Source organism: Halichoerus grypus, chromosome 11 (genome assembly GCF_964656455.1).
Source record: "Halichoerus grypus chromosome 11, mHalGry1.hap1.1, whole genome shotgun sequence".
NCBI classification, from domain to species: domain Eukaryota; kingdom Metazoa; phylum Chordata; class Mammalia; order Carnivora; family Phocidae; genus Halichoerus; species Halichoerus grypus.
In genome coordinates, this window is record NC_135722.1 from 45,160,717 (window position 1) to 45,232,647 (window position 71,931).

The window sequence follows — 71,931 nt, forward strand, 5'->3', positions numbered from 1 at the left end:
GGGATCAACTCCTTAATTTCTCTTTCTTCTGTCTTGTTGTTAGTGTATAGAAATGCCACTGATTTCTGTGCATTGATTTTATATCCTGCAACTTTACTGAATTCCTGTATGAGTTCTAGCAATTTTGGGGTGGAGTCTTTGGTTTTTTCCACATAAAGTATCATACCTGACCTTAGGGGAAAAGCTCTGTTTTTTCCCCATTGAGACTGATATTCGCTGTGGGTTTTTCATAGATGGCTTTTATGATATTGAGGTATGTACCCTCTATCCCTACACTCTGAAGAGTTTTAATCAAGAAAGATGCTGCACTTTGTCAAATGCTTTTTCTGAATCTATTCAGAGGATCATATGGTTCTTGTTCTTTCTTTTATTAATGTATTATACCACATTGATTGATTTGCAGATGTTGAACCAACCTTGCAGCCCAGGAATAAATCCCACTTGGTTGTGGTGAATAATCCTTTTAATGTACTATTGGATCCTATTGGCTAGTATTTTGGTGAGAATTTTTGTATCCACGTTCATCAGGGATATTGGTCTGTAATTCTCCTTTTTGATGGGGTCTTTGTCTGGTTTTTGGATCAAGATAATGCTGGCCTCATAAAATGAATGTGGAAATTTTCCTTCCATCTCTATTTTTTGGAATAGTTTCAGAAGAATAGGTATTAATTCTTCTTTAAATGTTTGGTAGAATTCCCCTGGGAAGCCATCTGGCCCTGGGCTCTTGTTTGTTGGGAGATTTTTGATTACTGCTTCCATTTCCTTACTGGTTATGGGTCTGTTCAGGAATGCATCCATTTCTTCCAGATTGTCTAATTTGCTGGCATACAGTTGCTCATAATATGTTCTTAGAATTGTTTGTATTTCTTTGGTGTTGGTTGTGATCTCTCCTCTTTCATTCATGATTTTATTTATTTGGGTCCTTTTTCTTTTCTTTTTGGTAAGTCTGGCCAGTGGTTTATCAATCTTATTAATTCTTTCAAAGAACCAGCTCCTAGTTTCATGGATCCGTTCTACTGTTCTTTTGGTTTCTATTTCATTGATTTCTGCTCTGATCTTTATTATTTCTCTTCTCCTGCTGGGTTAGGCTTTATTTGCTGTTCTTTCTCCAGCTCCTCTAGGTGAAGGGTTAGGTTGTGTATTTGAGACCTTTCTTGTTTCTTGAGAAAGGCTTGTATTGCTATATACTTTCCTCTTAGGACCACCTTTGCTGCATCCCAAAGATTTTGAACAGTTGTATTTTCATTTTCATTTGTTTCCATGAATTTTTTAAATTCTCCTCTAATTTCCTGGTTGACCCATTCATTCTTTAGTAGGGTGTTATTTAGCTTCCATGTATTTGAGTTCTTTCCAACTTTCCTCTTGTGATTGAGTTGTAGTTTCAAAGCATTGCGGTCCGAAAATATGCAGGGAATGATCCCAAACTTTTGGTACCAGTGGAGACCTGATTTGTGACCCAGGATGTGATCTATTCTGGAGAACGTTCCATTGTGCACTAGAGAAGAAGGTGTATTCTGTTGCTTTGGGATGGAATGTTCTGAATATATCTGTGAGGTCCATCTGCCCAGTGTGTCATTTAAAGCCTTTATTTTCTTGTTGATGTTTTGCTTAGATGATCTGTCCATTTCAGTGAGGGGGGTGTTAAAGTCCCCTACTATTATTGTATTGTTGTCGATGTGTTTCTTTGATTTTGTTATTAATTGGCTTATATAATTGACTGCTCCCATGTTAGGGGCATAGATATTTAAAATTGTTAGATCTTCTTGTTGGATAGACCCTTTAAGTATGATATAGTATCCTTCCTCATCTCTTATTATAGTCTTTGGTTTGAAATCTAATTTGTCTGATATAAGAATTGTCACCCCAGCTTTCTTTTGATGTCCATTAGCATGGTAAATGGTTTTCCACCCCCTCATGTTAAATCTGGAGATGTCTTTGGGTCTAAAATGAGTCTCTTGCAGACAGCATATCAATGGGTCTTGTTTTTTTTTAATCTAATCTAATACCCTGTGTCTTTTGACTGGGGCATTTAGCCCATTTACATTCAGGGTAACTATTGAAAGATATGAATTCAGTGCCATTGTATTGCCTGTAGGTGACTTTTATTGTGTATTGTCTCTGTTCCTTTCTGGTCAATGTTACTTTTAGGCTCTCTCTTTACTTAGAGGACCCCTTTCAATATTTCTTGTAGGGCTGGTTTGGTGTTCAGAAATTCTTTTAGTTTTTGTTTGACCTGGAAGCTTTTTGTCTCTCCTTCTATTTTCAATGACAGCCTAGCTGGATATAGTATTCTTGGCTGCATATTTTTCTCGTCTAGTACCCTGAATCTATCATGCCAGTCCTTTCTGGACTGCCAGGTCTCTGTGGATAGGCCTGCTGCCAATCTAATGTTTCTACCATTGTAGGTTACAGACCTCTTGTCCTGAGCTGCTTTCAGGATTTTCTCTTTGTCTCTGAGACTATTAGATGTTGCGGTGTTGACCTATTTTTATTGATTTTGAGGTGGGTTCTCTGTGCCTCCTGGATTTTGATGCCTGTTTCCTTCCTCAAATTAGGAAGTTCTCCGATAAATTTACTCCAATATACCTTCTGCCCCTCTCTCTCTATCTTCTTCTTCTGGGATCCCAATTATTCTAATATTGTTTTGTCTTATGGTATCACTTATCTCTAGAATTCTCCCCTGGTGATCCAGTAGTTGTTTATCTCTCTTTTTCTCAGCTTCTTTATTCTCCATCATTTGGTCTTCTATATCACTAATTCTGTCTTCTGCCTCATTTATCCTAGCAGTTAGAGCCTCCATTTTTAATCGCACCTCATTAATAGCCTTTTTGATTTCAACTTGATTAGATTTTAGTTCTTTTATTTCTCTAGAAAGGGATTCTCTAGTATCTTCTATGCTTTTTTCAAGCCCAGCTAGTATCTTTATAATCGTCATTCTGAACTCTGGTTCCAACATCTTACTAATGTTTGTATCAATTAGGTCCCTGGCAGTCAGTATTGCCTCTTGTTCTTTTCTTCGAGGTGAGTGTTTCCATTTTGTCATTTTGTCCAGAGGAGAATAGATGAATGAGAGAACAAAATGCTAAAAGGGTAACAATGACCCCAGAAAAATATACACTAAACAAATCAGAAGAGACCCAAAACCAGGGGGGAAAGAGGGGGAAAAAAATAAAAAGAATATGATCAGGCTGGTGAATAGAACAGAGCCACATACTAGATTTTGGGTGTATTTTGGTCTGTTAGAAGAAACTGCCTCCCAAAATTTTAAAGAAAGAACAACTTATATATATACAAAAATAAGGGTAAATATAATGAAGGGATGGAATATAATGGTAAAGATGAAAATCAAAAAAGATTTTTAAAAAGGAATTGATAAGAAGTTGGTTGAAAAAAGGAAAAAAAAGAATGTGATCAGGTGAGAGACTAGGACAACATCATACACTAGATTTAGGGTATATTTTGGTCTGTTAGAAGAAACTGTATCCCAAAATTTTAAAGAAAGAAAAACTTATATATATACAAAAAATAAGGTTAATACAATGAAGGGATAGAATATGACTAAAAATGAAAATTAAAAAAGGAATTGATAAGATAAGATGTTGGTTGAAAAAAAGAAGAAAAATCCAAAAAAATAGAAAAAAAAAAACAAAACTAAAAAAATTAGCTTTGAAAGACTAAAGAATCATGGGGGAAAAAGCCATGAATTCTATGTGCTGTATTCCCCTAGCGGGGGAGTTCTGCCCTTCTCATTGATCGGTAAACTTGGTCTTGGCTGGCTGTTCTTGCTGATCTTCTGGGGGAGGGGCCTGTTGCTGTGGTTCCCAAATGTCTTTGCCGGATGCAGAATTGCCCCACCCTTGCCAGGGTCGGGCTAAGTAATCTGCTCAGGTTTGCTCTCGGGAGCTTTTGTTCCCTGCAAGCTTTCCGTACAGCTTTGGAGGACGAGAGTGAAAATGGCGGCCTCCCAATCTCCACCCCGGAGAAGCCGAGAACTTGGGGCCCCACTCCTCACTGCACCCCCAGAGAAAAGCAGTCAGTCACTCCCATCTCCCCAGTCTCCGGCCGCACTCCGTGCTCACCCGGCCTGTGACCGAGCATTTCTATCTCTGGCACGCGACCCTGTGTGGAGTCTCCAAACCCAGCAGATCCCTGCAGTGCGCTCCCGCGCCGCTCTTCCCAGGGGAGGAAGGGGAGTCTCCCCGGATCTGCCGCTTGTTGGGTCCCTGCTTGAAGAGCAGTGGCCCCACCGTGTCGTGGATCACGGTTTATGGCAACCCCGAGCTGAGAGCCTACACCTCAGCTCCGTCTCTGCAGCCGTCTTTCCCGCTCCGATACCTGGGAGCTCTGCCATAGTCAGGCACCCCCGGTCTTTCTTTGACCCCGAGGGTCCTGAGACCACACTGTCCCAGTGAGGGTTTCCTTCTTAGCTATTTTAAACTATAAATAGAAATATATTTAATAGTTAGCCAGTGAAATCTTTATAAGCACCTATGTAACTCTTGTAAATCTAATACCAATAAATCAATCTCCTACACGTGGTCACAACATACTCTTAAGTGTTTTATAAATCTTAAAAGTTGACAAAATACACACCACCACAATAATGATAACTTACACAAAAATAATGAAAACTGTACTAATTTACCTTTATATTAAAGGTTACACACAGTGCCAGACATGAAGATGTGCCACTCAGATCCTTTTTCAAGAAGGACTTGCTGCCCTGGTCAGGGGCAGGTGCAAGATCAGCAGATGGCCCCCCAGCTGTCAGCTCACTCAGGGCCTGCCTCGGCTGCCATCTTCCCTGCCCAGGACAGCCCACATATACTGAAGGATGGAGGAGTATAATGGGCAGGGAGTGGGACACTCTGACCTACAATACTGGCTCTAGGGCTTCCTGTCTCATCACATGCTTCTGGTAAACCTAACTGCAAAGCAAATTAACTCATGCAACCAAAGCAAACAGAATTGCTATCTCAGACTTCTTAACAGCAACTGGGGCTGCAAATTTGGGATATCAGTTGAAATTCTTGTCACTGCTTCAAGTGATGATTTTACTTGAGCCCCACGTAACAAACAGAGTTCCTTTTTAACAATAAGGCTCTACTTACTTACCCAATATTTTTTTATAGTCTTATTCACAATAGTTTTCTAATATGAGTTTGCAAGTGCATGTGCACACACACATACACACACACCATCTAGACCCACAGGGCTGTAGTTCCCACAACCAGCATTGCACTTAACCTAAGCTCTGCTACCAATTAAATTTGGGAACTTGAGCAAGTTATCATCAATCTGCTCAATTTCCCTGTCTGTAAAATAGGAACAATCATCTGGTAGGGTTGTTGTGTGTGAAGAGTAAATGAGTTAATACCTTAAAAATTGTGTAGAACAGCTCCTGGCTTGTACTATGTGCTCAGTAAATGTTAGCTATTATCATTATTGGTCTGAGTTCTACATTGTCTATTTATATTCTAATCTGTCTCATCGACAACATTACATGATAATTTATTGATTAAGCAATTACAGAAAAAATTCTTATGTTTCAAGTCCTTAATTATCAGACTCTTCAGTTGTTTAAGACCTAGGTTAAGTCCTAGAGTTTACTTGAACTTGTTTAAACGCTGTTTTTCCCATCATCTGAATGTTTCAGATTTTCTCAGTTTGTGAAGATGCAAACCAGATGTGTGAAGATTAAATTGAGAACTATATGTAAAAGTTTATTCCGAAATATAAAACATATGAAAATACGGGATATTATTCCAATGTCATTATCAAGCTAGACAGCTCCTGCAATGACAAAAGGAAATTCTTTGCTCTTCAAGTAGACCTGCAGCCCCCTTCCCAAAAATTATTCCCACCTTTGTGGTTAAAGTTCAAATGAAACTTGAAATTTTGATTATTTGATTTCACAGGAATAATTTTTTAAAAATAATGAAGACATATGGATAGCCTACTATAGGGCAAAAATCTGAAGATAAGTTGAATTGGCTTAAAAATATTTAGGACCAAATGGTGGTGTCTTCTATTATCAGTCCAAGGAAATCATCTATACCGTCCTCCTGAAGATTGTGTTAAGGTGTAGGCTTCTTTTTACGCCTAAGAGATTTATTCACATATGCAAGAAACGTGTTTAAGAAAAACAGAAGCTGCCCTTGCTTTTGACCACAAGCTGAGGATTTTGTCATTGGATGCAGTGCCTGAAAACATGATCCAGTGTTCATGTAGCTATTTTCACGGGGCCTGGAAAGGCTAAAATATTACAAACAATGGGACCCACTGTTTAATGCTACTCGTACTTTAACAAATTACTCCTAGACGTGTATATATTTTAAGGGGCCAGTTTGGAAAACCCGGCTCCTGGTCTCCACGACGGGTTGCCAAGAGGGAAATACACAGGCCCGCAACCTCTGCTGTGCTTTTTCCTAAGAGGGGAGGGGCGTGGGAGAGCACCAGGCTTAAAGCAGCCGAATGCCGCAGCTAGCAAACGGTGTAGTCCAGCGGGCTGGCCTGCGGGTGCAGGCGGAGGGTGCCTCTTGTGAGAGGTGTCAAGACAGCAAGCGGACTCTCCCTGTGACACAGCGGAGACGCCGCTATCCCTACACACTCCTACACCGCGGCCCCGACCGCATCTGGGATCACCCGAGAGCTCTGGCAGGAGGCTCAGCTCTCCGCCGGGCCCCTGACACAGCATCGTCGGGAGGGGCGAGGAAAGGAGAGGGCGTCTCCTGCCCCACTCCGGAGGGAAAACAAGGGAAAGAGGAGGCGGTTGCGTAACCTGAGCCTGGGGTGCGGCTCGGGAAACAAAGAGGTCGTGAAAGCAGCCGCAGCCGAGGCTCTGCGCGCTCCTTGAGGTAACTGCGAATCCACACAAATCACCGCCGCCTGGGCAGAACGCCAGTGCTATGAGCGTGCAGATTCCTGGAGTCCAGTCCAGACCCACGGGACGACAAGCTCTGTCTGGCAGTACCCAGGAACCTGCATTCTAAACAAGCATCCGGGCTAACAGGAACCCAGGGAAGTTTGAAAATAATCGCTTCACGTCTAGCACCAGCTGAAAAGGCCCGCTCGCCGGAATCCAGCACCTCGGCGGCCGCTGGGCCGCGCAACAACCGAGCTTGGTCCTTTCCTTTGGTCCCGCCCCGCTGCTCAGCGTGGATTGGTGGCGGAGAGCAACTCTGGAGCTGATTGGGCGGCAGAGGAGCCGCTCGTGGAGACTGTAAGTTCGGCTGCTCCAGAGTGCTAAATTTATCTTCAGAGGAGCGACCGCGCCAGCCGCGAACCGGATCTCTCTGGAGGTGGCATAGGCGGTATCCCTGAGCTGAGAGCATCACCCTGTCCCCGAATCCCTCTTCCCTCTGTTTTGTTTTTCATTCCCCCCTCCCTCCTTCCCCTCTTCCAGTCCGCGACGACTGGCTCTTGACCCTGTTCAGGCCTCGGTGAAGGTGAGGACCAGAGCCGCCACGGCGGCTGAGCGGTGCGCTCTGAAATGGCCGCTGCCTTGAGCTGTTTAAAATGGCGGCCGCAGGCTCTGCTGGGGACCGCGGCGCTGCTCTGCAGCCCAGCCGCAGCAAGGACCGATCTCCATCACTGATGGAGGTGACGTAGAGAGATAGTGTTGGGTGCTGAGGAGACTGCCCGGGGACGCGAGAGAAGAGTTTTGGAGGCGAGGGTGGGCGAGCCCCCAGATGTGGCGGTCTGCTGGCAGCGCGCACCTGTGACAAGGAGGGATAGCTGGCCCAGGCAGCACATCGAAGTGACCGTTTAAAGAAGCATGTAGGTGCTGGAAGGGGCAACCGCACCCACCTTTGCCTAGACTTCCTGACTGGACTGCACTCTAACCCGGCCCTCCTGCCCCTGAGTGTATTCACAGCTGGAACCGCCCGAAGGTGGGGGTGAAGGGATGGTGTTACCTGTCAGTTTAACCCAGAGAAGAGACAAAGGAACAGGGTTACTCCACCCCCCCCACTCCCCCACCCCGCCAGCCTTTTCGGATTAATGGAATAGAAGCTTGACTCTCTAGGGAGTCCAGACTCCTTGTCCTCGAGAGATTCGGGAAAGCACCTCTAGAAGAGGTGGGGATGAGGCCTTACTTCGGGAAAACAAAGCTTCCTACTCCATTGTGTCCTCCTCGGGTAGCCAGGGAAAGGGATCCTAACCCTAACCAGCAGCTCCACGAAGTTCTCTGTTGCTAAATTAAAATCGGGATTGTGGAAACGAGAATCTACGGCTCTTTTGCTCCCAATAATGGAGTAGGGCTTTTTGCTGCTGCCCGTTTGAGACCCTCGACTTATTGGCAGTTGTAATCCCTTTCTCTCTGTGCCGCCCGTTAGTGCTTGAGAAATTTAGAGTATTCAGGAACACACAAGGAATGGCTAGATGCGTGGGCTCTGCAGCCCCAACTTTTTGGGTTCTGTTCTTAGTTCTTCACTTACAAGATGTGTTGTTAGCAGATGACTTCTCTGTTTATTAGTTCATCTCTTACGGTTATTAACAGTCCCTGACTCTCACGTTTGTTTTGAGGATTAAATGAGATAATCTGTATGAGGGATCTAGCAGTTACAAGCATAGTAAACAATGATTATTCAATAAACATTAGTAACCTAACTTAGGAAATTGGTTGAGGGGACAAAAATGGTTATAGCAAAAATGCATATTTCATATAACACTTCCCTGTATAGTTCTATTTTAGATTACTTTTAATGTTTCGTTTTAGAGACATTAAAATGTGGCCACTTTTAAAAGTTAGGTTTAGTTTTTGAAACTTTTACGTGTGTTTCTATGAAGTCAGTGGTTGGGAAAGTGTTTCAAAACAATGAAATAACAAGGGTATTAAGTGAGCGAAAACATTTAGCATTTTTACTATGCTAGGCATCTTCTGTTTCAGTTCACTGCATTGCAGTGAAGAATCACTTGCACTGCCTGGATCTAAAATAAACTGTAATGAAGGATCATCTTAGGGGTTTATGGTTAGTTCTGCTTTTGCAGTATCTAATTTTAATTTTTCTCATTCTAGGCTTTTGGTTACTCCCTTTCCACCCCATCCCTTAATTTTATTCTTTTGAAGAATCTGCATTTCAAGCTGCCAAGGTGGAGAGTGTGATTGCAGAAGGGAGTACTCTTCATTTCAGGTATCTTACCATCTAGCTATTAATAAGGAAAACCATTTTGCTTTAGGATGTAACATGAAAATCCAAAGCTTACTCTGTAGCCAAATCATAAAGTTTAAATCAAAAGCAGATACATTTGGACAGACCTAAATATGTATGCCTTAACTTGCAAAGTTAGTAGTAGTCTTTAAAGATCTTAAAATTTGCATTACCCTTTTAATTATGATTTTAAAAACTATATGAGGAATAAACCTATTAAAATGAGAGTTTATGTTTTTTTAGGTCCTGGTTAAGTCTTCACCTATAGTATAATGGAATGCAGAGTAATCAGTGAAATATACATTACTTTCAGTGGGTCTTAATTTGGATGATATAAATATTTATGTGATTTTAATTCCAGAGAAATAGTAGCTAACTTTTGGTCTACATTTTATTTTTCAGTGTTAGCACAGTATTTAGGATACAGAATTCTGTGTCTTGCAGAACTTTGAACTATGTTTGTGTGTCTTTAATATAGCTTATCAAAATAGTCACTAGTCCTGGTAGGAGGCTTCAGATGTATAATATTATCAACAGTGAATGTATCTAATGGCAGTAGGCATCAGAAAACTAAAAGAGATTCCAAGATACTATATACCATGAGAAGGGGTTGGTAAATTATGGCCCATGCTGTCTGTTTTTGTAAATAGAGATTTACTGGAACACAGCTATGTCCATTCTTTTTGCATTATCTGTGTCTGCTACCATGCTGCAACTATAGAGTTGAATAGTTGCAACAGAGACCATATGCCCCATAAAATCAGAAATATTTACTATATTGCTCTTTACAGAAAAAGTCTGCCAACCCCTGCCATGGAACATATTCCTCAAGGTCCCTTCCTTAAAAATATACTTATCAACTCTTCATTATTTCTTAGCCCAGTGGTTCCCAAATTGTGTTTTATAGAACATTAATATTCTCTATGTTAATAAGTGTTCTGAGGAAAAGATCAATGCTAACAATAGTTTTCTTTATAGTTTATTTTAAAATATTAAGTTTAAGACTACTAAACTCATTTCTATAGCTTTATTTTTATGTGATAATCTACGTTTAAGAAAAGGTGTGCCATACCTGAGAGCACCAGGAAGTCGAATGAGAAATCACCTGATACACGAACGTGTGATGTTCCATCTGCGCATTGATGCATAGGCAGCATTTACAAATTAACTGATGTGTTGCTCTATATCATCTCTTTGATGATTGCTCATCTTCTGTGTATCCTGTCATATAATTTCAACACATTTGTGATACTCAATGTTTATTCTAAATTAACCATGTTTTGTACTACAAACACATTGCCTATGGATCTGTTGCTGAAACAAGGAAGTCTTAAACAAGAAGTAGAATCTTTTTGTTATCAAATTGTGTCTGAATCAAATGATCAAAAGGTTGGAATATTACAAAGCGAGGATGAACAGCTGCAGCCTTCAGTTTCTAAAAGATCAGAAGGTGAGCTTTCCAGGGTCAAATTTATGTCCAGTTCCAACAAAATAACAACATTTAGTAAGAAACCAAAAAGAAGAAAATATGATGAAAGTTATTTGTCTTTTGGATTTACTTACTTTGGAAATAGAGATGCACCTCATGCTCAGTGTGTGTTATGTAAGAAAATTTTATCAAATAGTTCTTTGGCCCCTAGTAAGCTTCGAAGACATTTGGAAACTAAACACGCTGCCTATAAAGACAAAGACATAAGCTTTTTCAAGCAACATCTTGATTCACCTGAAAATAACAAACCTCCAACACCTAAAATTGTCAATACAGATAATGAAAGTGCTACAGAGGCATCATACAATGTAAGTTACCATATAGCCCTGAGTGGAGAGGCTCATACTATTGGAGAATTGCTTATCAAGCCTTGTGCAAAAGATGTTGTGATGCGAATGTTTGACGAACAATATAGTAAAAAAATAGATGCAGTACAACTATCAAATAGTACTGTTGCACGTCGAATTAAGGATCTTGCTGCTGACATTGAAGAAGAGCTTGTTTGTAGACTGAAAATTTGTGATGGGTTTTCACTGCAACTAGATGAATCAGCTGATGTTTCAGGACTTGCTGTGCTGCTTGTGTTTGTTCGTTATAGGTTTAATAAATCTATTGAGGAAGACCTACTCTTATGTGAATCTTTGCAAAGTAATGCTACTGGTGAAGAAATTTTCAACTGCATCAACAGTTTTATGCAGAAACATGAAATTGAATGGGAAAAATGTGTCGATGTTTGTAGTGATGCTTCTAGGGCAATGGACGGGAAAATTGCTGAGGCTGTCACCTTGATAAAATATGTGGCTCCCGAAAGCACCAGTAGTCACTGCCTATTATATAGACATGCACTAGCAGTTAAAATAATGCCTACAACTCTGAAAAATGTGCTAGATCAGGCAGTACAAATCATCAATTACATTAAAGCTCGACCACATCAATCCAGGCTACTAAAAATTTTATGTGAGGAAATGGGTGCTCAGCACACAGCACTTCTTCTGAATACAGAAGTGAGGTGGCTTTCCCGAGGTAAAGTTCTTGTAAGACTTTTTGAGCTTCGTCGTGAACTATTGGTTTTCATGGATTCTGCTTTTCGACTGTCTGACTGTTTAACAAATTCATCTTGGCTGCTAAGACTTGCATATCTTGCAGATATTTTTACTAAATTAAATGAGGTTAATCTATCAATGCAAGGGAAAAATGTAACAGTTTTTACAGTATTTGATAAAATGTCATCATTGTTAAGAAAATTGGAATTTTGGGCTTCATCTGTAGAAGAAGAAAACTTTGATTGTTTTCCTACACTCAGTGACTTTTTGACTGAAATTAATTCTACAGTTGATAAAGATATTTGTAGTGCCATTGTGCAGCATCTAAGGGGTTTGCGCTCTACTCTGTTAAAATATTTTCCTGTAACAAATGACAATAACACTTGGGTTAGAAATCCATTTACAGTAACTGTTAAACCAGCCTCATTAGTAGCACGGGACTATGAGAGCCTGATTGATTTAACATCTGATTCTCAAGTGAAACAAAATTTCAGTGAACTTTCACTAAATGATTTTTGGAGTAGCCTAATTCAAGAGTACCCAAGCATTGCAAGACGTGCGGTTCGTGTACTTCTTCCTTTTGCTACAATGCATCTGTGTGAAACAGGATTTTCATATTATGCTGCAACAAAAACGAAATATAGGAAAAGACTTGATGCTGCACCTCATATGCGGATTCGACTTAGCAACATTACACCTAATATTAAGCGGATATGTGATAAAAAGACACAAAAACACTGTTCTCATTAAAATTAGAGGGTTTTTGCATGTCTCTTGATAACCAAATATAAGATGAAAATAAAAGATGATTTCATCTCTGGTATTTTGGGGTTTTAAATAAAATGATTCATATTTTTTATACTTCTTAGATTTTAAGAAAGCTAAAGAATCAGAAGTTTTAAGCATTTATTAATTAGTAGTATTTCTTCTTCACATTGTAATTTCAAAGAGTTCCATGGTCATAACTGTGGGAAATGTTGATCCACAAGATAAAACCCCAGTTCCTTAGCATAATGTATCTCTTTAGGATCCAATCACTATGAATTTTTCTAGTCCTGCCTACCCTGCAGCTCTCCAATCACATGGAATGCCTTGCCATTCCCTAAATACAGCGTTGGTGGTATAGTGGTGAGCATAGCTGCCTTCCTAAATACATTACACTGTTTCATGCTTTCAGGTTTCAAAAAATATTCCTTCCCCTTGTTTCCTGACAAACTCCTATTTGCTTTTCAATAGTTTGACCTAATTTATCTTTGGTACTTTGATTCTCTATGTCTTTCTGTTTTGGCCCTATTTTTTGTGCCTGTCTCAACTATGATCTGCTTGGTGGCCTCATGATTCCCAGTGTTACTGGACTAAGCTCTTACAAGGTCTTATTCAGCTCTGTGTCTCCATTGCCTAGCAAAAGGCCTTACTAAAGTAAAATTCCCAGTAAAGGAAAAAATTTTGGTGAATCAAAAAATGGAATAGGATATGGTAGTTTATATTTGTATATCTGCATGTGTAGAGAATGTTAGTTACCCTTTGTGGTTTTGGCTCAATTATTTTACCTAGAATTCAGTGTGGTGATTAGGCAGAAATCACTAAATAATGTCACAGCTTTGATCCAAATTGAACTATTGGGGGAGAGGGAAGTATGAAGAATGTTACCAGGTATTTTCATTGTTTCTCAGTTCCTATGTAGAGTATTGTAAATTCCATATACTATAGACTAATGAGGTTTTACTGTACTTGAAGATGATTAGACTTGAAACCCCTGTCAGTTTATCCTTAGAGTTCTATGAAGGAGGTCTGACTTTCCTGTCCCTAGGATCTCTTCCTGCATCACATCACATATCACAGGCCACCAGCTCAATGTCACATATTTTATGTTACTCCTATATAGGTAGCCATTATTTATTTAATCTCACTTACTCAAACCTAGTTCCCATTTTGGGGAGTAGAAGGATTCTCACTAAGGCAGAATGTGGTAGCATGACTACACTGGGGGACTTGCTCCACTGCTTAATTAGCTATTTAATGTTGGGCAGTTTGAGCCTTCCTGCACCTCAGTTTTCTCATCTGTAAAATTATGCCTTCTTTGAGGGTTATTAATAAGATTAAATGACTACCTATCTAAAATTCCTAACAGTTGGTGATAGGAAAAGATATACAACATATATTAGTTCTCTTCCATATCCAGCCATGTCCCATTTAAACTTTACTTCCACATTAACTTCTAGTCTGGGTTTTTGTTCTCTGGAGACTAACAGCCCTCCAGTCCATAGGGCCTGACCTAATCTAAGGCAGCAAGATTAAGCATTTCTAGCCCAGGTTTTGTCACATTATTAATCACCTATTTTATCTTACTAGATGCTTGTATGTTACCAATAATTTTTACAGCAATCCTATGGGATTAAGTAATTTTTGAATTTGCCTAAGGTCACACATTAAGTAGCAGAATGTAATTTAAAATGTGGGGTCCCTGACTGGTACAGTCAATACAGCATGCAACTCTTGATCTCAAGGTCCATGAGTTCAAGCCCCACACTGGGTGCAGAGCTTACTTAAGAAAACAAAGAACAGGTCTTTCCCATAGATGGTACTTTTTGTGGGCATTGCCTTTCAAACCTTTATTAAGAGCATCAAACAGTGACTTAGGAGTATAAAACTCCCTACTAAAATCTGGACATTTGTTTAAAATCCTATATTTTCTTCTCTAGAGTCACCTAAAATTAGCTGTCTACTTCAAAATATGACTGCTTGCTTTAATATAAAACTATGTAAAAATAGGGATTAAATTGCCATCAAGGAAAATTAATTCTCAAAAAAGATTCATCATAATTGCTCATACATGCAGTAATTTTTGTCAACTAATCCTAGAATTAAATCTACCCTAATTTGAGAGGCATATACAATGCCATAATGTCCGTGTCTGGCTGATACTTCAAGTCTGATAATGAGACTCATGTGATTACTGAACCTGAGCCCTTAAGTTATTTGTCCAGGGTATCACCCTCTTGAGATGTAAGACCTCTCTTTTCCAATTCTTTACTTGTAACCTCCTCCTCTGAGAGTCTAGATCCTTGCATTAAACCCAAATCTGTTGACTGGGACCCTGCAATCTGATAATAGATCACTTTATTGCCAACACTACCCAACTTGGTTCTTGATGCCAACTTCTCATCTGTTCTGTAACCTCTCAGACTAAGCTATGGATACCATGTATGGCTAGTGAGAGTGGACTTCTAGCACCTGAAGGTGGACCTGGGACCTGCTGGATGATAGGCAAATCTAGTTCCAGACAGCAACTTCTATATTACCCAAACCTACTGTACGTACCATGACTGAATCCCAAAACAGAAGATTCTTTTCTTTTATGTTTAAACCCTACCTACCCTTCAGACTTTGCCTTTCTTAAATAAAAGCCAAGCAAAGTCTTGAGCACTGGCAGTACTCCCCAAGACTCCACATACTGAGGCTCTTTCTGGAGCTAGAGGGAAGCCTCTTACAAACCCTTTCACCCAAAAGAGGAAACAACTCTTGAAGAGATGGGTGGCATTCTTCATAATGGCAGGGATTTGGGGACTGAAAAAACTCTTACGGCATCCTCAAATGACAGCTACCCTTTCTGCCTGTGCATGAAACAGTTCACCTAATGTATCTAACCCAAAAGGACTTTTCCACTTGGAATTTAAAGTAACTGAAACTGTGGGGCGCCTAGCTGGCTCAGTCGGTAGAACATGTGACTCTCAATCTTGGGGTCATGAGTTTGAGCTCCACATTGGGCATAGAGTTTACTTAAAAATTAATAGAAATGAAAATTAAAGTAATTGAAATTGCCTTGATTTCTTAATGAGGATTGTTTCCTAGTACCACACATACATAAATACACTGATTGTAATTTCTTGTATCTAGGACTTCTTTAGGATCATTCATAGAACTTAGTAAGTTTCTAATCATACAAAAAGTACTCAGTGAATTGAATTCCGTACCTTAAAAGGTGAAGTATTAAGGTGAAATACAGTTTATACTGTAACATTATAAAAATTAGCTTTCAAGTTCTTAGCCTGCCTTAAACATATAAAGCAATAACTATTCTTTGCCTCTCAAAGACTTCAGAAGTGGCATTTTGTAAATAAGCTCCCATGTTTCCTTAAACATGCAGTTTTACTCCCAAAAATATAATTTACCTACAACTCTTGAAAGAATCCATCAGAAGTGTAAATCTAGGTGCCTCTGGAATTTACTCACGTTCAGTACTTGCTTTCATTTTTTAAAGTTGATATAACTGCACTGTTAATTAGTACAATGGAAAGAATTCTGAAGCAGGTGTCAAGAGACTTGTGTTCTGCGACTAATTAACTGGCTTAGATAAGTTCATCCTCCTCTGTAGTCCTTAGTTTCTTGACTTAGTTAAACTAAAATGAGCTCTAAAGTTCTTGTCATATAAGATCCAAATTTAAACCTAAATAAAGATTAGGGTGATGATAAAGATTTTCTCAGTTATTTGGAATTTTTTTTTTTTTCCTAGAAGCCAAGCTTTTCAATGAGTATTTTACCATAATACTTTCTACCAACCAAAAGACAAAATTTATAAATTGCCCCACCATGGATACTTAACTGGGGAAGGAATGAAGTGCTTTTTTTGGAAGGGAGGTATACTTTGAAATTGAGAAAACATTGGAAGAATTAAAATACGCTTGGTTATGACTGTATTGGAATCCAGTATAGATTAAATAATAAAGTGTCAGGCAGGCTGCAGTAGAAATTGTTGACTCTATCCCCAGCATCTATTTTCCTCTCCCAAACTATCAATTTTCTTTCAGGTATCCATTTTTTTCCTTATATAATCCATGTACTTAAGCAACAGCCGACTCCACTCCAATAGTGGAGTGAACCTACTTTGCCTAAGATGGAAGCTTTCAAACATTTTTTTTGACCCTAATTCACAATAAGAAGCAGATTTTACACTATAATCCAGATGTGTATATGTGAGCACCAAAGTTTCATAAAATAATACTCCTCATATGTGCAATGCAATCTCAAATCTATTTAATTTTTTAAATGATGTTTAGGACCCAAAGATTAATTTCATGATGCATTCTTGGATCATGATCCGCCATTTGAAACACACTGGTGAGTGTAATGCCATTGCACTTATAAAAATTGTTCAGAAATCTGGATCTAAGTGTATTAAGGCATAGTATTACTCTGACCACAGGAACTGGTCCAGAGTATTATGTGACCCAGTATAGGCTAGTGAAAAGCAAGGGCAGATTGTTTACTATAGGGGCTTTCAGAAAAGATGTTTCCTCACTTAAAGGTCCTGTGTACTTGGGAGACCTGGAATTGCTGCATCTCTCTAGCCTAAGGATAAAGCCAACACATAGAGGAGGGCAGAGCCAAAAACTTAGAAATTAAACCAGAGGCCTGACTGAACCATACTTGATCACTATCCTGCCTGTAATTTTTTGTTACGTAGGCCAATAAATGCCCTTTATTAAGATAGCTTACATTGGATTTTCTATTACCATTGGCGAAATCGTCATAACATAGTAGTCTAAAGGGAAAGCAATATAAAACTAGAATTTATTGGTCAGCTTAACCACAATGATGAGATGAGTGCCATCCCAAACAGATAGCCTGATCTCTGGTTACTTAGTCATCCACTATAGTTTTATCATTCAGAATTCTGCCACAGGTAATATTTTATAGACCAGAAACAAAATCGTTGCATATATTGACGTTATTAGGTATCATCGAGTGCCATTTATTTCTCTTAGTGGGACAACCTGATAAATGTATTTTGCTTACTAGCTAAGGTTCGGCTAGTTGTGAATCAGGTATATGATTCAAATTAGAAATTAACCTTGAGAACAAACTTATTTTTTCTTTAACTTGCTGGAGACCCTGGTAAATACAGTGTGATATTTTTTTTTAAGTTTAATAAGTCATATTCTTTATTGGGGCAATAATCAGGCAGAAATAGTATGAGTAGTCCTTCTTAAAGGTCACTTTCTGTCGAAGTTTGTAAACAAAGTTCCCTAAGGGATTGTTTTAACTTCTTGGAAGAATTAGTTGTTGACCAGGTAAAATTGGTCACATAGCAGTTAGCATGGCTTTCTTGACAAATCCCTTTGAGCAAAACAAACCTTTCCCCGAAACAAGCTGAGATTTCAGGTTTAAGGTGGTGACCTAAGCGCCTACCTTTGACTCTACCTTCCTAGAACTCCATAGACATGCCGAAAGAAATATCAAAACTTGGACTAGATCCATAGTAACACAAAAGGGCGTAAAGATGTCATTTACTCTCAAAGAATTTACATTCTAGCGGGAAAAACTTAAGTGCTGTGAAGAAAATAAAAACAGGTTAATGTCAGAGTAAAGAAGACACGTGTTAACTGAGTTAATCTGAGAAAGTCTTCAAGAAAGTGACCTTTGAGCTGAAGCCTGAGAGATAAGGAGACTTTCAAATGAAGGATTGGGAAAAGAATACTCCAGATGGAGAGAAAGCAAATGCAAACACCCTGATACAGAAAGAGCTTGGTATCTTTGAAGAACAGATTAGAATGTATGGAATAAAGGGCACCATGAGCATGATAGAAGTCAAAGATGTAGGAATGAATCAGATTTCTTCGGGTATTAGAGGGAGTATGGATTTTATTTCAAGTACAATAGGAAGCCATTGTGGTTCTCAAAAAGAAGAGGTTGGGGGTTAGGTTAATGTCTCCAAGGGGTATTTGTAAATATGTCAGAGGGCACTGAGGGAAGAGCTATTATAATCTTTAGTACAGACAGTATCCACTCTATAGGACCCTATCTTTTGAAGAGCTCAAAGTTAGGTCCTACTGGGCCCTTCATACACTTCTGAAGAGACCTAGAACATTAGAGACCCCTTTAGAAAATGTACATATTTGTTGAAAGATTCTCCATTTTCATTCATAAGACCAGGGAACATACGTTGGACTTCTTTTCATCCCATATAGCTCCATGCTAGGCTTTGTGGCACAAATTTGGCAACTATCTAAATTTGGGAGCATGTAAGATTTAATGGTGATTATTTTTTGTCATAAGTAAGTGTAGTGCATTAATCAAAGTCTTTGATGTATAAAAATGCCCAGATTTGGTCTTAAATATGTATATATTGAGTGAAGAGATGATGTTGGGTTTCCAAGCCTCATCTAGTAACACTTCATGCTACCACCATGTCCTTTTTGCTGTCACCTTTCCCCTGTCCCTCAAGGAAGAGACTTCCAGAATTTTTGGTAGAGGAACAAAAGGAACTCACCCTTAGGAATTTAACTGTTGGAATTATTTTTCAACTTAATTTTGAACTCCCTCACCAGATGATTTCAAGATTTCTTATAAAGAAGTAGCCCCTACTTCCCCGCCCAAAATATGTAAGGTAAACTCTAGTCTCAGTGATAAAGAACTGAATTGGTTTGGGATGACAGAATAAAATTTTGTTCCAAGGCTTTCCACCATGCTACAAAAACAATATATATATATTTTTAAGTTTTATTTAAATAATCCCTACACCCAATGCAGGGTTTGAGCTCACAACCCCAAGATCAAGAGTCACATGCTCTTCTGACTGAGCCAGCTAGGCACCCCCAAAAACAATATTTTAAAAATCACTCTTGGGGGACACCTGCATGGCTCAGTCAGTTAAGCATCTGACTCTTGATTTTGACTCAGCTCATGATCTCAGGGTGGTGAGATGGAGCCCCACATTGGGTTCTGCACTGGGTATGGAGCCTGCTTAAGATTCTCTCTTGCCCTCTCCCTCTGCTCTCCTCCCCCCCTACTCTTCTGTATACATGCTCGCTCTCCCTCCCTCTCTTAAAAAAAAAGTCACTCTTGGGGCACCAGGCTGGCTCGGTGATGGAACATGTAACTCTTGATCTTGGGATTGTGAGTTCGAGTTGTGGACTCGAACTCGAATATTTAAAAAGAAAATATTTTTTAAAAAATCACTCTTGAGGGGTGGCTGGGTGGCTCAGTCGTTAAGCATCTGCCTTTGGCTCAGGTCATGATCCTAGGGTCCTGAGATCAAGCCCCCCCCATCAGGCTCCCTGCTCCGTGGGAAGCTTGCTTCTCCCTCTCCCACTCCCCCTGCTTGTGTTCCCTCTCTCACTGTGTCTCTTTCTGTCAAATAAATAAATAAAATCTTTTAAAAAAATAAAAAATCACTCTTGGGGTGCCTGGGTGGCTCAGTCATTAAGAGTCTGCCTTCAGCTCAGGTCCAGGATTGAGCCCCACACTGGGCTCCCTGCTCAGTGGGAAGCCTGCTTCTCCCTCTCCCACTCCCCCTGCTTGTGTTCCCTCTCTCGCTCGCTCGCTCTCTGTCAAGTAAATAAATAAAAAATCTTTTAAAAAATAAAAAAATCACTCATGTCAATTTCCAGAGCACTTCATAGATGTTAGGCAATTCTGTGGTGGGTTATATAACCATGATACAACTATGGAAGAATTAATTGCTAACACAAAGTACTTTGGGTTTAGAGAAGGGCCTTTAAAATGCAAAATGCTTTTTATTGTTCTATATGTATAAATGAAAAGGTTAGACATCATCTTTTATAAAATTAGGGAGTCATGGTATATTGTCAAAGCCTCAAATACTTTTGGAAGCTCCCAGATTGACTCAGCAACATTCATTCACCATCTTTTTCCCCTTACCAAGCACCTATTTAAGGAGGCAGCAGTGAAGATCACTCTAGAACACATCTATCTTAACAGCAATTCGCTTTTCAAGTACCCATTCCAGCTTTTAAATATAAATATGGTCTATCAAAGCACCGTACATTGACCAGACAGCTGTTATCGGGAACTAAACCAACATCCCTTTTCCGAAAGGCTTTGGAAACAAATTTTTCTCTGACAAACTGTGTACTTGTTCTAGAAAACAAGGTACTCTCAAGGCATCAATGTCAAGTCAGATACAATATACATAGAGCTCTAGTCTGTTGTGAGCTTAAAGTTCTGAGTCTTACTAATTTTACAATAAATTGACTACAAGTTAGGAGGTTCTCAGTGTTCCTGCAAGCATCTAGTAAGTCCAGCACTCCTTAAATAGTGCAACACCAAAATTGTACCTATTTTGCTTAATTTTGTACTCAAGAAAAAAAGCAGACTTTTATCAACTAAAGTCTGTGCCAAAACGAGAGATGAATAGAGCTTATGAAAGAAAGGCCTGAAGTTCAAACTTTATTTTCATAAACCCTGTTACAAAAATCACTGAAGAATTATTTGATGTATGCATGGAGCACTTACCTAATATTTAGCCAGTCAAATACTGAAACAACCATGGCTCTGCTTTGTATTACATTACTGGTGAAATTTACCCAGATTAGGACAAAGTTGATGGTAAAGTACACATTGCATTTCTAAGTCATAATATGTTAAAAAATGAATCCAGAATAAACAGGAAAGATTTCATTAAAAATTATTTCCAGTTTTATAGTATAAAAAGGAATATAAGCTCCTTGAGGGCAGAGGCGTTGACTTTCTTATCTGCCTCTGTATTCTCAGGGCCTAGAATAATCCCCAACACTTCATTGTTATTGATTAAGTGTTGAATGTCAACATGGTAATGGAGAGAAAAGATTAGGTTTGAATCTCAGCTCTGACACTTTCTACTTGTGGAAACTTGGACAAGTCACTTAAGTTCTCTCACCCTGTTTCTTCATCTGTAAAAGAGAAATAATCACCTTTTTCCAGTATGTGGTTTTTTCAACAACACTAAGCAGTTCTCCAATTCTTAGCAGACACTGACCAGATGTCCTACAATTAATTATTTTTTAAAGATTATATATATGTGTGTGTGTGTATATATATGTGTATATATATATATATATTAAAGACTATTTATTAGAGGGAGCACAAGTGAGGGGGTCAGAGGGTGAGGGAGAAGCAGGCTCCCCACTGAGCAGGGAGCTTGACACAGGGCTAGATCCCAAGACCCAGGGATCGTGACCGGAGCCACCCAGGCGCCCCTAAAGGTTATATTTTTAAGTAATCTCTACACCAAATGAGGGGCTCAAACCTATGACCCCGAGATCAAGAGTCACATGTTCCACCAACTGAGCCAGCCAGGAACCCCAGATGTCCTACAATTTAATTCAATTCTGACACTACTCCTAGAGATAGTGTCAGATCCCACAGTTAAGAGCTCAGTCCTCCAAGACTGCCCTTCAGACACCAATAGCAAGTCCAGGTTGTCATCCTAGCAGCTGGCTAAAGATCAGATGTTCCCACCACCCTCTGCAGTTCAATTAATTTGCTAGAGCTGTTCACAGAACTCAGAGAAACATTTACTTACCTTTACCAGTTTATTATAGAAGGATGTTAGTAAGGAACAGCCAGATGGAAGAGATGCACAGGGCAAGGTATATACGATGGAGCAAGGAGCTTCTATGCTCTTTTGGGGTGCCCATTCTCCCCACATCTTCACATGTTTACCAACCCAGAAGCTCAACTTGTTCACGAGTTTTTACAGAGATTTAATCTGTAGACTTCCCCCACTTCTCCCTTCCCAGAGGTCAGTGGGTAGGTGTGAAAGTTCCAACTCTTTGACCACTAGGTCTTTCTGGTGACTAGCCCCATCCTGAGGCTATCTAGGAGCCCTACCTAAGTCACTTCTTTAACATAAACTCAGAAGGGACTCCTAATGAAGGACAAAAGAATTTCCTATCAGGAAATTCCAAGAGTTTTAGGAACTCTGGGGCAGAAACCCAGGATTGAGACCATATATATTTCTTATGCCATAGTTTTAATCATGTTCCTGCTCTGAAAAATAAGATGTATGTAAAATCACTGCAAAATGCTATAGCATTATTAAAAATCATTATTTTAATGTCAGCAGTGTTATAATAAGACATTGCCTGGTAGAGATACTTAGTGGACTTGAGTTAAGAGTTACCTTTTTAAAAATGTGTATATTATCACACCAGTCAGAATGGCTAAAATTAACAAATCAGATGTTGGCAAGGATGTGGAGAAAGGGGAACCCTCTTAAACTGTTGGTGGGAATGAAAGCTGGTGCAGCCACTCTGGAAAACAGTGTGGAGATTCCTCAAAAAGTTGAAAATAGAGCTTTTCTACAACCCAGCAATTGCACTACTAGGGATTTACCCCAAAGATACAAGTGTAGTGATCTAAAGGGGCGCCTGCACCCCAATGTTTATAGCAGCAATGTCTACGATAGCCAAACTGGAAAGAGCCCAGATGTCCATTGACAGATGAATGGATAAAGAAGACGTGCACACACACACACACACACACACACGCAATGGAATATTACTCAACCATCAAAAAAATGAAATCTTGCCGTTTGCAATGACTTGGATGGAACTAGAGAGTATTATACTAAGTGAAATAAGTCAACCAGGGAAAGACAATTATCATATCTCACTGATATGTGGAAGTTTTTTTTTTTTAAGATTTTATTTATTTATTTGACAGAGAGAGACACAGCGAGAGAGGGAACACAGCAGGGGGAGTGGGAGAAGGAGAAGCAGGCTTCCCGCCAAGCAGGGAGCCCAATGCGGGGCTTGATCCCAGGGCTCTGGGATCATGACCCGAGCCGAAGGCAGACGCTTAACGAGTGAGCCACCCAGGCACCCCTGATATGTGGAATTTAAGAAACAAAACAGAGGATCATAAGGGAAGAGAGGAAAAAATAAGACAAAACCAGAAAGGGAGACAAACCATAAGAGACTCTTAATCATGGGAAACAAACCAAGGTTGCTGGAGGGGAGAGAGGTGGGGGGATGGGGTAACTGGGTGATAGACATTAAGGAGGGCATGTGATGTAATGAGCACTGGGTATTATATAAGACTGATGAATCACTGACCTGTACCTCTGAAACCAATAATACATGTTAATTAATTGAATTTAAATTTTTGAAAAAGAATAAATGGCAGAAATGGGAAAAAAAGTTTAGGATGATAGTTTTTCAAATTTTTAAAAGGGAAACATAGTTTGAATTCTCGTGCTGGTAATAGTATCTAATCTGGAGAATAAGTACTAATACTTATTAAATGTTAATATAAGCTAGACACTCTTCTAAGTATTTCACACATTTTGTGAAATATTTATCATAAAGGTATGAATAATGTCCTGGTTACTATTACTGCACAATAAATAACCCAAAACTTAATGTTGGTAAAAAAAATTTTTTTAAGTATATATTATTTTTTTAAGGATATTAAATGTTGCTGTTTTTATAGCAGGATTTTGGCTCTTACATGCATTGTGTAACTTTAAGAGGGTGGGGTATATTGTAGGCACTATTTTCCAGAGATCTTCAACTATAGAACTCCTTTTTTTTAAATCTTTTTTTCTTTTTTATTATGTCCAATTAGCCAACATATAGTACATCATTAGTTTTTGATGTAGTGTTCAATGATTCATTAGTTGCATATAACACCCAGTGCTCATCACAACACGTGCCTCCTTAATACCCATCACCCAGTTACCCCATCCCGCCATCCCACCCCAAAAAGTATATATTAGATGCCAAATGTTTTATATACATTATTTCATTTAACTCTATGAGGTAGGCTATCAGCTCCATTTTTAGAGATGAGCTAGGGCTTTGCATTATCTACAGTATAACAAATTAACTTATTATCTCATAGTTTCTGTAAGTCAGGAACCTAGGTATAGCTTACCTTCATACTCTGCTTCAGAGTCTTCCACAGGCTGCAGTGAAGTTATTGACCAGGGCTACAGTCCTGTCAAGGCTCCACTGGGGAAGAATCCAGTTCCAAACTCACTCATGTTGGCAGGGTTCAGTTTCTCACTGGCTGTTGGACTGAGTGGGAGGCTGCCCTCAGCTCTTTAACACATGGACCTTTCTATAGGGCTGCTTACAACATGCCAGCTGCCTTCATCAAAGTGAGCAAGTGAGAAAGTGCCAGCCAGTGAGACAGAAGTCACAAACTTTTACAACCTAATTTTGGAAGTATTATCCCATCACTTTTCTTGTCTTCTCTCATTAAAAGCAAGTCACTAAGTGAACAGCATGCAGGCTCTCACCAGACACTGAATCTGCTGGTACCTTGATCTTGGATTTCCCAGCCTCCAGAAGAACAGTTAAAAAATGAATTTCTATTGATTTTTAAAAACCAAACAAAAACAAGTTACTAGATCCAGCCCACGTTCAAGAGGAGAGGGTATTACAACAGAAACGGACTCAAACACAGAGAACAAACTGGTGGTTGCCCAAGAAGAGGAGTTTTAGGGGTTGGGAAAAATAGGTGAAGGAGATTAAGAGGTACAAAATTCCAATTATAAAATACATGAGTCACAGGGATGAAAAGTAGAGCATAGGGAATATATCCCCCAACCAAAAACAGAGTATTACACAAAGGCATGAATATCAGGAGTCAGCACTGTGAGCCATTTTAGAAGACCGCCCTCCCACAGGTCAGAATGTTCGAGTTGCTTATCCAGTTTGATAAAGCTAATAAGTAGCAAACCTGAGATTCCAAATAACATCTGCCAGACAAAGCCCACAGTGTTCTCTTACTCTTTTCCCATTGAATACATGGTAATAACGTAGGGTTAGCATAAACTTGTCTAGAAATGAATCATTCTGAAGTGTTAAAATTATCTGTTCTGTAAGATAAAATAAGCCATTTCCATCCTAATTGTTTTTCCTAGGATTGTTCATCCTAATCATTTTCTTCATACATAGGACAAGTTAAACTTTTTTCAGTCTCGGTCCATGGTACCATAAATTTCAAATTTTAGTAATATCTGAATGTTCATCATCTAAAAAGCACATGAAGTGTAAGTCACCTCTCAACAAGACCATATAAGGAAGAGAATCTGGTGGGCATACTAGTGTCATTGATGGACCTTTGGAAAGCATATCTTTTATTTGTTGATTTATTCAGTTTAGTAGGAAAGGACACAGACATTTGTAAATAACAATAAAGGTGTATACAAGAAGCTATGTAAGTTCAGAGAAGAAATATGGTTAAAGAAGTATGAATCGAAGAAGTACTTTGAGTCTTAATGCATGAATCTCAATTTGCCAGGTGACAAAGGCACAGAATTGTAAAAACAAACAAAAAAACCCAATCAAGATTATTGAGGATTTTTGGAGCCCAGGATTGCCAGCAGATTTGGAATTTTGAGGACTCCCTGAAAGTCAGAGGGCATATGAAATCAGAGCAAGAGTCAGGCTTCAGAGGCAATGGATAACAGGGAGTTGGGTTGGGGTGGAGGGGAAGGGCACAGTGTCCTAGAGCAACCATAAGGAATGGAATTGGAAACCTCTGGTTGAGTTGGTTTCTCCATCCATTCATTCTTCAAAGTTAAGGGTACTCTGGAATGGTATTTGCCCCTAAGCTAGCTCATTGACTCTAGAAGCTTGTGGCAGATGAGCCAGGCTGTACCCCAGGAGACTATATCCAGGAAAGGAAGCCTCACTTCACACCCAGAATATTAGTTACTGTGCCCTCCCTCACAATCATCAGAGCAAACTATGGTAAACAAACAGCATCATGCACAGAGAACAAGGAATACCAAGACGAAGAACCACCCGAGGAAGGGATACCCAAGGAAGATCAATACAAAATCAAGAACCACCAAATACCCAAGGAAAACCAATGCTATGAAAAGTTGATACCAATCAACAAAAGAACTAACACCCAAGCAAATAGTTATTAGAGAAAGCAGAGGAGGATCTTGGAAATAATAATTATTTACTGCATAATGGGTGTGGTATCAGGCATTGTTCTAATAAGCACCTTACATGTACTTTAAAATTTTAATCCTTATGCAGAATATCCTCAGAGGAATATGAGAGACTGTGAGAGAATATTGTATCTAAATTTCATGAAAAAAGAATGAGTTAAAGATTGTTTAAATTAAAAAATAAAGCATGGTCTAAGCTGCAAGTGGACTTTGAGGAAAAGCAAATTAGCAAAACTGGAAGAATAAGCTGAAAAATTATTCCAAAAGAACAAAGATATTGAAGGAGAGGTGGCTTAAGATGAAGGAAAAATCCAGAGATTCCAATATTTCATATTTCCAAAGAAGAGATGAGAGAGAATTTTAAGGCAGCATTAACTGAAGAAATAATAGAAGAAAATCCTGGTATGACTAGTGTAATTTAGAAGAAATATTTAATGCCATCTGTATTTTTTAAAAAGATCAAACATTAAGTGCATCTTATTTTTTATTGCCAGGTTGCATCTAAAATTTCATCACTTTTTATTATATGTATGTCTAAATTATAATACATATTTTATGTTTTTATAATTGTACTTTTTACCTTTTTATTTTGAAATAAATTTAGACTTACAGAAAAGCTGCAAACATAGTACAGATGCTCTTCACCTAGCTTCTTGTAATGTTAACATCTTATATCACCATATTAAAATTACACAAATTAATAAATTAACACCAGTACAATACCATTAATTAAACTGCAAATATACCTTGTATCAAGTAGGATGAAAACAAGTCAATGGGTATGATTAACGTATATAGATATATATAAAACAGAACAAAGGAGATGGATAGCTACTATATCCTCATTTCTATAACTGGTCTTGAGGCTTTTTTTTTTAGTAACATCCATCATTATTTCATATTCATTTTGCCAGTATCTACAGCTGGTTGGGGTTTTCACATGATGTGGTAATTTTCATTCTTCAGGAATGAGTCCTTGGCGCTTCTGCTTAAATTCAGTTGCTATAGTTTCCTATTTTCCACTGTACATAGCAATACTAGGAGGTGACCCAAAGCATCTCCCGGGTTTCAAGACATTTCTCATCCTTGTTCCTATTATGTAGCAGCAATCACACTTTCCCTTGGTATCAAGGATAAATTGTCCCAGCCTACACTATAACCTCTTTTTCCCCCTATTGTTCGAATGTCAAGAAGATCCCAAAATAATCAACTAGTAGTATAAACTTCCAGTTAAGTGGAACCATTGTTGAGTTTGCTGGGGAGCATATTCCTCCCTTGGATATTGAGACCTTTAAATGGTCAAACCTCAAAATTATGGGAATAGAAAGCAAAACATTTTATGGGTAGATCAATAGGTATGAGTGGGAGCTGTCTGTCTCACTCCTGGGTTCCCCAGCTCCTGTGCCGTAGATAAGGGAGAAACAACATTCTATGTTAGTTGCTAGTTCACAACACATAATACTGTAGAACAGGAGTTGGCAAACTTTCTCCTGTAAAGGGCCAGATAGTAAATATTCTAGGGTTTAAGGATCACATATGGTATCTGTCACATATTCTTTGTTTTTGTTTACAGCCCTTAAAAAATGTAAAAGCCAAGGTACCTGGGGAGCTCAGTCAGGCATCTGCCTTTGGCTCAGGTCATGATCATAAGGTCCTGGGATGAAGCCCCATGTTGAGCTCCCTGCTCAGTAGGGAGTCTGCTTCTCCCTCTGCCCCTCCCTCCTGCTCATGCTCTCTCTGTCTCTGTCTCTGTCTCTCTCCCAAATAAATAAATAAAATGTAAAAAAGTGTAAAAGCCATTCTTAAAACTGTACAAAAACAGGATGTGGGCCAGGTTTAGCCTTCAGACTCTAATTTGCTAATCTCTGCTGTAGGACAACACCCTAACTTTGCAAATTGTTCCCTCCCTGCTGACACTGGAACTGAGTCTTCAGAAGACCACTCAAGAGTTCTAAAGGCAAGCTGCTACTGGATGATGGGGATATACAATAAGACCAGTGAGTCTTGTGTGCATAGTATTCTGGGTCACCAGGGATTAACACTATGGTCCATGTCTTCCCCCTTTCCCTCCTACCACTGCATACTTTTATCCTAGGAAATAACTGTATGTCCCTTTGGGGAAAGGCTGAGAGATTCATACATCATACTTTTGATGTTATCACAAGGTCCTTTCTCATAGGTACCTAGCATACTCCGTATTCAAGGGCCTCTGGGTTTGTGAACTTTCCAGAACTAGGAAATGGGTGAAAGCTATTGCATTACTCTTAGTGGTATCTCTAGCTTCTGTTTTCCCAACCTAGGGATTGTTCAATTACACAAATATGTATGACCTTAGTGAGCTACCCTTCTATTTTAATACTGGAAACTCCATTAAAAAGTTAACCACCACCAAAGATCTCTGTAGATCAAAACCTTTCAATTACTACTCTGGTACAACTTTTTATTGGTAATTGTGCCCACTGTGTCTATAGCAGTTATGTTCTGCTACCTGACCTCAGGATCCCTCAACATCACTGAAATTAGAAAACCCATTTGAATGGCAACACATGCAACCTTTATCCCCAGAGGACAGCTATTACAGTAACATTCAGGGATGCTTGTGCTGTACTCCTCAATCTATTTGTTCATGCTATAGGGTAAAGAGAGGGTATGCTCTAGGTCCTTTGGGGTCATAAGTAGGGGTGGATGATCCAATACAAATGACAACCCTCTTCAATGTTTGTTTCTTCAGAAACCTTTTCATAGATTTCATACTTCTGTCTTTTATGGCCTGGCCTTGGGAGCCACACACCATCATTTCTGTGATATCCTATAGGTTATAAAGGTCAGCCCTTTTCATTGTGGGAGGGGACTACACTGGGCATTTAATACTAAGAGGTACAAATCACTGAAATCTTGGAAATTGGTTACTATAAGGTCTCTAGGCTTTTCAAGGAAGATAAGACCAGGGCAAGAAGGGAGCTACTTCTGCAGGCAAGGGACACTCGGTGGAGTTTGGCAGCACAGGATACCATTTTTGTTTGGAATACAACTCTCTTACTGTCGGTACCAAAACTTCCACATCAGAGATCAAGTGAAGGTGTTAATTCTACCTTTTTCATAATTCAGCATTTTACAAAGAAGATTCCATTTCTAATTTTTGGTGTGTTAGACCTGTGGCTTTAAGAGATTAAGGATATATGGGGTTCCTGGGTGGCTCAGTTGGTTAAATGTCTGCCTTTGCTTGGGTCATGACCTCAGGGTCCTGGGATCAAGCCCCACATTGGGCTCTCTGGCTCAGCCGGGAGCCTGCTTCTCCCTCTCCCTCTGTCTGCTGCTCTGCCTGCTTGTGCTCTCTCTCTGTCAAATAAATAAATCAATAAAATCTTTTTTAAAAAAAATGATAAAGGATGTTTTTAGAGCAATCATAGAAAACCCCTGTTTTTTTTTTTAACATGTCCTAAGCTAAAAATGTGAAATCTTGAGCCTATAATTTTCTTTAGGTTTTTCTAGCACAATTAGAAGTAATCCCTACCCTTGTATTTCTTGTGCATTTCATAATACTCTGACTTAGCAGCCAGTTGGTCCATCAAAGTCTTACTTTTGATAGGCAGTTCATTCTGGATAACACCAGATGATAATTTTGGTTTTGTTTTGTTTTGTTTTGTTTTTTGGAAAGAGCAAGGGAAGGGCAGAGGGAGAGAGAGAGAGAATCTTAAGTAGGCTCCATGCCCAGTGCAAGCCCAACACAGGGCTCCACCTTACAACCAAGAGATCATGACCTGAGCTGAAATCAAGAGTCGGACACTTTACCGGCTGAGCCACTCAGGGTCCCCAGATGATAATTTTTTAAAGCAAAAATGGAATGTATTTTCTAATGTAACTGAAAAGTCTACAGATAGGCCTGGATCCAGGGACTCAAATGTCTATAAGAATCTATCCCTTGCCATCACTTGACTCTGCCTTTCTCTGTTGTCTTTATTCTCAGGGAGACTCTTTCCATGTGATGGCAGAAATGGTCTTTAGCTTATATTTTACTAGTTTATTTTAGTCCATAGGTGATCATTTAAATAACTGTTTCTCTTCTGTGTATCTTAGACTACCAGTCTCCACTAATAGTAACCAGATCCCCGCTGCCTTCAGATACATCCAAGTCAGATAAGGCATCCCACATTCCCATTTCCTGGAAAATCATTCATTAACAACTTTTCTTATTACTGCATCAGTGTTCAATTGCATAACACAGAATCATCTAGTTTAGGCAAAAAGAGATTTAAAATGAGGAACTGAGTGCTTACAAAATCATTGAAAGAAGTAGAGGAGCAACTTCTAGGTCCAACTCCTTGGAATAACCTTCAGCCCTTACAACCATGGTATTTCTACCATGATTAGAAATGTTCCCACTACTGTTGCTGTAGGAAGCTGCTGCCATTGTTGTTCACCACAGAACTGCATGACTTGCTGCAGCTGCTGCTACTGCTGTTACAGGAAACCGCTAGCTCCAGAATCACATATATCACCTCTGCCAAATCCACACAAGCAAATTAGATTCCATGTATCTTTCCTTTCTCCTCACATGGCTCAGTTCTGAATTCATTTCTCACAAGATCCATTGGACTCAATCACATCTAGAATCCTGCCCAGTTTTTTCAGATTAGAAAGCGGTTGAGCATCAACCCACAGCTCCCATAGCATTTTGTTCACATCAAGTATTATTATTATTCTGTAGAATTGTAAGTTGTATCTGCTATATTGGTTTGAGAATTCTTTAAGAACATGGAGGACATTAGGAGAAGGAAGGGAAAAATGCAGAGGGGGAAATCGGAGGGAGAGATGAACCATGAGAGACTATGGACTCTGAGAAACAAACTGAGGGTTTTGGAGGGGGGTGGGGGGATAGGTTAGCCTGGTGATGGGTATTAAGGAGGGCACGTACTGCATGGAGCACTGGGTGTTATACGAAAACAATGAATCGTGGATCACCACATCAAAAACTAATGATGTATGGTGACTAACATAACATAATAAAATAAAATTTTTAAAAAAAAGAACAGGGATAAAAATGTTATTTATATTTTAGATACCCAGCATTCATCAGTGCCTCCCTCAAACATAATCCCTTAATTAAACACAATACTATTTTACAAACTTTCATTAAATATTTGCTAAGAACCTTTGTATGTATGAGTAAAGACTCATCCTTACACAATTCCTCTTTGAGCCAGAGCCTACTCATTTCCCCTACCCCACCCCTTACTGAAACTGAAATTTCCTTCACATCATTTCCTTATCACACCTTAGAAGACATCATAGTGATTGGAAAGATCAAAGTTTTGGGGGTCAGACAAATTTGGGTTTGAATTTTGGCTTATCTACATACTAGCTGTATAACCTCGGGCAAGTTATTAACTCCTCTAAACCTTGGCTATACTATGAGGATAGTAATCCAAAGTTGCCCTAAGGACTAACTAAGTGAGATAATGTTTTTAAAGTACTTGGCACATAGTAGACACTAAGAAATATATATTGAATAATATACATTATATTAAATATATATTAAAATGTCTTCCCTTATCTCATAGCTATAACTTTGGAATTGAGTTATCTATCTAGCCCAGCACCCTAATACCAATGAATAAGCCCAAACCTAAAAGAAGGGGTTTCACATCTATGTCTACCTGCCCCAGCTCTTCATGGCTTGACCTGTTCATCCCCTATATGTTGACACAGGTGTACTGTAGATCCCTGATAGATACTTGTTTGAGTAGATTTTTATCTTCCCTTTGAGTGAGACTTAGTATGGAATTATCTTCCCTATTCATTTGTCCCAGAAATAGCTGTCTGGTCCTAATCATTGGATATTTAGTCTCAAGGACAGCTGAACCCATAATGTCTCATACTGAAAGGGAAGTTTTTGCCTGGCATTCTGTAGGTCAAGACGCTCCTCCTAGATACCAGAATGTGTAATCTTGATGTCAATTATTTATCTCATCATGACTGTAGGTCAACCCATCTTTGGCTACTGCATCTCCCCTGTATTGCTGAACCTGCATATGCCATGAGCAAGGCTCAACATGGTATCAGGGTCTAATGTGGTTCTCAACTGGACGGTGATTTGCCTCCCCGGGGACATTTTGATAATGCTAAGAGACATTTGGTTGTCCTACCTAGGGGGAATGTTGCTGCTGGATGTGATTCGGTAGAGGCCAGGATTGCTTTTAATATCCTACAATACACAGGACAGCCTCCTATAACAAAGAATTATCTGACCCAAAATGTCAATACCGTTAAAGTTGATAAATCCTGGTCTAATTTTAAGCCCCAGGCTTGTACACTAAGCCCTGTCTTGGAGTGTCATAACTCACCAGTAAGTTCTAAAATAGGACATCTCCATCATGACATCGTCCCTTATCATTCCTGCCCATAGCAGTTTCTTCCTCTGCCTTCTATAAGGCTTTATTCATTTATAGTCTCCTGACAAACTGCTTGTATTTCTTTAATTTTTATACATTGTCTCTCTAGGCTATGAGCTCTTCTGAACAATAGCCCTGTCTCCCACATTCTGTAGCCCTGTTGTGTATAACAGTTTTAATTAATCCATAAAAATAATGAAAGAGCTTAGATTCAGACAAGATCTTTCAGAGTGCTCCCACTCTCTCTGGGCAAAGGCCCAAAAAGAAAAAAAGAAAAAATAGGGTCCTCACCTAATCGAAATATTCAACCCACTTGATGTCAAAAGAATAAAATCTTAACTTCATGGATCTCCGTCTATTCCCACTTATTCTTGAGAGTTCCTGGTTTTTATTTTGGCTTTTGATTTCTTTCCACTGAAAATTTCTTTTCTGCTTATGTCTAATTGCTCTCTCCACTAATACCCCTAGCAACTTGTACTTCCTCTTTCATAACACATCACATTTGAATTTCTTTTTCAGTGTCTTTCTTCCCCAAAAGACTTTGAGCTACATGAAGGTAGAGATGATTTCTGCCTTCATTATCATATCCCTAGCACTCTTAGCACAATGCCTGGCATATAGTAGGTAATTTCCTTGTTAGTGCTTTTGAGGGTTTTTTTTTTTTCCAAAATGAGTTTTATTAAAACATAATGGATTCCAAAAGGTAGTTCAGCAAAGAAACTACAAAAAGGAAAATTCCAATTTAGAAAGTATAACCTTGTGTTCTAACACAGGTTAATTGATGACCAGACTCATGGTATTTGTTCCATAGCCTACTTGAGGGTGCCACTCACCTCCTTTGTTACCTTCCTTCCTTGAGGTCTCAGACTTGTAAGCCCTGGGGAAAATTGCGTATGAATGGGTTTTCAGGCCATTTTTGGATAAACTGTTGCCCTTACTCTTCACCTGTTCAAACTGCCCTATCTGTGGTTTATCTGTGCATCTACTTGTAGATTCTGTGGATTTACATGTAGCAATTCGACCAAGGGTGATTGCAGGCCCCTTTAGTCAGTGAAGGAAAAAAAAAAAAATCATGTACTACTCTTGTCTACCCAGGACCATTTCTAACTGTCTCCTCAGATTGTTATGCCACATAAAATGAAAAATTCCAAGTCAAGCTAAATTTCATATATTCCTTCTCCTTCTAGTCTTTCTGTCATAAGATTGATTTGAGAGAGATTGATTTTTTAAAAACCATGTTCATTATTACTTGTTAGTATAAATACTAAAATACTAATACTATAAAATACTATAAATAATGTCCCTCTGATCAAAAGGAACAAGGCTTTTTAGCAGAATTTGAGGGGTGGGGGTAAGAGGAAGCTTTTGAAACTCCCTCAGTTTGAGCATACTACCACTATAATGGATTTATCAGCGTCTGGCTCCATCTCCCCTTTCTCCCATGCCAGTTTTTGTTCTTGGGTTCTAATCCCTCTTTCTCTTTCCCTCTCTACCTGCCCCCCCACCCTCTCTCCTTTTCCAATTTCTATACAACATAAAGGTGGCCAGACAAGTGGTCTGAAAGACCTTTTGAAGATCTGAAATCTACTATTTCACTATCCACTAACCAAGCTGCGGATATGAGTGACTTTGTCCCTCTCCATAAGCTAGCAGGGGCCCCTTCTGACTCCCAGGGCTTACTATCAGCCAACTCCTATCTATGGTAATTCCCCAACCTAGTGGCACACTTCCTCCTCTTGGGTCTTGGGTTAGGCAGGTATCCAACTTTGCTTTAATTTAGCATGGAGTTACCCTGGGGCTCTCCTGATTGACCTGAGGCAGTATACGTGGTGGTATAGCTTTTGGGATCTAGGACCCATGCTACCTAATCTCAAATTCTGAGTCTGCTACATACTCTTTTCTCTGTGCCTCAGCTTCCTTCTCTGTGTAAGAGAATAGTATCCACTACCTCTTAGGATTGGTGTACACATGTAAAATATTTAGAACATAATTTTGTAACTTAGTAAGCACAGTTTTGTTAATTATAATTATGAGTTGATCCATGGTGTTGTTGGGAAGAGATCTGTGTTACTTCTACCACACTAACAATTCAGCAAATGTTTATTGAATGACCACAATGTGCCAGACACTGCTAGGCAGAACACAGAGATGAAGCAGAAATTAATGCTGCATTTGTTTCTCAGTGAACTGCATTTGGTCTATAGATGATAATGGTGGCAAAGAGGTAGCTGTGTATTTAGATAGGCCCTCAAGGTTTTCTTCATTGACTCTTAAATGCAAGAAAGAATGTTTACCCTTTGACTTCCAGTATTATCTTCTATTCTGTTTCCTTTGAGAGCTTAGAAGTGCATTTTGTAATCATAGATCATGATCTCCCTTATTTCTCTCGTAAATTTACCAGGGATTGTTAAAATTATATTTTTTCCTATAATTAAAAATAAACAATACTTTCTCGTTCCCAAATCATCAGTTCTCCAAGTTCTCAAAAATCATTACTTTGGACCTTGAAATGACTCCAGCCCCTTTTTTACCCCTCTGGTTTTGATTTGGTGGTATGTCGGTATATATGTGTTTGCCCTTCGGCACTAGTGAGATGTGGAAAGGTGAGCTGAATCAGAGAGGTGTGAGTGAGTTTACCATTGGATAAATGTACTTCTTTAAGTCTCTTTCTCACTAGTTGTTTCCCAGATCCAGCTGGATTTTATCTCTGCCTTGCAATCACAGTGAATGAATGCTGAAAGCAGACAAACTTAAAACATTCTATCTAGAAGAGAATAAGAATACTTTCCAAAACAAAATATGAAGTTCTAATTTAAATGATGGTTGAGAGGGGAAAAAAGGATACAGTGAATTACCTAAAAATAAGGACAATCCTTTTTTTTCTAGTTTATTATTCTGCATCCAAAACCGAGATTTTTGTTGATTTGTGTACTCCAAAAGTTACTCTCTCTTTTAAGGGAGGGGAGGAGTCATGGACAGGCTCTGAGTTCCCCTGCAGGAATGTAAAAATGAAGATGTGCAGTGCTGTGGAACAAAGAGTAAAGTCCCTGAGATAGCATTGTGTAACTGGATCAGCGTTGGTTCACTATGATACTTTGCTTTCTGTTTTGAGTTCCTTGGTTCACAAATATTCTCTCTCTCCACCCTTTATCTGATCAGCCACAATAAAATATAACTATCAACCAGAGAACAGTGTATTTATAGCCAAGGAAAGGTAAGTATTTGGTGCAGTAGCAACCAAAATTCACTTTGTTATGCATAGGTCTGCCGCACTATCTTCAAATTTCTTGCCCTTTTATAATTGGCTATTCTTTTTCTATAGAGCAAATCATTATTCAATCATTGAGAATATAAGTTATTTTTACTAAGTCATTACTATTATCTTTAGGAGCACAAAAACTCTCCTACCAAAAGTATTGATAGAATGGCTATTATACTTTGAGCAGTTTTTACATGAACCAGAGCAATCACATTTAATGAATTTATAATTTGATGGATAAAAATGAACACTCTTTTACATTTCAATTTCATTGCCAAAATTTAAGTTTCAAAACACACACACAAAGCACACAGCTGGTTAAGCTATAAAAACTCCTTCACCTGACATCAAAAACTTTCCCATTTCTCATTTTCTCAGATCTTTCCCATGTTCACTAATATTTTTAGTCTAAAATTAGAGGCCATGATGAGTACTAGAGTACTGCAGGTCCAGATGTGCTGGAATTCTCAACAGTATTCATAAATCTTTGAAATTTTCACTCCATCATTGAAGTGGTCCTTCAGGGTTATACTACAGTCTGTGGCAAAATTACTAGAAATATAGAATATTTAAACATACAGCAAGTACAGCTCTGGTTTACTGCCTAAATCTGGAGGAGGATCAGGGATCTTGAATTCCTAAGCCAGGAAACATATGAGGCAAACAGCTTTAAAAAAAGGAAGAGTACTTGGCCAGGGAACTGGATATCCTGGTTTCTAGACCCTGCCTTGGGCAACTTCGGGGGCAAGACCCTAAGTATAGAACTTGGAGCACCTTAGTTGCATCATCCGTAGAATTGTAATACTACTACCTATCCCTTACCATCCCCTCTCAAAGATTCTGTGATCTGACATGAGAAAGTGCTTTGGACTACTCAGAAAAATAGTGCTGCATAGCTATGAAGTATTATTATTATCATTATGCTTATTGTCATCATCCTATACCCGGTACTTATCATGATTGCTGCTTCTTTCATCAGAGAAACTCAAAGATTTATAAAGAGAAACATGTATTCATATAGCATATCTCTAGGGAAATTCTGTAATTCTCAGTACTTTTAAATAACTTACTTAACTTTTCAAACAAGTTAGTAGGTGAATTCCACTCCAGTACATATAAATATATATATACCAGTTCTCAGAGCAACAGCATGAATTAACCCATCCTCTGGCATTTAAAACTCACACCCTAGTAATTGTGTGTTTAAATGTCTTGCATATCTGTAGTTCCACTTTAAAAATTACCTAAGACCAGGTATTCCTTTTAAATGACCAACTTTTTAAGTTAACCATCAACCCTTACAGAGAAAGTAAGAAAATGAGATTAATTTCAGCTTCTCTAAGAAGACAACTCACCTGGTCACAATAGTTTTCCATATAGCTGCTAGATCAGTCAGGTTTCTCCAGACAAACAGAACCAGCAGGATTTGTGTTTATATACAGAGAGAGATTTATTTTAAGGAATTGGCTCATGTTATTGTTGAGCCTTGGTGAGTCCAAAATCTAATGGGGCAAGCTGGAGACCCAGGGAGGAGTTGCAGTTTGAGTCCAAAGGCAGTCTTTTAGCAGAATTCCTCGTTTGGGAGCAGTTACTCCTTTTTCTATTAAGGCTTTCAACTAATTGAATGAGGCCCACCCACATTATGGAGGGTAATCTGCTTTACTCAAAGTCTATAAATTAAAATGTTAATTTCATCCAAAAAATTCTTTCAGAGAAATATCCAGAATGTTTGACCAAGTATCTGGGCACCATGGCCTTGGCAAGTTGACACATAAAATTAACTATTACAGTTAGAGTTCTAAGAATTTAGTTCTGCACTAAAATGCTATGAGCAATTTAGTGGGCTGAAAATGACCCCCCAAAAGATATGTCCATGTCCTAATCCCTGAAACCTGTGAATATTACCTTATGTAGCAAAAAATGAACCTAAGGATCTTTATTATTTAAGATTTTATTTATTTATTTATTTATTTATTTATTTATTAGAGAGCAAGAGAGAGCACAGGCAGGGGGAGTGGCAGGCAGAGGGAGGAGGAGTGGCAGGCAGAGGGAGAAGGGAGAAGCAGGCTCTCTGCTGAACAGAAAGCCCGACATGGGGCTCCATCCCAGGACCCTGGGATCATGACCTGAGCCAAAGGCAGACACTTAACCAATTGAGCCACCCAGGCACCCCTAAGTTAAAGATCTTGAGAAGAGTTTATTCTCAATTATCTGAGTGCAATCATATGTACCATAAGAGAAAGTCAGAGGGAGTTTTGTGACACACACAGGAGAAGGCAACGTGAAGACAGAGCCAAGGGAGATGCAGCCATAAGCCAAGGAATGCCAACAACCACCAGAAGCTGGAAAAGGCAAGAGATGGATTCTAGAGAATTCTCTAGAACCTCTGTAGGGAGTACAGCCTTGCTAACACCTTGATTTTGGACTTCAGACCTCCAGAAGTGTGACAAAGTTAATTTATGTTGTTTTCAACCACTCACTTTGGGACAGTTTTTTATAGCAGCCACAGGAAACTAATGCAAGCATCTTACACATTGCATGCAAAAGTGACCAAAAAAGGGACGCCTGGGTGGCTCAGTTGGTTAAGCATCTGTCTTCAGCTCAGGTCATGATCTCAGGGTCCTGGGATGGAGTCCCGAATTGGGCTCCTTGCTCAGTGGGGAGCCTGTTTGTCCCTCTGCCTGCCACTCCCCCTGCTTGTGCTCTCTCTCTGACAAATAAACAAAATCTTTGAATAAATAAGTGACCAAAAAAAAAAAAAAAAAGGAACATCCCCATTGTAGTTAGTAATGTTGCTGTAGAAAAGAGAGAGCTTGGGGCACTTGGGAAAGTATGAGATCCTGCCACAGTCTAACTGAATTACATTGGAAAAGTCACCTAACCTTCAATTTCCCTATCTTTAAAATGGGAAATGACACTCCCCTACCTACCCACATGATTTGTACTGAGACTCAAATAAGAGAATATATATTATATTCAATAAATATTCACTGACGTTTACTATATGCCAGAAACTTCTAAAAGCACTGTGTCTAAGGGATATAACAGTGAAAATGACAGGCAGGGTTCCTGCTGTCATTCAGCTTACATACTAATGCAGTAAGCAGACAATATACAAGAAAGAATGTAAAATCATTTCATACAGTGATAAGGACTATGAAAAAAAATAAGTGGAGGGGCGCCTGGGTGGCTCAGTCGTTAAGTGTCTGCCTTCAGCTCAGGTCATGGTCCCAGGGTCCTGGGATTGAGCCCCGCGTTGGGCTCCCTGCTCGGCGGGAAGCCTGCTTCTCCCTCTCCCACTCCCCCTGCTTATGTTCCCTCTCTCACTGTGTCTCTCTCTGTCAAATAAATAAAATCTTAAAAAAAAAAATAAGTGGAATAATAATGATAGAATGGCTGGAAAAGGAAATATTATATAGGATGATCAGGAGGGAAGGCTTTTCTAAAGAGGTGACCACAGTTAATAAAGCTGAGTGCTAAATTATGAAAAAGAGCCAGCCATGGAAAAAAACTGGAATAAGAGCTTTTTGGACAGTGGCCCTTGAAGAAGAAGTAGCTATAGCTTTTGCATGTTTGAGGAAAAGAAAGCTTTGCAGGAACTTGAAATGTGTGAAGAACAGAAAAAAAGACCAGTGTGACTGAAGTATAGAGGACAGGGAGGAACGTGATAGGAGATAAAGCCAGAGTGATATTTAAGGACTGGATCATGTAAAGCTATGTAAGCCACAATGAGAAGTTTGGATTTCACTGTGAATATAATGTATATCCATGATCAAAGGGTTTTAAACATGGAAGCGGTGTTATCTGATTTTCATTTTTTGAAAATGACTGGATTCTGGGTAAAGAATGTATTAAAGAGCAAGAGATGAAGTTGAGAGACCAGTTAGGAGGCTATTGCAGTAATCCAAGCTAGAGATAATGGTGGCTAGGTTAAAGTGACAGCAATGTAGACAAGAGAAGTGGACCAACTTAAGATATATTTTGGAGATAGTGGCAGTAGAACTTTGATGCATTGGATATGGGAGAAGAGAGACCAGAATTAAGAATAATTCATAGGGTTTGGCCTTAGCAACTGGCAGATGGTGAACAATGGAGGAAAATCTATTCTGAACATGTTAAATTTGAAATGCCTTTCAGATACCCAAGGGGAAATTTCAGTAGGCAATTCGATATATATATCTATAGCTTGCATGGGGGGAGGGATGAATCAGAGATGGAGTTATGAATGTGGAAATCATCATCATGTAAATGGTATTTAAAGTCATAGGATAGGGGGAAAGTATTCAGAAGGAAGAGTAGAAGGTCCAGAATAAATCCTTGGGTACTTTAATATTTAGAGGTCAAGCAGAGGAGGAGAAGCCAGAAAAGACAGCTGAATTGGTGAAGGAGACAATGAGGTAGGAGGAAATCCTGGAAAATGTAAAGTCACCAAAGCCAAGAGAAAAATGAATAAATGTCAACAGGATACTATGCATAAATATTTTCTCAGCTCCTGCTGTGTACAAAAAACTCTACTGGAAATGCAAAAGAAATGTTCCTGATCTCAAGGACCTTTTGATTTTGAAATGGAGATAAAAATAAGCCCCATAAAAATAATACAGTACGTAAGTACATAGCCTTCTGATTTTCCTATCTTCAGGTTTGCCTTTCAAGCCGTTCTACTCCAGGCACAAGGTTGATTTCCCTAAAACATCACTCCAATCAATTAAAACTGATTAGCTTTAAACTAAAAATCATCAGAGTTCTGATCAGCTCAGGAATTTTCTTTGCCCATATAGACAGTCCCAAATCATCATTCCGGCACTCAAGGAAGGATGGCCACAGTCTCATGAAAACTTATAGCACTCTTTCTTGGTGGCTCAGTTTAGCATTTATTCTATCCTTCCCTATCCTTGTATATAATTGGTGTATGTATCTTTTGTCTAGATTGTGAGCTCCTTAAAGACAGATTAAGCCCAAGCTCCATGTCTAGTATGTTAACTCATTAGCTTTATTTTTTTCTGCCAAGTAGACAAAGAACTCCAAATTTTAGTCATATGATATAGAACACTGGTGTAATAATGAAGCAAAATTTGAGTACCGTAGAACTAAATTATGGATAACTAGGAATGGAGGAGGGATGTGCCTAGGAACAGGGAAGTAGTGTAAAACAAGTTTGCAAAGGGCCTTTTATACCAAACTAAGGAGTCTGGATGTTATCCTGTTATGGGAAACCTTACTGACGTTTTTTGAGCAGGGCAATTATATACCCATATCTGTGCTTCAGAAATGAATTGGTAGAGGGGATAAATGAGAATGGCCTCAAAACTGGAAGCAATGGAGAATCAGTAGAGTGAATTTTTTGAGGCAGCGATACCAGTTTAACTGGCTCTATGAGAGAAGATTGTGTGTCTGGGAGTGGCGAAAAAGAAGGCCATCAGAGAGATAGGGTAGGGCCAGAATATGAAGGGCTTGAAAGCTAGGCAAAAGCATTATGACCTGGAATCCCTGGGTTCTAACGCCTGTTTCCCTACTTGGGGAAAGTCCTTTATCTTTTCTAGAACCCAGTTTCCTTTTCTTAGGGTTCTCTTCAGCTGTAAAATTATTTCCTATGAAACTCTGACGTGCTATAGTAGTTCTCAAACCTTAACTGTACATTGGAATCACATGGAGAGCTTTAAAAGTGGTTGATGCCTGGATTCCACTCTGAGAGATTCAGATTTATCTGGTCCTGGATGCACCCTGGACATTATTTTAAAAGGTCCTTGGGGGCGGGTGGTGGGGAGGAGGGAGGGCCTGGCAGTCTCAGTCAGTAGAGTGTGTGATTTTGATCTCGGGGTCTTGAGTTCAATACCCCACGTTGGGTATAGAAATTACTTAAAAATAAAAGATTTTAAAAAACAAATAATAAAAAAATAAAAGGTCCTCAGGTGATTCTACTGTGCAGCCAAGGTTGAGATCAACTGATGCAGAAAATAGTGAAGCACCAATATTCTTGAACATGGTGGTTAATATGTTGGGAAGAAAGTGTTTTAAGGAGGACTAATATGAGTATACAGAGTAAAGGGAAAAGATTATAGGAGACCAACTGGAAATTTCCAATAATTTAAGAGAAAAATATACTAAGGCCTAGATTAGCATATAAGCAATAACATTGTAGGGAAGAAGATGAATGTAGGGAAAAGATGATTTAGAGGGAAGTAACACAAGGACTTAGTAATTAATTGAGTATTTGTTACATGTGGAAAATAAAAGACATTTTGTGTTCATGATCAAAAGGAAAGAGAAAATGTAGAGTCAAGTTTCTAGTATAGAATACTAGTGGAATCCTTAGGAAAACTAAAGTAGTTGTCAGTTGGTTAATCAATATTGATAATATGGTAACAGACATTAAGTAATTATGTCTGGGACTATGTTATGTGCTTTACATACATTAATCTCATTTAATCTGTACAACTCTATAAATACTGTTATTCCCATTTTACAGATTTAGAAACTTAAGAAGAGAGAGCAGTTAAATAATTTGTCCAATGTTACACAGTAAGAGGTAGAGAAGGTAGTTGAACTAACCAGTCTGACTCCTTTTCCTTATAATAGGAAGATGATCGGTCACATACTGAATTGTTTGAGTTTGAACAAATAACTCAAAAAAGCAAAATGGCTGTAGAGGCCAGACAGGAACATAAATGAGTGGATCAAGTCAGAGTTAACTGCGGTGAAATGAAAACACTTAAATGAGGCAGTCACTACTCAGCTATACTTAAATGTTGCCCTGTTGGAATTTCAGGCCCAGTATTGCCGTATTTTAAGATTTTTCATGAAAAGATGTAAATCTAGATTTCTGTGTAAAATCTCCTAAAATTTAAATGTCAACTAATTCAAATGTTTAAAATTACTGTGTGGCCCGAACGAAATATGGCTGCAAGTGTGCATCTCTGATTAATAATAGGCTGTTAGAAATTCAGAACTGAACTTAAGAGATGTGAGCCGGAGATGTATTATTAGGGGGAATCCTTAAGCACAGAGAAGGTAGCAGATGCTCCAGGAGTTGTATGTGTTAGAATAATAACCAGCATTTGACATGATTAGTTAAAAGAATGCAACAATATATGAGTTAACAAGTCAGTCAGGACTCTTTAAGAGCTTTGCAGTCTTATAGAAAACTGACATAAAATGGAAATGTTAAAACTAGCAGATTGAAGTGGGTGTATTTAAAATTCAATTTTCTATAAACTAAAAGCTAAATTCCAGATAATGACTTGAATTTTCATACATCCATGATGTGATGGAAACATTTCAAAACTGTGAATCTCTCTCCTACTGATTGAAAGATAATTGAAAGATTACATTTTATCCGTATTTTCACCTTTTTACATTGGGTTACTTTCTCCCAGCCCAGTTTCTCACACACACTGCGAAGTCCATAGCAGAGGGGTTCACAATCAGCAAAGATTAAGTAAAACCTTTTTTATTTTTAATTATTGAGTTTCAGGCTCCTCAAAAGACCATCCTGGTTTTAGGGCTTGGTAAATACTATCTTTGAAATCTGGACTAGTGTTTTTGAACATTATTCCATCAGATTAATGTATTATCAGTTATGAAGAATGTAAACCAGTTATTTAAAAATAAAGTATCACAAAAATGAAAACATTTTTGCAAACTGTAAAGCCCTGTAATAATATTATAAAGAAATATTGTTCTGGTGTTATTTTGAAGCGACAAGGGTCCTGAAATTACAAAGTGAATCCTCTTGTATTTGAAACACAATTTTCACCCTTCCCCAAAATGTCTTTTATTTTCCACATGTAACTACCTCCAACAATGAGATATTTTCCACTTGTTTAAGTTCAAGTGAAATTGACTTAATAGCAATAACTGTAGTAATATAATGAGGGGTAATGATCAGCCTCATATATGGCAAAGATCTAAAGATGCTGGAATTGTGTTAGAAATCTTCAGAGCCGCACCACACCCCTCTATTATCAGGTTTAAACGTCCTAGGACAAACTGCAACTTTCATGAAGACTGTATTACCGACTAGGTGCTTTCAACACCAAGAGCTGTTTTGACATGTCAAACGTTAAGTCTGGTCTTTGAAAACCCTGCCCTTTATTGGACACTTTCTTTAAAAGATATGCATGTTAAAACAGTTTCTTGCTTTTGATACACATCGTATCAAGAACTGCATGTTCAAAATGAAGATGGGGAAATTTCTGCTAAGTATATGGAAACATGACTCCATTTTTGTATAGCCAGGACTCCATTTTCATGTAGCTAAAATGTCGCAAACGATGGAACACTTCATTTTACGATAGCCCTACTTTAAAATATTACCTGAGAAGTATTAATAGTTCATCCTGAAGGCTTGGAAAAGCCTAATCCTATTTGTTATGGTGGAGCTTACATAAAATGGAAATACACAGCTGACAGTCTTCAACGTGCTTAAAAACAAACAAAATCCAAAAAACAAAAACCGGGAGCTAGCAATTAAAATCCTCCAAACGCCCGCGCTCCGCAAACACTTCTTCCAAAGAAGTCTGGTATGGTCTGGGTATTCCTCCGTGACCGCTGGCCGGACATTCCTTCGGGAAAAGCTGCTTCTCGTGTGAGGTACAAAGACAATAAACCCCTTCCTTTTATCCCTTTCTCATTCACTCTGCAGGGGGTGGAATAAATAGGGAGCTGAATGAAGCCTTCTTTACGCATCTGGGTGCACCGTCTTGTTTCCTGAACCCTATTCTCCCGGCTCCCCCACCTAAAGCTGCTGACGCTGAGCACCTGGAGACCGATAGTTATTCCAGGCACTGCGCCCCGGGGGCGCCAGGCCTCAAACCTACAGGCCCGTCCCGGGGAGGCCCAGCCTGCGAGGGGCAATCACGACGCCTTGGGGGCGCCAGGAAGATCAATGCTCTGACACGCCACGGACAGGAATCCGGTAGGGTAGGGGAAAGGTCCCTCGCACCCTCCCCCCGCCCCCGCCATTCCCGCTGAGAAAACGAGGTAGAGGGGAAGGGGTATGAACAACTCGGGCATGGGGTAGAGTCAGGGAACAAAGAGACAGGAGGAAGATGAGACAGCCACACCAACGCAGACTCAGAAGGGCTCTCCGACTTTACGCAAGTGGCCCACATCTCGACCGTGCTCAGCTCCCCTTACGCCACTAGCTTGGCTTCAGAGCCTTCGCGAATATGGCTTTGCGCACTGCGGTGGCAGTGCGCCGCAACCGAGCTTGGCCCTGTGGCTCCTCCCCGCCGCTCTGCGCGGATTGGTGGCAAGCTGAAGTCCGGCGGCTGATTGGGCGGCGAAGGAGCCATTCGGGGCGGCTCTGGTGGGTTCGGCTGCCCCAGAGTGATAAGTTCAGCTTCAGACACGCCTCAGCGCCAGCAGCGAGTCGGAGCTCTATGGAGGTGGCGGCGAGTACCGGGTGGTGGCTGCAGCAGCGACTCCTCTGAACTGAGCGTTTCCAAGCCGTTCCGACTCCTTCCTCCCCCTTCCCTCCCCCTTTTTTGTTTTCCGTTCCCCTTTCCCCTCCCTTCCCTGTCCCCGACGACCGGATCCTGAGGAGGCAGCTGCAGCGGCAGCTGCTGAGTTCTCGGTGAAGGTGAGTGGAGCCGCCGCCGCCGCCGCCGCCGCCGAGTAGAGCGCTCTAAAATGGCCGCCGTCCCCTGGCCGCTTCTTCTCGAGCGGTACAAAATGGCGGCCGCAGGCGGAGACGGGCGGGGCGACCCTTGTTAGCTTTTTTTCCGCTGTTCAGGCACCTAGAAATTATTCACCTTTGTTCTCCTTTCGCGTTGCTGATGGAGTAGAAGGAAACCGGCAGCCGTGGCGGCCTCCAGCCGCCATCGTGGGTGTCGGTGGCCGGGGTCCGGGCGGGCCGAGGCGCTGGTGTGCTCGGACGGGGAGAGAGCGTGGCGGGGCTGCGCGTGCCGCAGCGGGGAGCGACGTGCCGGCTGGCGGGGAGGGCCCGGCCGTTGGCGCGGGACCAGCCGAGGCGCAGGAGTCCCGGAGCCCGGCCTCCCGGCGGGGAGGCGGTATGTTGAGGCCCCGGTGCCGGCGGGGAGCGGGCCCCGCCTAGGACAGGAGAGGGGAAAGGAAAGAATTTGCGTCCTTTTGTCAGCTGGGAAGGGAACGGAGAGGCGGCTGTCAGTCCCTCGGGGATTTATGGGGAAGGAGGGGGTCCGCTTGGAGGCGGCGGGTGGGAAGGAGGCCGCCTTCCTGCCTGGAGAACAAAGAGCGGGGCGCTGGGCCGGCGGGGGCGGCCTCCGCTCCTCCCCGCCGAGGCTTGCCCCCAGCGGCTTCGCGGGGAGGCTGTCGGAAGCACTTCCCTAACTCCAGCCTGGGTGGGAGGAATCCACTGCTCTTTTGTTCCCAGGAAGGGGAAAAATGGGCGGAGGTTCCTGCTGCCATGTTGTTGCCCGTGTCTTCCGCCTGCCGAGTGCCAGCCACTGTACACCTAAGTCGCTCTCGCATCTTCCCGGATGCCCTCTGTGCGGGGGTGTTGAAAGAATGGACAGTGAAGAAAACCCAACAGCCTTTAGTTATTCCTTGTCTAGTCCGCTGGGCTCGTCGTCGAGGCAGTGAAAGCTTAGGACATTTCCCACATAATGTGGTCGTGTTGATGGAGTTAGATTTTGTGTTACTGATCTCAGTGCTCAGTTCTCAAGAAAGTGGCTCTTTCAGAAGGTTTGTTCGCAGGCGGGATGTTCTGTTTCTGCGAAGGCTCTTCGCATCTTTGAACATAAAGGGAATTTCCAGGTGGCTAAACAGAATAAAATCTGTCCATTTGTGTTTGAGTACATTCAGTTTTAGTCTTAGATCCATCTGCAGTGCAGTGAAAGTTCAGTCAACTGCAGTGCCAGGATCTAAAGTAAAATAATAATTGAAGGAAGGTTTATAGATTGGTATGTTGGTATATTAGCAGTGTCTAATTTTGGTACTCTTTCTCATTCTAGGTTTTTCATTTCTCCCAACCTCTTCCCTCCCCACCCCATCCATTAATATTATTCTTTTGAAGATTCTTCGTTGTCAAGCCGCCAAAGTGGAGAGTGCGATCGCAGAAGGGGGTGCTTCTCGTTTCAGGTATGTGTAGATTTATTTTTGGCAATTGTTATGAAGAGGTCAATCACAAGATTAAAATAATTACCACGCCAAATAATTCTGACTTAATGTGCTGCAAGTTTAATGTATAATAATGCCATTTACTTTTTTTTAAGTTCTTAAATTTTCATTATCTTCTGTTTGCCATCTGGAGGATAAATGTCATTTCCATTAGGCCCAAGTTCAGTCTTCATCTGTGGTGTAATTTCTGAAATACAGAATAATTAAAGAGACCCATTAGCTCTTTTAGGTGAGACAATTGGCATATTTTTTTGTTTTTTTTTTTTAATAGTGCTTCTTCGGGCGGAGGAGGAAGTAGGGGTGCACCTCAGCACTATCCCAAGACTGCTGGCAACAGGTATAGTAAGTGTGTAGTAACAATGAGCTTTATAAAACAGATTTAGATTAATAGTCTTTCTCACGCATAAGAGTACATACAGCAATAGATATCAGGAATCCTAATCCTACCAGGCATGGTTTCTGCTACATATCCTTATTAGAATATCAGCTCTTGATTGTTCTTTTGGTAAATCACTGAATTAGGGCTCTCAGACTGCTATTTTATTCTCTTAACTCTCTGGATTATTTTCAGTAATGTAATTTCTGAAATCAGAAATTATTAGCAGTTATCCATACTGATCGGTAGTAAAGTAGTATGCATGCAACATGGTCATAGGACATTAGAAGATGTTCTTAAGGTGTGGCTCTTGGAGCAGCAGCATTGGCATCATCTGGGAGTTTGTTAAAAATGCAAAATATCTGGCCCTGTCCCGGTTCCAGTAAAACAAACTGGGGGTGGGCCCGGCAGTCTGTCTTAACAAGCCCTTCAGGTGATTCTGATGCACACCGTTTGAGAAGCACTGATTGTGAGTTGCTTAGTTGTAAGGGAAGTTGAAAAAATGTAAACTTTTTATTTAGAAAGATGTCTGATCAGTATGACATTTGATATGTCACAGTGCTAGGGTTTACATTTAAATTAAATTTTAATTATATATCTTAATTTTTACTAGCGAGTTCCTGGGGAAAACCCCAGGGCAAAACGCTCAGAAATGGATTCCTGCACGAAGCACTAGACGAGATGACAACTCCGCAGCAAACAACTCCGCAAATGAAAAAGAACGACATGATGCAATCTTCAGGAAAGTAAGAGGGTAAGTTTATAGATCGGTTTTGTCTTTTACTAAAAGGAGGGGGAGGGGGAATGAGTTGGCTGTGTTTTTCTTGTGTATGTGCTATATTATCCAGAAGGTAGTGTTCATGTCCAGAGTGTATATTTTAATGAATGCCAGTGTTGGCAGTTTTATTTTAAATTGAAGACAGCAGCATATAGGTATCTTGAGGCTTTAAGAGTTGCTTGCAGTCATTGGGTTAAAATCCACAAACCTTTTTGTCCTGTTTCCCATGCCTGGTGTGTAACCCACTGAAGCATGGAACATAATGGTCTTAGTTCCTGGATTTTAGTCTTGATAATAAGGAGATTCTTGTTCTCTGGGTTTTGAGATAGTGAGAAAGATTTGTCAAACAGCTGGGAACCCCCAGCAGGTACAGATATGATCTAAATAATAGTGAGAGGTTTATTTTAACATAATCTTGGCTAGATGGGTAAGAAGATAGGTCTTAGATACTCAGTGATGGAAGAAAAAAATGAATAACTTAAAAAGTTGTTTTTCAATTCTAATTCTTTGTGTATTGCCTGACACTTCAGTGTGATTCCTTTCTCCCCAGCATACTAAATAAGCTTACTCCTGAAAAGTTTGACAAGCTATGCCTTGAGCTCCTCAATGTGGGTGTAGAGTCTAAACTCATCCTTAAAGGGGTCATACTGCTGGTAAGTTAAAAGTTGGCTTAACTGAGAGGAGAGTAAAATAGTTAACAAACCCAAGGGGGTTTTTTTGGTACACTTGCACTGTTGCTTAAAACTCAGGTGTGAACTAGATACATGTATTTTTGAATTGTGCTGTTGATTTTAAAGAACTACCAACTTTTAATAGCATCAGATTTGAGAGGTGAAGGTTTATTTTTATATTGAAGTATAGACATAAAATGTTAGTTTCAGATGTACAACATAGTGATTTGATAATTGGATACATTACAGAGTGCTTACTGCCCAAGTGTGGTTGTCCTCTGTCATAAAAGGTGCATTTTAAATTGTTCGTACTAAAAAAATATATGTTCATATTATGTTTGGAGAGTTAAGACGGGCTAAGCACAGCTATTCAGGTTTTGGGGGGGGGTTTTTGTTTTTCTTTCTGTGGAAAGCCTATTTTGGTCTTAGAAATGAATCGTAGGATAGTTGATAGTAAGATTCCAGTATCTGTTCATAGCTTCAATATCCCAAGATATTTTCAACTCTTGGTGGTAGGGTGTTACTCGTATGAGATCTGTACAGTTGGACTTTTTTGGTACCATCTTCGAGCTAATATATAAGTGCATATATTTTTCCAGGCTGTGTGCTAATCATTTTACAAGGTAGATGAGGCCTAGATTTTGTCAGAAAGTTACCACAAGATGTAAAGATCCTTAAGACTTGCAAGGAAGTATTAAGTTAAAGCAAGGGTTCTTTCAAAAAGTTGTCGTGTTTAGTTTAAAACATGCCTGTTTTCTGTAGATTGTGGACAAAGCCCTAGAAGAGCCAAAGTATAGCTCACTGTATGCTCAGCTATGTCTGCGATTGGCAGAAGATGCACCAAACTTTGATGGCCCAGCAGCAGAGGGTCAACCAGGACAGAAGCAAAGCACAGTAAGTGGTGGTGTTCGCTTGCTTATTTTAAAATTGATTTGAAAGATTTCATTAACAAAACCTGCCAAATGTCTTTGTTTCCTGTAGACATTCAGACGCCTCCTAATTTCCAAATTACAAGATGAATTTGAAAACCGAACCAGAAATGTTGATGGTGAGAGTTTATATTTGATACTTACATAGTACTGTGTATTTTCAACTTTATTCTGAAAGTTGACTTTTTTTGTTTATTTTCAGTCTATGATAAGCGTGAAAATCCCCTCCTCCCCGAGGAGGAGGAACAGAGAGCCATTGCTAAGATCAAGATGTTGGGGAACATCAAATTCATTGGAGAACTTGGAAAGCTTGATCTTATTCATGAATCTATCCTTCATAAGTGCATCAAAACAGTAAGTATGGGAATTTAGGTTTAGATCAGTCGTTTGGTACGTCATCATTTGGGGGAAAGTCCCATTATAATTGCTTTGTGCCATTGGAGAATGTTGGTAGGCACGTTAAATACTTCAAATGACTAGCAGAACTTACTTAAATGCTATAAAGAGGTACTTAAAAGTATGCGGTGTGTTTTGTAAAGTACAGATAGAATTACCTACCTCTGTTAAAATTGCGTAATTTGGAAGGATTTCTTCTATACAGACCAAATAGTACTGTACTTAGTACTGTGTATGATGAGTGTGCTATCAGTGCAAACATAAGGAGAAGTGTTAAAAACTATAAACCAAGTAAGATTTTTGTCAACCTGTGGCATTTATTTCTTTGGTAGCTTTTGGAAAAGAAGAAGAGAGTCCAACTCAAAGATATGGGAGAGGATTTGGAGTGCCTCTGTCAGATAATGAGGACAGTGGGACCTAGATTAGACCATGAACGAGCTAAGGTATGTGTGTTGCTGACAAAAGTGGTATAAGTAGCTTGTCTTAATTTTATTTAAATGAAATGATTTGTTTTTGTGATACAGGGGATTGTCTCATTCTTGATTATAAACCGAGAAGTCTTAACATACTTAAATGATAGTATTCATTTGCCATAGCACTTTTTGCTCATTAGGTATTTTTCTATTTTATTAGTCCTTAATGGATCAGTACTTTGCCCGAATGTGCTCCTTGATGTTAAGTAAGGAATTGCCAGCAAGGATTCGTTTCCTGCTGCAGGTAAAACTGGTTTAAATATGTTGACAAGCTGATTTCTTCTCTTTGGGAATATTAAAACTTACTAAAACTGTTTTTGAAATTAAAGGATACCGTAGAGTTGCGAGAACACCATTGGGTTCCTCGCAAGGCTTTTCTTGACAATGGACCAAAGACGATCAATCAAATCCGTCAAGATGCAGTAAAAGTAAGATGCTGATGGTTTTTTGTTTTGTTTTGTTTTGTTTAATTTTTTTTTTAATTGAGTGGTTTTTAAGTTTATGAAACTGCAAGGATACTGTTAACATTTATTTGAGTGAGACTCCTTACTCTGGTGGAGCTTAATGTTTTTAGTTTCTTGTGTAATATGGGAAGAAGTTATATATAGAAATAACATAATTAGCACTTTAGTAGCCTAGAAGTTGTTTTTCTCAGTTATAAGGATTTTAGTTTTATGTGAAATAGTGTCTAGAATCAGGTGTTTATTCACTTAATTTTTAAAGGATCTAGGAGTGTTTATTCCTGCTCCTATGGCTCAAGGGATGAGAAGTGACTTCTTTCTGGAGGGACCGTTCATGCCACCCAGGATGAAAATGGATAGGGACCCACTTGGAGGACTTGCTGATATGTTTGGACAAATGCCAGGTGATTGTGACTGAAATTGGTTTCAATTAAAAAAAACAAAAACACTTCAACATTTTAACACTAGCAGAGTTGTAAAGAGTTGTTTGTTCGTCGATATGTATTTTAAGGTAGCGGAATTGGTACTGGTCCAGGAGTTATCCAGGATAGATTTTCACCCACCATGGGGCGTCATCGTTCGAATCAACTCTTCAATGGCCATGGGGGACACATCATGCCTCCCACACAATCGCAGTTTGGAGAGATGGGAGGCAAGTTCATGAAAAGCCAGGTAAGAAAACATTGAGAATGCTTAGATAACAAGTATTAACAGTAATGTATGTGATTTACTGTTTGCTTTTTTAAAAATGAAAATATTTTAGGGTTGTGTGTTTTTCTAAACCAAACTTATTATCTATGACAGTTCCTTAAAACTGGGTAAGATACTTTTATGATTGGTAAAATCACAGCACTTTATTTGACAGGCTAGATTTTTGTTCTTCCCTTGTTTCATCTTTTACTTCCTCTGGGCAAATTCAGTTTAAACTTTCCCTATGGCTTGGCTCATCCCTTTGGTACTTGATTACCATAATTTGTGGACCCCTTTTTATCTAGACTTTCTTTCTCCCTTTCTAAAATAGGGGCTAAGCCAGCTCTACCATAACCAGAGTCAGGGACTCTTATCCCAGCTGCAAGGACAGTCGAAGGATATGCCACCTCGGTTTTCTAAGAAAGGACAGCTTAATGCAGATGAGGTACATTTGCCTGTGTTACTTATCTACCAAAGTTTGTCAAATCCGAAATTGATTGCCCGATGATTATAAATAAGACGCGTTATTAAGAGGACTTAATGCTGGAGTTCTTCACCTTCTTCCTTCTTTTCTGTACTACTTTTCTTTCTTTGGATGTCCAGCGTCCTATGAGCGAAGATTATGAGATATGAGGGCAAGTCTCTTAAAAGTCTTCAGTTAGAGCAAAGAAAATGGTTGTCAAGACTTCGATTGTGATTTTCCTGTAAACTAATTTTCTGATTTTTAATATCTTAGTGATGCTTCTCCTAGGAGAATTCTAGTACAAATACAAGATTTGTTAAACAATATCTTATTTTTGTGTGGATCAGATCTTTAGTTTTCTTGCCTGAAGTTACGTTAACATGGAGCAACTTTTTCAGCCATCAGTACTCAAAATTTCTGCCTTAGGTTCTAGATGTTTGTATATGCTGAATTAATTGTAGGATGTTGGATCTAATGTTTGCCAACTGCGTGTTGATTTGTTTTCAATTCTAGATTAGTCTGAGGCCTGCTCAGTCGTTCCTAATGAATAAAAATCAAGTGCCAAAGCTTCAGCCCCAGATAACTATGATTCCTCCTAGTGCACAACCACCACGCACTCAAACACCGCCTCTGGGACAGGTATGACTGCAATATGACAACATTTTCTTCTGATAGAGTACTTTCTGAAGATTTTTTTGGTGTCTTCCCTGTAACTTCATGAGTGTGTTTTTGTTTTTGTTTTTTTTAAACATTCATACCTGTTTTTTGGTTTTTTTAGACACCTCAGCTTGGTCTCAAAACTAATCCACCACTTATCCAGGAAAAGCCTGCTAAGACCAGTAAAAAGCCACCACCATCAAAGGAAGAACTACTTAAACTAACTGTAAGTTTCAAATAATCACGTAGTCTAATTCATGGAAATGTATCTGAGATAGGAAAACACTAAAGATACTTGGATTATGTTCTTTTCAGGAAACTGTTGTGACTGAATATCTGAATAGTGGGAATGCAAATGAAGCTGTCAGTGGTGTCCGAGAAATGAGGGCTCCTAAACACTTTCTTCCTGAGATGTTAAGCAAAGTAATTATCCTGTCACTAGATAGAAGTGATGAAGATAAAGAAAAAGCAAGTTCTTTGATCAGTTTGCTCAAACAGGAGGGGATAGCCACGAGTGACAACTTTATGCAGGTACAACATTTGTCTGATTCTGTGAAGACTCTTTTGCATTCATATTTGAGAGCTGATAAACTGACTGTTATTATGTATTCCTCCTAAGGCTTTCCTGAATGTATTGGACCAGTGCCCCAAACTGGAGGTTGACATCCCCTTGGTGAAATCCTATTTAGCACAGTTTGCAGCTCGTGCCATCATTTCAGAGCTGGTGAGCATTTCAGAACTAGCTCAACCACTGGAAAGTGGCACCCATTTTCCTCTCTTCTTACTTTGTCTTCAGCAATTAGCTAAATTACAAGATCGAGAATGGTTAACAGAACTTTTTCAACAAAGCAAGGTCAATATGCAGAAAATGCTCCCAGGTAAGAGAATGCTGGGGATTTTTTTGTTTTTGTTTTGAATAGTAAGTCTAGAGAGTCTTTAGTACCTTTAGTGGATTTATATAAATCATCACACTGTATTGATTATCCTGTCCAGATAGTGATAAGCATTACCACAGGCTAGATGGCACCTTTTATAAAAAGTGATTATGATTTAATGGCTTTTCATTCGATCCAAATACTAAGTGTTTCCTTTGCTGGGTTCTTTATTCTTTTACATTAATCTCCTACATGTGGGAAATAATTTATGCAGCTGTTCTCTAGACAGGCCAACTGGCTAAAATGAACTACCTGATGATGGAGATGGCTTTTGTCTCTTCAGAAATTGATCAGAATAAGGACCGCATGTTGGAGATTTTGGAAGGAAAGGGACTGAGTTTCTTATTCCCACTTCTCAAATTGGAGAAGGAACTGTTAAAGCAAATAAAGTTGGATCCATCCCCTCAAACCATATATAAATGGATTAAAGATAACATCTCCCCCAAACTTCATGTAGATAAAGGATTTGTGAACATCTTAATGACTAGGTAAGATAAACTCCAGAGTTAATGCTTTATTGACTAGAAAAAAGTCTTTAGGGACTAAGAATTGTCTGTCTTGAGCTGGAGAATTTTGCTTTTGGCTTCTAACAAGATCTTTCTTTGCAGCTTCTTACAGTATATTTCTAGTGAAGTAAACCCACCCAGTGATGAGACAGATTCTTCCTCTGCTCCTTCCAAAGAACAGTTAGAGCAGGAAAAACAACTGCTGCTTTCTTTCAAGCCAGTAATGCAGAAATTCCTTCATGATCACGTTGATCTGCAAGTCAGTGCCCTGTATGCTCTGCAGGTGCACTGCTACCACAGCAACTTCCCCAAAGGTGAGTGCGGGGCTGGGGGCACGGTTGAGTGGGGGCCACGTCTCCCAACAGTGCACTAGATAATGGGATTGGGTGTTGTCTTGTAGGCATGTTACTCCGCTTTTTTGTTCACTTTTATGACATGGAAATTATTGAAGAAGAAGCTTTCTTGGCTTGGAAAGAAGATATAACCCAAGAATTTCCTGGGAAAGGCAAGGCTTTGTTCCAGGTAAATCTTCTGTTAGAGGCATTTTAGTCTGCTTTTTCAATTTACTTGGTATTTTGCATCCTCTGTTTTAAAGGCTCTTCATTAGTTTTATCTGTACCTCTCCTTCTGCACTGTTTGAAGCCTTTCATCGCTTCATGGCTTTACCTCATTGTGCTAACTGCCTACTTTAGCTTATGAAAGGGTCTGTGGTTTTCCAGGGGAGCAGCCTTTGAGAAACACTGGTCTCCACATTGTCTTTTTGTGAGGAGCATCTGTGAAGCATTTATCATTAGCCCTGTTCTTGGGGACTCTGAGCAATTCTGGGGTGGGGCTGGAAATCTACTTCTAGGACTCTTTCTCCACCCCACCCCCCAGCCCTGCTAAACCTATCGTAGTTTCGGGATGAGCCCCTGTCCTGCACGAAAATGAACCTGCGAGGTAACTGGAAGTAGTGTCCCAGAATGACATCCAAGCTCACTGGCTGTGTACCACTTCCCAGATACAAGTCCTCCACACCTTTTTACAATAACTTCTAGCCAATAGACAAGTAGTAATAGCAGTATGTTCTGAAGGCTTTAGCAATCCTAAAAGATATACTACCTAAAACTTTTCTCCTTTGGTATGTTTGCTAGCTCGGTCCTAAATCAAAACTATTGGTTTGAGTTTTTCTGACTTCTCTACGTGTGGCTTAATTTTGTGGAATGACAAATTCACAGGTGAATCAGTGGCTAACCTGGCTAGAAACTGCTGAAGAAGAGGAGTCCGAGGAAGAAGCTGACTAAAGAACCAGCCAAAGCCTTAAATTGTGCAAAACATACTGTTGCTATGACGTAACTGCATCTGACCTAACCACTGCGAAAATTCATTCCGCTGTAATGTTTTCACAATATTTAAAGCAGAAGCACGTCAGTTAGGATTTCCTTCTGCATAAGGTTTTTTTGTAGTGTAATGTCTTAATCATAGTCTACCATCAAATATTTTAGGAGTATCTTTAATGTTTAGATAGTATATTAGCAGCATGCAATAATTACATCCTAAGTTCTCAAGCAGAGGCAGTCTATTGCAAGGACCTTCTTTGCTGCCAGTTATCATAGGCTGTTTTAAGTTAGAAAACTGAATAGCAACACTGAATACTGTAGAAATGCACTTTGCTCAGTAATACTTGAGTTGTTGCAATATTTGATTATCCATTTGGTTGTTACAGAAAAATTCTTAACTGTAATTGATGGTTGTTGCCGTAATAGTATATTGCCTGTATTTCTACCTCTAGTAATGGGCTTTATGTGCTAGATTTTAATATCCTTGAGCCTGGGCAAGTGCACAAGTCTTTTTAAAAGAAACATGGTTTACTTGCACAAAACTGATCAGTTTTGAGAGATCGTTAATGCCCTTGAAGTGGTTTTGTGGGTGTGAAACAAATGGTGAGAATTTGAATTGGTCCCTCTTATTATAGTATTGAAATTAAGTCTACTTAATTTATCAAGTCATGTTCATGCCCTGATTTTATATACTTGTATCTATCAATAAACATTGTGATACTTGATAAGAGTTGTGTGTGACTTTAGCAGCCACAAATTTATGAAGAATACTACTATCTTAGATTTGAAGACTTGGGAACTTTCATGGCAAGACAAAATATCAGAGGTAAGTCTCATGAATTTAGATGTGTAGCAAAAAACTTGGTAACATTTCTAAATCAAAACACTAGCCTTGGTCTACACTGCCCTACATCTGATCTAGTCGGCCCTCCTGTCCTCACCCTATTGATCTGATCCAATTTCTTGCAACTTTTGCCCTTGCTCATTCTGCTCCTGCGTCCTGGGATGTGCCATGCATTCTTCTCCTCACCACCCCGTAGCTAGAGGACCACCTCCCTAAGGCTCAAGTGTCAGGTTGATTAGGGCCTGTCTACTCTATTGAAAAATGCAGCTGAACACATCCTTGCTATACCTCTTAACCCTTTTTTACATTTGCCATGTCCACCATTATTGTGACTTACTGCATATTTATATCTGACTCCAGCATGTGAGGAGATAGAAATTTTTTTGTTCGCTGCTGTTTCCCCGGCACCTAGAACAGGACCTACGCACAGTAAGCATATTTATTGAACCAAATCACAAATTTGTCCTACGTGGCAGGATCTGGACATGGAAGTAGAAGAACTCAAGACCTGAGTTCTAAGACCGCATTCATCCTTACTACTTCAGAGCAGTGTGATCTTAGGCAAGGTTTGTTTCATTCCTCTGATTTTTTTTTTTTTTTTTGAAAACGGGGCCAAGGCCACAATTAAAGGTAATACAAATGTCCCTAGCAAGAGGCATGAGGAGGCATTTTAATACACATAAATTCATGCTTTACCTTCTCAGTAGCTTCCACCTCAGAAGAGCTGCTTCCATCCTGAGCTGCCAATCTGCAGACAAATCCAAGGGGCATTTCTCAGTCTTAACTGACCTATCAAAAGCATTCAACAGTTGGTTATTTCTTTGCCCTCAGGCTTCTTAAGGCTCTTTTCTAGCCTGCAGCATGCATGTTACTGTTCTGCTCAACTCCTAGAGAGCTCCAGTTCCATCTACATGCTGAAGAGTCCAAACCTTCCCAGGTCATCCAGATGAATCCAACAACTGGACATTTCCCAACCGGTTCGCACATTCTGTCCGTCTTCCATGATTACTATCTGAAACCCTTGACTTCAACGCCATCTCCACTGCACTGCCCAGTCTAGGCCCCACTGTCTTAAGCCTGAACTATTGCAACTGACGTAAGGGTCACCCTCTAGTTCATCTTGCTCTCCTTCCACTCCCTTCTTAACATCACTGTTGTAAAACTCTGGTCCTTCCTCTGCCCTTTAGTGGCCCCAAGTCTTCCTCAAGAAAATACAAATTCCTTAATTTAACAAGGTAGTTACCTGCTGTTCGCCCCTTTACATTTTTTTTTTTCTTTCCATCTCCTGTTTGTGGGCCTGTGAGCGTCCTTGTTCTCCTTTACTGTTCCCAGCTCTCCCTCCATCTAGCTTCTTACTCATCCCTTCAGGCATTAGCATAAATATCCCACATTTGGAAAGTTGGCCTTTCTCTGCCAAGATTGAGGAGTTTGTACCAATCGAGCTCGTGGTTGCTGGACAGGCTAGAAAGGGAATTTATTGGCATCCCACTTAAGGGATGCAAAGGAAGCCCAGAGAACCAGGCTTAGAAATGAAGGGGGACGAAGGGAAGCTGGGTTGGCTGAACCACAGAACTCTGCTAGAGCAGTGTTGGGAGCATCCCATCCAACCCCAGAGCCTGTGCCAGCATCTGACTTTCCCAGGGACACTAGGGCCAGGTTCAGGGCTCCAGAGAGAAGCCCACAACTGACTGGGCTTGGATCATGTGTTCACTCTTGGCTGTCTTTGTTTACTGGAGCAGAGCACGGATCTGGCCACCTGGGCTCTGCTGTGTCGGGCAGGCCCGGACTCCCGTGAAGACGGACATATAGGAGGGAAGAACTCTGGAAGGGAACTGGAGTAGAGAGCCAAAACAGTCATCCGCTATGAGGCCTCTACAGTCCCGCCCCATCTAGCACTTAACCCTGCTGCATTGTGACCACCTGCTTACTGCCTGCCTTTCCACGGTGCTGAGAAGAGCTCCCGGAGCCTGAGGGAGTGTCTCTTGTCTCTTGTTCGTTCCTTTGCCCAGGGCTTAGCACCATGCTGGACACAAGTACCAATAAACAGATGGAATGCAACAATGAATCCAGGTTTTGTGGAACCTGAGTTTTCTGTAATTGGGGCAGGAGGAAGAAGGTCCAATTACAAGGCGAGCCTGTCCATTGTGGTGCTAACCAGGTGAAGTCGGCCTGAAGCCTTCAGTCTTGCCAGAGGAGTGAGCTCGATGCCCCTGTGCAGCTCTCAGAGTCCTGAATTCTTGCTGGGTTGGCTAAGATACCATGTACAAATGCTTTGAAGTTATACTCATTGATCCATTCCATAAAGCTATCGGAAGAAATCCTGACACCCAGTGGATCACCAAACCAGTCCACAAGCACAGGGAGGTACAAGGGTGGACGTCTGCAGGCCTCAAGAGCCATGGCCTTGAAAAGGATCACAAGTCTCACCACACTATTGGTGGTTCTCGCTGTGGGGCACGAAGACACGATACTCCCCAGCTCCACCATGACTGCTGATATAAATAATGTTTGTAGAATTCTTACCTAATAATTTAGGACAGCCAAAAAAAAAAAAAAAAAAAAATGATACAACTCTTAACACAAACTACAAACTTGGGGTCAGGATCCAGATAGATTCCTGTGTAGGAGTCTGCTCTTGAACTTAAGCTCACTGACTTCATGGCAACTCTAGGAAGAAGTGACTATAGTTGATACCCTACAGCATGGTAACTGTCCCGTTCTGTACCAGATCTGCTGCCACTCCAATCACAAAGCACTCAGCTCCCCACATTGATTTATTCCTTCAGACATTCAGAAGTGAGCACCTTAGCCCCACCGGCCTTGTGCTAGGGGCCGGGACACAGCAGGAGTAAGACCCCATCTCCGCCCCGGAAGCGCCCACGGTCCGGTGGGGGAGACAGCCAGGAGCGTGGACCCTGTCGCCGTGGGCAGGTGATGGGCCTCCTCAGCTGAGAGGAGGAAACTTGCTGGAACTTCAAGAAAGAGTCACTCTCCTGACGAGCATTTGAGGGAGGGCTCTCCAGGCAGAGGCAGGGAACCCAACTTCACCTTCCTCCTGGCTCCGCAGAGCCCCCATTTCCCTTCTCCTCTGCCCCAGAGGCAGAGCCCACCAACACTCCTGAGTGAGGGGACATCTTTCGTCTGCTGCTGGAGGTGGTGGTGCACAGCTGCATCAGGTACCAGCTCTGCAGCGGGGCCAAGAGGACAGGGACGTCCAAAGCTCCCTCACCTCAATGCATTTAGAGACAGCCTTCCAAGGGGTGTCCTCCAAGGAAGCGCCGGGCTCTAGTCAAGGAGACATCTGAGCACAGAGCAGAGAGGAGCTGAAAGAGGACCCAGAAGCCACACAGGCTGCCCAGACCCACAGACTGTCCTCCCACCCCACCTCACCTGGGGTTAGTCCAGGAGGACGGGACAGAGCCAGGATCGGGCTTCCTGTCTCCATGGCGCTCTCTGCTGGGCTCCCAGGAGAAGACACTCCACCCCGCCCTGGAGGAGGATACAAGGGTACTTGTCTTGAACATCCCAAGAGAAAGGACCAAACCTACTGGACATGTTCATCAAGGGGGTAGCGGAGAGTGAGAACTGGCTTTGGGTCAGTCCCCCTGTCCACTGCAGACGATGCAACAGTGTGACTGATAAGCAGTGAATCCTCAAGGGCTGCTCATGCCTGCATGGGACTCAGAGCCTGGTTTGGTCTGTGACTCTAATTACTTGGGAATCTCAGCTTCCCAAGTAATTAGTCCCATGAGCTTAGGCCAATTGCTTCACCTCTCTGGGCTTCATCTGCCTTATCTATGAAATCATCCTTGGTTTGGCCTCCTCCTAGGGTCGTTGCGAGGAACCAGACAGGTAATGAAAAACTGTGTTCGACAGGTATGGGATTACTCTACAGGTCCATTCATTTCAGAAGTATTTATAGAGAACCAACTACATGTTGGGCACTACTCCAGTGCTAAGGATGTGACAGTGAATGAGGCAAAGGCTTCTTATGGAGCACACATTCTCGCCAATAGGAGAGAAGAAACAAGTGTGTAGGATCCATTAGGAAGTGCTACACACAGAGAAATAAAACAGAGTACCAGGTAGTGATGTGAATGCTCACTGAAATAGGGCATTCAGGGAAGGCCTTATATGCAAGTGACCCTGCAGCAAAGATCTATATAAAATGAGAGAGTGAATTATGCAGGTATCTGGAGGAAGAACCTTCCAGGCACAGGGGAAGCAAAGCCAAGGGCCCTGAGATGGAAACACACAAGGGGTGTCTGAGGACCAATGAGGGAGCCAGTGCAGCTGAGCAGAGAGCAGGGGCTGAGGCTGGAGAGAGGCTGGGGGCACGGGAACTAGCCAGACACAGTGAGGACTGCGGCATTTATTCTAAGTGGGATGGGCGGCCTTTAGAGGATTGCTAGTATTATTTATTAATAATGATAATCATTTGAGACTGGAGGAGCAAGATGGCGGAGGAGTAGGAGACCTGGATTTTGTCTGGTCCCAGGAATTCAGCTGGATAGGGATCAAACCATTCTGAACACCTACAAACTCAACAGGAGATCGAAGAAAAGAATAGCAGCAACTCTCTGAACAGAAAAGCGAGCACTTTCTGGAAAGTAGGACGTGCGAAGTGAATCCGAGGCGATATTCGGGAGGATAGATGGCAGGGTAGGGGACCTCCGTTGGCCACTTCTGGCAAGTGATAGAGCAGCAGAGCACAAAATCGGAACTTTTAGAAGTTGGCCCCGCTGAGGGACGTCACTCCAGTGGCTAAGCGGGGGGTGGAACCCTCGCAGGACAGTGTGGTCTCAGGACCCTCAGGGTCACAGAAAGACCGGGGGTGCCTGAGTGCAGCAGATCTCCCAGTTATCGGAGCAGGGAAGCCGGCTGCAGAGACGGAGCCGAGGCGCGGGCTCTCAGCTCGGGGTTGTCATAAACCGTGATCCGCAGCACAGTCGGGCCATTGCTCCTCCAGCAGGGACCCAACAAGTGGCAGATCCGGGGAGACCCCCGTTCCTCCCCCGGAAGGAGCGGCACGGGAGCGCACCACAGGGATCTGCTGGGTTTGGAGACTCCACACTGAGTCGGGTGCCAGAGATAGAAACGCTCAGTCACAGGCTGGGTAAGCACGGAGTGTGGCTGGAGACTGGGGAGATGGGAGTGGCTGACTGCTTTTCTCTGGGGGCTCACTGAGGAGCAGGGCCCCGAGTTCTCGGCTCCTCCGGGGCGGAGATTGGGAGGCCGCCATTTTCACTCTCGGCTTCCAAAGCTGTACGGAAAGCTTGCAGGGAACAAAAGCTCCGGAGAGCAAACCTGAGCAGATTACTTAGCCCGGACTGGCAAGGGCGGGGCAATTCCGCATCCGGCAAAGACATTTGGGAACCACGGCAACAGGCCCCTCCCCCAGACGATCAGCGAGAACAGCCAGCCAAGACCAAGTTTACCGATCAATGAGAACGGCAGAACTCCAGCACTAGGGGAATACTGCACATAGAATCCATGGCTTTTTTACCATGATTCTTTAGTCTTTCAAAGTTAATTTTTTTAATTTTCTTTTTTTCTTTTTCTATTTTTTTTTTTTTGGATTTTTCTTCTTTCCTTTTTTTCAACCAACATCTTATCTTAACAATTCCTTTTCTAAAATCTTTTTTAATTTTCGTTTTTACAGTCATATTCTATCCCTTCATTGTATTAACCTTATTTTTTGTATATATATAAGTTTTTCTTTCTTTAAAATTTTGGGATACAGTTTCTTCTAACAGACCAAAATATACCCTAAATCTAGCGTATGATGTTGTCCTAGTCTCTCACCTGATCACATTCTTTTTTTTATTTTTTCAACCAACTTATCAATTCCTTTTTTAAAATCTTTTTTAATTTTCATCTTTACCGCTATATTCCATCGCTTCATTGTATTTACCCTTATTTTTGTATATATATAAGTTGTTCTTTCTTTAAAATTTTGGGAGGCAATTTTTTCTAACAGACCAAAATACACCCAAAATCTTGTATGTGGCTCTGTTCCATTCACCAGCCTGATCATATTCTTTCATTTCTTCCCCCCTTTCTTCCCCCCCCCCCCCCGGTTTTGGGTCTCTTCTGATTTGTTTAGTGTATATTTTTCTGGGGTCGTTGTTACCCTTTTAGCATTCTGTTCTCTCATTCATCTATTCTCCTCTGGACAAAATGACAAAATGGAAACACTCACCTCGAAAAAAAGAACAAGAGGCAGTACCGGCTGCCAGGGACCTAATCGATACAAACATTAGTAAGATGTTGGAACTAGAGTTCAGAATGACGATTATAAAGATACTAGCTGGGCTTGAAAAAAGCATAGAAGATACTAGAGAATCCCTTTCTAGAGAAATAAAAGAACTAAAATCTAACCAAGTTGAAATCAAAAAGGCTATTAATGAGGTGCGATTAAAAATGGAGGCTCTAACTGCTAGGATAAATGAGGCAGAAGACAGAATTAGTGATATAGAAGACCAAATGATGGAGAATAAAGAAGCTGAGAAAAAGAGAGATAAACAACTACTGGATCACCAGGGGAGAATTCTAGAGATAAGTGATACCATAAGACAAAACAATATTAGAACAATTGGGATCCCAGAAGAAGATAGAGAGAGAGGGGCAGAAGGTATATTGGAGCAAATTATAGTGGAGAACTTCCCTAATTTGAGGAAGGAAACAGGCATCAAAATCCAGGAGGCACAGGGAACCCACCTCAAAATCAATAAAAATAGGTCAACACCACAACATCTAATGGGAAAAATCACAAGTCTCAGAGACAAAGAGAAAATCTTGAAAGCAGCTCGGGACAAGAGGTCTGTAACAAAGAATGGTAGAAACATTAGATTGGCAGCAGACCTATCCACAGAGACCTGGCAGTCCAGAAAGGACTGGCATGATAGATTCAGGGCACTAGATGAGAAAAATATGCAGCCAAGAATACTATATCCAGCTAGGCTGTCATTGAAAATAGGAGAGATAAAAAGCTTCCAGGACAAACAAAAACCAAAAGAATTTGCGAACACCAAACCAGCCCTACAAGAAATATGAAAGGGGTCCTCTAAGTAAAGAGAGAGCCTAAAAGTAACATTGACCAGAAAGGAACAGAGACAATACACAGTAAAAGTCACCTTATAGGCAATACAATGGCACTGAATTCATATCTTTCAATAGTTACCCTGAATGTAAATAGGCTAAATGCCCCAATCAAAAGACACACGACATCAGATGGATAAAAAAAAAAACAAGACCTATCAACATGCAGTCTGCAAGAGACTCATTTTAGACCCAAAGACATCTCCAGATTTAATGTGAGGGGGTGGAAAACCATTTACCATGGACATCAAAAGAAAGCTGGGATGGTCATCCTTATAACAGACAAATTAGATTTTAAACCAAAGACTATAATAAGAGAGGAGGAAGGACACTACATCATACTTAAAGGGTCTATCTAACAAGAAGATCTGACGATTTTAAATATCTATGCCCCTAACATGGGAGCAGTCAATTATATAAGCCAATTAATAACAAAATCAAAGAAACACATTGACAACAATACAATAATAGTAGGGGACTTTAGCACCCCCCTCACTGAAATGGACAGATCATCTAAGCAAAACATCAACAAGAAAATAAAGGCTTTAAATGACACACTGGACCAGATGGACCACACAGATATTTTCAGAACATTCCATCCCAAAGCAACAGAATACACCTTCTTCTCTAGTGCACATGGAATGTTCTCCAGAATAGATCACATACTGGGTCACAAATCAGGTCTCCATTGGGAGATTGGTACCAAAAGATTGGGATCATTCCCTGCATATTTTCAGACCGCAATGCTTTGAAACTACAACTCAATCACAAGAGGAAAGTGGGAAAGAACTTAAATACATGGAAACTAAAGAGCATCCTACTAAAGAATGAATGGGAAAACCAGGAAATTACAGAAGAATTTAAAAAATTCATGGAAACATTTGAAAATGAAAACACAACTGTTCAAAAATCTTTGGGATGCAGCAAAGGCAGTCCTAAGAGGAAAGTGTATAGCAATACAAGCCTTTCTCAAGAAACAAGAAAGGTCTCAAATACACAACCTAACCCTACACCTAAAGGAGCTGGAGAAAGAACAGCAAATAAAGCCTAAACCCAGCAGGAGAAGAGAAATAATAAAGATCAGAGCAGAAATCACTGAAATAGAAACCAAAAGAACAGTAGAACAGATCAATGAAACTAGGAGCTGGTTCTTTGAAAGAATAAGATTGATAAATCCCTGGCCAGAGTTATCAAAAAGAAAAGAAAAAGGACCCAAATAGATAAAATCATGAATGAAAGAGGAGAGATCACAACCAACACCAAAGAAATACAAACAATTCTAAGAACATATTATGAGCAACTGTATGCCAGCAAATTAGACAATCTGGAAGAAATGGATGCATTCCTAGAGACGTATAAACTACCAAAACTGAACCAGGAAGAAATAGAAAACCTGAACAGACCCATAACCAGTAAGGAAATTGAAGCAGTAATCAAAAATCTCCCAACAAACAAGAGCCCAGAGCCAGATGGCTTTCCAGGGGAATTCCACCAAATATTTAAAGAATTAATACCTATTCTGCTGAAACTGTTCCAAAAAATAGAGATGGAAGGAAAACTTACAAACTCATTTTATGAGGCCAGCATTATCTTGATCCAAAAACCAGACAAAGACCCCATCAAAAAGGAGAACTATAGACCAATATCCCTGATGAACACAGATGAAAAAATTCTCACCAAAATACTAGCCAGTAGGATCCAACAGTACATTAAAAGGATTATTCACCACGACCAAGTGGGATTTATTCCTGGGCTGCAAGGTTGGTTCAACATCTGCAAATTAATCAATGTGATATAATACATTAATAAAAGAAAGAACAAGAACCATATGATCCTCTCAACAGATTCAGAAAAAGCATTTGACAAAGTATAGCATCCTTTCTTGATTAAAACTCTTCAGAGTGTAGGGATGGAGGGTACATACCTCAATATCATAAAAGCCATCTATGAAAAACCTACAGCGAATATCATTCTCAATGGGGAAAAACTGAGAGCTTTCCCCCTAAGGTCAGGAACACAGCAGGGATGTCCACTATCACCACTGCTATTCAACATAGTACTAGAAGTCCTAGCCACAGCAATCAGACAACAAAAAGAAATAAAAGGCATTCAAATTGGCAAAGAGGTCATCAAACTCTCACTCTTTGCAGATGATATGATACTTTATGAGGAAAACCCAAAAGACTCCACCCCAAAATTGCTAGAACTCATACAGGAATTCAGTAGAGTGGCAGGATATAAAATCAATGCACAGAAATCAGTGGCATTCCTATACACCAACAACAAGACAGAAGAAAGAGAAATGAAGGAGTCGATCCCATTTACAATTGCACCCAAAACCATAAGATACCTAGGAATAAATCTAACCAAAGAGGCAAAGAATCTGTACTCAGGGGTGCCTGGGTGACACAGTCGTTGAGCATCTGCCTTCGGCTCAGGTCATGATCCCGGAGTCCTGGGATCGAGTCCCACATTGGGCTCCCTGCTCAGGGGGAGGCCTGCTTCTCCCTCTCCCACTCCCCCTGCTTGTCGTCACTCTCTCACTGTCTCTTTCTCTGTCAAATAAATAAATAAAATCTTTTAAAAAAACAAAAAAGAATCTGTACTCAGAAAACTATAGAATACTCATGAAAGAAATTGAGGAAGACACAAAGAAATGGAAAAACATTCCATGCTCGTGGATTGGAGAACAAATATTGTGAAAATGTCTATGCTTAGAGCAATTTACGCATTTAATGCAATCCCTATCAAAATACCATCAACTTTTTTCAAAGATATGGAACAAATGATCCTAAAATTTGTATGAAACCAGAAAAGGCCCCGAATAGCCAAAGTAATGTTGAAAAAGAAAAGCAAAGCCAGTGGCAACATAATTCCGGACTTCCAGCTCTATTACAAAGCTGTCATCATCAAGACAATATGGTACTGGCACAAAAACAGACACCTAGATCAATGGAACTGAATAGAGAGCCCAGAAATGGACCCTCAACTCTATGGTCAACTAATCTTCGACAAAGGAGGAAAGAATGTCCAGTGGAAAAAAGACAGTCTCTTCAACAAATGGTGTTGGTAAAATTGGACAGCCACATGCAGAAGAATGAAACTGGATCATTTCCTTACCTGACACACAAAAATAGACTCAAAATGGATGAAAGACCTAAACGTGAGACAGGAATCCATCAAAATCCTTGAGGAGAACACAGGCAGCAACCTCTTCGACCTCAGCCACAGCAACTTCTTCCTAGACACATTGCCAAAGGCAAGCGAAGCAAGGGCAAAAATGAACTATTAGGGACTTTATCAAGATAAAAAGCTTTTGGGCGCCTGGGTGGCTCAGTTGGTTAAGCGACTGCCTTCGGCTCAGGTCATGATCCTGGAGTCCCTGGATCGAGTCCTGCATCGGGCTCCCTGCTCAGCCGGGAGTCTGCTTCTCCCTCTGACGCTCCCCCCTCTCATGTGCTCTCTCTCATTCTCTCTCAAATAAATAAATAAAATCTTTAAAAAAAAAAAAAAAAAAGATAAAAAGCTTTTGCACAGCAAAGGAAACAGTCAACAAAACCAAAAGACTACCAAAAGAATGGGAGAAGATATTTGCAAATGACATATCAGATAAAGGGCTAGTATCAAAAATCTATAAAGAACTTATCAAACTCAACACCCAAAGAACAAATAATCCAATCAAGAAATGGGCAGAAGACATGAACAGACATTTCTCCAAAGAAGACATCCAAATGGCCAATAGACACATGAAAAAGTGTTCAACATCACTCAGCATCAGGGAAATACAAATCAAAACCTCAATGAGATACCACATCACACCAGTCAGAATGGCTAAAATTAACAAGTCAGGAAACGACAGATGTTGGCGGGGATGCGGAGAAAGGGGGACCCTCCTACACTGTTGGTGGGAATGCAAGCTGGTGCAGCCACTCAGGAAAACAGTATGGAGGTTCCTCAAAAAGTTGCAAATAGAGCTACCCTACGACCCAGGAATTGCACTACTGGGTATTTACCCCAAAGATACAAATGTAGTGATCCAAAGGGGCACGTGCACCCCAATGTTTATAGCAGCAATGTCCACAATAGCCAAACTATGGAAAGAGCCTAGATGTCCACCAACTGATGAATGGATAAAGAAGATGTGGTATATATATACACACACACACGTACATACATAAATGGAATATTATGCAGCCATCAAAAAATGAAATCTTGTCATTCTCAATGACATGGATGGAACTAGAAGGTATTTTGCTAAGTGAAATAAGTCAATCATATATTATGCTAAGTGAAATAAGTCAATCATAGAAAGACAAGTATCATACGATCTCACTGATATGAGGAATTTGAGAAACAAGATAGGATCATAGGGGAAGGGAGGGAAAAATGAAACAAGACAAAACCAGAGAGGGAGACAAACCATAAGAGACTCTTAATCTCAGAAAACAAACTGAGGGTTGCTGGAGTGGACGGGGGTGGGAGAGATGGGGTGGCTGGGTGATGGACACTGGGGAGGATATGTACTATGGTGAGTGCTGTGAATTGTGTAAGACTGATGAATCACGGACCTGTACCCCTGAAATAAATAATACAGTATATGTTAAATAAATAAATAAATAAAATAAAATAATATTAATCATGAGTATTATCCATGCTTTGCTATGGCATATTATTGTGAGTATTCTAGCTAAATTGCTTGAGCATGTAGTATATGCAGGCTAGATTAGGTCCATTAATCATCCCATTTAATCTTCCCAACCTCTTTGAGGCAGGTACTTTATTATCTCCATTTTATTGATGAGGAAACCAAGTCTCAAAAAAGTGAAAGAGGGGCGCCTCAGTGGCTCAGTCATTAAGCATCTGCCTTCGGCTCAGGTCATGATCCCAGGGTCCTGGGTTCAAGCCCCACATCGGGCTCCCTGCTCGACGGGAAGCCTGCTTCTCCCTCTCCCACTCCCCCTGCTTGTGTTCCCTCTCTCGCTGTGTCTCTCTCTGTCAAATAAATAAATAAAATCTTAAAAAAAAAGTGAAGGAGGTTGCCTAAGGTCTTTCATTTATTTAACAAGTAGTGATGAGCACCTTCTGGGTGCTCTTTTGATGCGCTAGGACACAGCGCTGTCATGGGGTCATCATTCAAACCCTGCACTGCATTTCAGGAGCCAGTACTCATCACTGCTAAGCCTGATGGGGGGACAGAAGGAAAGGAAAGAAAGGAAGAGACTCACCCAGAGGCAGCGAACTTCTCCTTCCTGGGAGTGTGCAGATCAGACCTGAGTGAGCACCTGAAGGAGCAGATGCCTCTGAAGGTTGGGCCACAGGACCTGAGGGGAAGAACAATCAGCCTCCAGATCCCCCTGTTATGGGTTGAGTTGTGTCCCACCCAAACATATGCTGAAGTCCTAACTGTAGGTACCTGTGAATGTAACTTTATTTGGAAATCGGGTCTTCGATCAGATGTAATCAAGATGAGGCCATTAGGGTGGATCTTAATCCAATAGGATGGTGTCCTTATAAGAAAAGAGACACATAGAGACAAGGCCATACGACGACAGAGGTGGAGATCAGAGTGATGTCTGGCTCTCCCAAGCCAAGGGATGCCAAGGACTGCCAGCAATACCAGAGGCTAAGAGAACAGCCTGGACCACATTATCCTCTACAGCCTTCAGGTGTCCTGCCAACACTGAGATTTCAGACTTCTAGCCTCCAGAACTAGGAGAGAGTACATTTCTGTTGTTTTACGGCACTTGGTTTCAGCCCGAGGCAACTAATGTGCCACCCCTGCTCTAGCAGCACCCACATGGCCGCCACCATGATGCCTGTTGATCCCCGCCTCCCGGACCCCTCCCCGGAACCAGCTTCACTGCTCAGCTGGGTGCAGAAGGGGAGGGAAGCACTTAGATGAACAAATGAATGAACAGTAGAGCTCTATTTAGTTTTGAGAAAAATCAACTCTAAAGAAAATGACTGAACTGGTAATCCATTTTAGCACTGAAAACTTAGAAAATAAAAATAAGCAAAAAGATACAGTTAATCATATCAAAGGTTTTCTTAATTTGGGGCAAGGTGACCATTCCAAGCATGATATCGGTGGCAGTTCCAGATTTTGTGGACCCTGAAGTTTAAATCATTTGAGAGGCCCTTTTAGGAAAACGCACACAAAATCACAAATACAGAATTAGGTACAGGGCCCAAGGGGAAGGGGGACCCTGAAGCATAAGCTTCTTCAACTTCATGGAAAATCCACCTCTGCATGGAAAAAAAAAATAAAATAAAATAATCCAGAAACCACAAAGGAAAGTGTTGATGGATTTGCCTAATTAACCTGTTTTTCCCAAAACAAAGGACAAACTAAGAAAAATATTTGCCATACTCACAATAAAAGGTTAACCACAAAAAGCTCTTAGAAATCAGTAAGAAAAAGGCTAACTTTGGGGACCCCAACTATGTGCCTGGTGCAGAGCATGCATTATTGCATTGGATTCTCAGAGCAGTCCTGGGATGCAGACATTGTTAACCCAATTTAATCAGTAGGAAATCAGGGCTAAGGGACACAAAGCCACATTCAAATGAAGCCACGGTTCAAAGTTGCATAGTTTGTCATTGGAAGAATAATCTAAAGCTCATATGTTTTCCATCAGATATGGTCAAAATTGGAGCTGATTTCCAAAAGTGGGGAAAATAAAAGATGGCAGCCCTGCAGTTTTTCATCCCCAAATTACCCCCAAGAGAGGGACTGGCCTGACATTTTAGTGCTAACAATTTATTTCCAATGACACAATGGCACAAAATTACTGTTTGTGCATAAGGATGTACTGTTTGGGGATGACACATGAACTCAAAATGGTCCAACCAATGTTAGTTTTTGACATGTATGGAGATCCCTCCATTGGGCTTGGTGAAGAAAACAAAACAAAACCAAAAAAGCACAGAGAAATTTAACACAGATTTAATCATTATTCCTGGGGGCATGATCACACAATCTAAAGAGTGAGCCACACGTCCGGCTTCTTGCTCAGCAGGGAGTCTGCTTCTGCTTCTCCCTCTCCCTCAGCCCCCCGAGCCCCGCTCACTCGTGCTCTCGCTCTCTCTCAAATAAATAAAGATCTTTAAAGATAAATAAATAAAAATCAATATGCTAAATCAGGACAACATACACCTACTAGACAAATAGAAAGGCCGAAAGTCTTAATGTGATATAAGTGAACACATGAGGTACATTTCCAGCCAAACATAGATTCTCAGATCTGGATCACAAACAATGCCGTGGAAGGAAAGGCTACATTCTCTTAAAAACCACGTTGGAGGGTTTGGGACATGGCTGGAGACCAAGACCCTGTCAAAGATTTTGTGATGAATTTGAGTAAAAGTAAAATTATTTTATGAAGGGTGAATGGAGAAAAGCACTAGTTTTTTTTTTTTTTTTTAAGATTTTATTCATTTATTTGAGAGAGAGAGAGAGAGACAGCACACAGCAGGGGGAGCGGGAGAGGGAGAAGCAGGCTCCCCGCTGAGCAGGGAGCATGATGTGGGGCTTGATCCCAGGACCCCGGGATCATGACCTGAGCTGAAGGCAGATGCTTAACGACTGAGCCACCCAGGTGCCCCCAAAAGCACTAGTTCTTAATCAATGTTTTGTTTTATATGCGGTTTTAAATATGTTTGTAATAAATGTTATTAATAGACATCGAACTATTTCACCTATATCCCAAAAGTCTATAAACTTAAGTTAATCAAAAACCTTTTGAGCAGGGGCCCCTGGGTGGCACAGTTGGTTAAGCATCTGACTCTTGGTTTTGGCTCAGGTCATGTCTTAGGGGTTGTAAGATGGAGCCCCGCATCAGGCTCCCTGCTCAGTGGGAAGTCTGCTTTTCTCCTCCTCCCTCTCCCCCTGCTCCCCCTGCACACACACTCTCTCTCAAGTAAATAAAATCTTAAAAAAAAACAACAACACTTTTGAGCAGTGAGAGGTCACACTGTAATTTAGGCTACCTTATATCTGGGCACATATGATATTTGGGACTCAAACCTTAACTGTCACTTTATCTTTGGAAATGCTGAGCAGGGAATCCTGTGGAAGCTGCGTTGCCTAGCCACACTGCTTTTAAAAAGCAACATCAGTAACAACGTGCCATGGAGAGATGAGGTCACAACCACACCCCTCCTGCCCAGTGCCACAGTGCAACAGGCCCTTGGGAAGAGGCACCCCAG

The 71,931-nt window shown here is 40.5% G+C and overlaps 2 protein-coding genes and 1 non-coding gene across 9 annotated transcripts; all 3 read left to right on the forward strand.

Moving 5' to 3' along the window:
* The first annotated feature begins 6,762 nt into the window (after positions 1–6,762).
* ZBED5 (zinc finger BED-type containing 5) lies at positions 6,763–12,507 on the forward strand. 7 transcript variants are annotated; one of them, XM_078058399.1, is made up of 3 exons: positions 6,763–7,222; positions 9,020–9,134; positions 10,178–12,507. In XM_078058399.1, exon 3 carries the CDS (start codon positions 10,350–10,352, stop codon positions 12,432–12,434), a length of 2,085 nt encoding a protein of 694 aa, XP_077914525.1. In that variant the 5' UTR covers positions 6,763–7,222; positions 9,020–9,134; positions 10,178–10,349; the 3' UTR covers positions 12,435–12,507. The 7 variants fall into 7 exon arrangements, with proteins under 7 accessions (XP_077914525.1, XP_077914528.1, XP_035971120.1 ...); XM_078058402.1 differs by having other exon boundaries at positions 10,209–12,507; XM_036115227.2 differs by lacking the exon at positions 6,763–7,222 and adding an exon at positions 7,229–7,448.
* Positions 12,508–45,194: 32,687 nt separating this feature from the next.
* On the forward strand, positions 45,195–56,506 carry EIF4G2 (eukaryotic translation initiation factor 4 gamma 2). The gene is made up of 23 exons (XM_078059127.1): positions 45,195–45,423; positions 45,596–45,607; positions 46,959–47,085; positions 47,396–47,461; positions 48,114–48,254; positions 48,829–48,931; positions 49,712–49,843; positions 49,931–49,997; positions 50,081–50,232; positions 50,607–50,717; positions 50,908–50,991; positions 51,077–51,175; positions 51,471–51,612; positions 51,720–51,880; positions 52,230–52,343; positions 52,875–53,000; positions 53,140–53,244; positions 53,334–53,549; positions 53,638–53,896; positions 54,237–54,441; positions 54,562–54,773; positions 54,860–54,981; positions 55,677–56,506. Exons 1-23 carry the CDS (start codon positions 45,195–45,197, stop codon positions 55,740–55,742), a joined length of 3,051 nt encoding a protein of 1,016 aa, XP_077915253.1. The 3' UTR covers positions 55,743–56,506.
* Positions 52,396–52,537, forward strand: LOC118547590 (small nucleolar RNA SNORD97). Its single transcript, XR_004923168.2, has one exon. It is a non-coding gene; the product is annotated as a small nucleolar RNA SNORD97 (small nucleolar RNA).
* Positions 56,507–71,931: the final 15,425 nt, after the last annotated feature.

What these genes read in the sequence shown, in the direction of transcription:
- ZBED5 (XM_078058399.1), top strand. Translation starts at nt 10,350, where the DNA reads ATGATTGCTCATCTTCTGTGTATCCTGTCATATAATTTCAACACATTT.
- EIF4G2 (XM_078059127.1), top strand. Translation starts at nt 45,195, where the DNA reads ATGGCTTTGCGCACTGCGGTGGCAGTGCGCCGCAACCGAGCTTGGCCC. An exon ending in TAGACCATGAACGAGCTAAG is followed by an intron (nt 50,718 to 50,907) that starts GTATGTGTGTTG and finishes CTATTTTATTAG; the next exon opens with TCCTTAATGGATCAGTACTT. An exon ending in TATGCAGAAAATGCTCCCAG is followed by an intron (nt 53,897 to 54,236) that starts GTAAGAGAATGC and finishes TTGTCTCTTCAG; the next exon opens with AAATTGATCAGAATAAGGAC.